General features: G+C 42.2%; 2 protein-coding genes across 5 annotated transcripts; one reads left to right on the top strand and one right to left on the bottom strand.

Moving 5' to 3' along the window:
* Positions 1 to 2,177: 2,177 nt before the first annotated feature.
* On the bottom strand, positions 2,178 to 35,564 carry LOC146552288 (nardilysin-like). 3 transcript variants are annotated; one of them, XM_085256534.1, is made up of 32 exons: positions 35,426 to 35,564; positions 34,593 to 34,916; positions 33,825 to 34,053; positions 31,624 to 31,705; positions 30,267 to 30,420; positions 29,186 to 29,259; positions 28,953 to 29,048; positions 28,638 to 28,760; positions 26,787 to 26,844; positions 26,055 to 26,128; positions 24,729 to 24,798; positions 24,414 to 24,491; positions 23,220 to 23,340; positions 15,194 to 15,252; positions 14,698 to 14,752; positions 14,469 to 14,573; positions 13,924 to 14,047; positions 13,552 to 13,638; positions 11,051 to 11,170; positions 10,872 to 10,923; positions 10,408 to 10,558; positions 8,874 to 9,001; positions 8,562 to 8,724; positions 8,317 to 8,348; positions 7,976 to 8,114; positions 7,809 to 7,856; positions 7,653 to 7,705; positions 6,932 to 7,015; positions 6,611 to 6,701; positions 6,263 to 6,379; positions 4,268 to 4,357; positions 2,178 to 4,160 (listed from the first exon to the last, which is right to left on the bottom strand). In XM_085256534.1, the coding sequence occupies exons 2-32, from the start codon at positions 34,793 to 34,795 to the stop codon at positions 3,939 to 3,941; spliced, it is 3,282 nt and encodes a 1,093-aa protein (XP_085112660.1). In that variant the 5' UTR covers positions 34,796 to 34,916; positions 35,426 to 35,564; the 3' UTR covers positions 2,178 to 3,938. The 3 variants fall into 3 exon arrangements, with proteins under 3 accessions (XP_085112660.1, XP_085112661.1, XP_085112659.1); XM_085256535.1 differs by having other exon boundaries at positions 34,593 to 34,939; positions 35,426 to 35,504; XM_085256533.1 differs by lacking the exon at positions 35,426 to 35,564 and adding an exon at positions 35,057 to 35,414 and having other exon boundaries at positions 34,593 to 34,939.
* A 4,988-nt stretch (positions 35,565 to 40,552) lies between these two features.
* Positions 40,553 to 55,128, top strand: LOC146552287 (SLIT and NTRK-like protein 3). Of its 2 annotated transcripts, none has more exons than XM_085257177.1 (7): positions 40,553 to 40,695; positions 43,494 to 43,774; positions 43,964 to 44,215; positions 44,453 to 44,568; positions 44,829 to 45,752; positions 46,943 to 47,162; positions 52,517 to 55,128. In XM_085257177.1, exons 2-7 carry the CDS (start codon positions 43,559 to 43,561, stop codon positions 53,639 to 53,641), a joined length of 2,853 nt encoding a protein of 950 aa, XP_085113303.1. In that variant the 5' UTR covers positions 40,553 to 40,695; positions 43,494 to 43,558; the 3' UTR covers positions 53,642 to 55,128. The 2 variants fall into 2 exon arrangements, with proteins under 2 accessions (XP_085113303.1, XP_085113302.1); XM_085257176.1 differs by having other exon boundaries at positions 40,554 to 40,825.
* The last annotated feature ends 5,820 nt before the right edge of the window (positions 55,129 to 60,948 follow it).

The raw sequence follows: 60,948 nt of genomic DNA, 5'->3' as shown, positions 1-60,948 counted from the left end.
ACAGTTTAAATTATCCGAGTAAAAGCACAAGCTGATTAACCTTTAATAGACCTGCTCTTATATACAGTACATTACTAGCAGGATAACAAAACAGGAACATTGCATGAAAGGGACCAGACTCTGAGAGAACCTCAGTGAATACGTTAAGCTGAAAGTCTGGTTCCCTTGCACCCACTTTAAATGAGTGCTTACATGCACCACTCTTCCAAAGGCCAAATAGCCTTCACAAGTGTTTTTTTTTTTTACACCTAAATAAACTCAAGTGCCTTCAGTGGCCTCTGAGCTCACCAGATTGAGGCATCAATAAACCTTTATGTGAAATCCTGGAGGGTGAGTAAGTAGAGTGTGAAACTAGATTTTCAACTCCTTCAACCTTAAAGATGTTTTTGGGTGTAGTACACACAGTTTGGGAGAGGCAGGCCTGTAGCAGCAGTACAGAGAGGACTGAAGCTTTCCTGAAGCTAGCGGTTGTTCTTATTAGTTCAAATTCAAAATGCCCTCCCTTTCCTCTTCAAAGCTGCAGTATCTTGAATTTAGTGTTATGTAGGACAAGTAGCCAGTTCTTAATATCCTGTATTCTCCACAGAGGAGATTTATGCAGCTGATCTACCACTGAGGCAATGCTTAGACCAATATAGTCAAAGCTAATTAGATCTGTTTGTCACCACCAGCAATGCTCTGCGGTGCTGTAGAGTAGAACATATTTGCTGCCATACATCCAGAACGATCAAATTAATTCCACATTGTACCATTAAAAGGAGTGTAGAAACATGATCCTTCCCACAGGTAGCATTGATTAAATTTTAACCAGGCTTCATCCCCCCCCCCTTATTTTGTGGTATTACCAAGAAGCAGTTGTTTTTATTATCTCACCCTATTATAATCTATGATTTGTTGATTATATTTTGTATCAATATGCATTATAATCCAAATCTGTAAAAAATTGACTAAATGGGTCAAATCTGGGGGCCATGAGGGATGCTCTCTGCAACTTCTGGGTTGCAACTTCTGGCCGCTGACTCTGGACATAGCCAGTGGCTGTTTGACACCCCTGCACCTCCTGAAGCTCCATTGTTCAACTGAAGGAAAAAAGCACCCCAGACCACTGTGGCACGTAGAAAACATCTCAGGTGGCTTGTCATGCCAGTAACCTTGGAAACCATCAGGACCATCAAGGTTAAATTGTTCTTATCAGAGAATAAAACTTTCTTCCACCCTTCAATGTCCCATGTTTGGTGCTCTCTTGCAAAGTCCAAATGGTCAGTTCTGTGGCGTTCAAGGGGACGAGGCCTTTGAAGACATGTTTGGTTTTTGATGCCCAACTTCAGTCTCAGTTGCTGTCTGATGGTTACGGGGCTGCAGTCGGCACCAGTAACAGCCTTGATTTGGGTCGAGGATCGTCCAGTGTCTTGACGGACAACCAATTGGATCCTCCAGCTCAGTGCTGGTGAAATTTTTTTGGGTCTTCCACTTGACTTTTTCGTTCCATGACTCTCAGGATCATTTAAGAAATTCCAAATGACTGTCTTAGTGCATCCCACCTCAGCTGCGATGGCGCGCTGCGAGAGCCCCAGTTTATGCAGTTCAACAACCCGACCACGTTCAAAAAGGGAAAGTTTTTTGCCTTTTTCCATTAGAACGTTGTGACAGTGTGACTACCTGACAGAAAATGACAACGAATCCACATTTTTGCAGATTTGGCCTTTTAAAGGCATGTGGTCTCAAACTTTTGATCAGCTCTAAAACAGCATGTTTCAGTTTAAGTGTTGTTTTCAATAAATTGCATGCTCAAAAGAATGTTTTGTCGCTCTGCCATTTCTTCTTGTTGCACATTGAAGCTCTACTTGGAACCTTGTTAAGATCTAACCATTCAAAAAAATTTTTTTGCCATTTTTCAAGTGGTCTTAAACTTTTGATCGGGACTGTACTTCCATCATTATTAAAATAAAAACTTTTTCTTTTGTTTGCCCTACGAATCAATCAAACTTATAACGGCACCTAACTCATGGATGAAGCAGTGTCGTGACGAAACATAACAGACAACTTAGCACAGAACTAGTTATAAACTCTATCTTTAAGCACTTTACTAGCAACCTCTTGTAAAAACACATCAGTTATTTCATAATTAGCCTTTTTATCTAACTTTATGAAAAATGCCAAAGATAACATAGTTTGACAGGAATAAAAGAGTATTTTTGTACCAGCAAGGTGAACTTGGCATATCTCAGCAGTGCAGTGTGTTCTTAAAAATTCTTAGGAAATTGGACAAGTAGAGGACAGAAGTGGAGCAGAGGAACAGTATCTAATAGTCATATCCTTAAGATATCCAGCAAAGACCTGAAACAGGACCCAAGAGATGCATCCTGATCCTTTAAGTTGATGCGTCTACTGTTCACTAATCAGAAATGGTCTCAGTGGAAGTGTGGCTGCCAAGGAGAAAATCTTTACAAGGGGAAATTCAGAGAAAAGGCTGAGGTATGAAAAAGGTCAACAGGTCTTCTAGAACGACTAATCCAAATTTGAGGTTTATTGTCAACACGTGAGGAGGAGGTCAGGGGAGAGGTACAACAGTGTTTGGTGTCATGGTTTGGGGCTATATTTCAGCCAGTAGTTTTGGGGATTTTGTCAAAATGTATGCAATTATGAACACAGAGAAGTACCATCAAAATTTGATCCATCATGTAATACCATCTGGAAAGCATCTGATTAGCAAAGCTACATTGTCAAACACACTCCCAATGCAGTAAGAGTATGAGCCGTGGATTTGCCTCTGCATAGCCTGAAGAAGAGCCATGTGTGGTGTGGTACAGGAACCATGTGAATCTTATGCCAACGAGCTGTTTTGCCTTCCATCACAAAGCTGTAACAATTATCATCACGTGTGGAGCTGCAGCAGGTGAAGGCTTTTCTACAGTATGAGGCATATTAGTCAATTCTGTTAACATGCTCTACTGAGCTGGGCTTAATTTTTTTTTTTTTTTAAATACATTCAATAATGCAAAGTATCTCCAAGCACAAGACCAAGACAAAATCACCTGCGGCAGCCTCTTCTTCATGGTTCGGGCAGAGCGTCTGTGAGTAATGTATAATTTTCACATAATTTAAAGTTGTAGAAATGACATCACGTTGAGTCACCGGCATGCAAACATTTCTGACTTTAAAATAACCTGAGTGTGTGACGCAGTTGATTCTAGCAACTACTCGTCTCTCTGTGCCATCTGTGTTATTTAATGTGACTGCATGCCAAGAAAACTGCACCCAGAACATCAAAACTCCTTTCAAATTTAACATGAGTCACATAAGAGTCACAATGATTTGAAGTTTCAGTGTATTTTTGCTGTGAAGACAGCTTAAACGGCTTCATTCATTCACTCAACATCGACTGATGATGATTTATTTCTTTGCAGTTTCACAGCACAGCACGATCCAGGTCACCCAATAACCGCAGCACACACCAGAGCCTGAAATCCAGCACACAAATTCACACGCATGGAGTTCAAAGCATTTCTGCTGTTTTCACAGTCGATTTGTGTTTTTAAATTGAATTATACACAGTCTGGACCGCGACGCAGACAGCGGAAAATACAGATTTTAACTTCTGTAGCAGCACTACAGCTCGGAGAACCAAATAAATGAGAATCTGATTCAAAGAATTTCAGTTTCTCGCAGCTGCTGAGGATATAAAATAATTGAATGTGAGAAAGCAGAACAGACTATCAGTTAGCTAAAAGAAAACTCTATCATCACTCTCAGTCTTTTTGCTTATGCGCAGAGCGTGGGGAAAACCTACAGCTGGGCTCCAGAGTCGAAATCCAGGTCCAGAAAGGAGCCAAAGCTGCTTCAACCTTCCTTCACCTCATATTAAGTGCCTGCATCTCTAATGAGGCAGAGTCCCTGAATGTGGCTGAGTAAGTCCGTCTCACAGTCTGAGCACAAGTTTATTTAAGTATCTTGTGATAGGGAAAGAGGGGCAGGCCTTCAGTGAAAGCAGGAATGTCCACGATGGCTATGGCACCTTCCACTTTGGGAGAGGCGGGAAGGAAACTAAGCTTAGACACTTCACCGTAGGCTGAGCTCCTTAAATCCTCATCTTTGCCTTTTTCTTCCTGCTTTTCACCACTGCCCTCCTCATCATTCTCTTCAGCACCAAATCCCACCACCTTAAGGACACAGAGAGACGAAATTATTACAGATATAAAGTATATCATGTCCAAAACACAAAGAAAAGTGAAGAACTGTGTAACATAAACACAAAGGCATTGCTTACATGCACACTGAGCTTCCTGCTGCTCTGTCCACGATGTTCTTTGAACCAAGAGACGAGTTCATCTCTCGTCATCTGTTTCAGAGCCTCGATCTGAACACACAGTGGCACAGACCAATGGTAAGACAGAACCATTCACTGGAAATGTAACAGCTTAATTCTCAGTGTCAGAACCAAGCATGTTTTAAAAGGATAAACCACATTTTTTTTCCTATGAATTAGAGAGGTAACAATGTTGACAGTACCAAACAGCCAGTTTATCTGTCCCCAGTGGGTCAATTAGTTTTGAGATAGTGTTGTGCTTTCATAGAGCACAAATAAAACAGGTTCTGTAATACGTTTTCTGTGATCTGTTCCTTTGGCAACGTCTATCTGAGGACCTAAAAACACAAACTTCAGCTACTGAACTTTGAAAATGCAAGTGGTGTGAACATTCTCATTAATACTTGTTATTTCTCTCTTGCTTGCTGTATACTTTGCATTAACTATGTTCATATTTTGTAGAGCGCTGAGAATATATACATATAGACATATATAGCCATCATAGAAAGGAAGCGCACCCTCTATTTATACTTAAGGTTTTATGTATGAGGCCATAATTAAAGATGGTCTTTAGCAGATCTTAAAAGTGGATTCAAATAACCTGGGATAGAAAAAAACCCAAACATTTCACCGTCATTTTCTTATCAAAAACAAAAAAAGCATAAATGTAAAATCAGCGTGTTAAAAACTAAAAATATCCTTAATGCTTCCAGAGGAACTAAGAGTGTAAGTAGCAGCCAGGTGCTGTTGATAAAATGCACTTGATAAAACTGATCATCAGAAAGAGTGACCGCCTCTATAAAAGCAGATGTTTTGGCAGGTTGTAGGTCTGGTGCATTCAGGTGTGTGCAACAGAGTGCCAAGAAAGAAGACATTGACAATGATGTTAAGAAAACAACTTCTAAACAATTTGCAGTCCATTAATTCTACAGTGAGAAAGATTATTCAGTGGACTCAAGACAGCTGCCAATCTTCCCCAGAGTGGATCCCACAATGCTCAGAGAAAAAAAAAGCAGCAAAAAACCCCAAGAGCTACATCTCAGACTCTACTGGCCTCAGCTATAATATTAAATGTTAACACGTATGACTGTCCCATTTAAAAATGACTGAAAAGGTGTGGATTGTTTAGAAGGATTGCCAGGAGAAAGCCTTTTCTGTATATAATAATAATAATAATAATAATAAAAACATGGCTGCAAGCCTTAGCTTTGCAAAACGGCATCTTAACAAACCACAAAACTTCTGGAACAATGTCCAGACACGGCCCAAGTGGAGATATCTGGTCATAATCCACAGCACCACACTCGGTGAAAACCAATCAGCACATCAGCACAAACACTTCGTAGCAACTGTCAAGTACGTTGGTGGTGAGGTGATGATTTGGGATTGTTTTGCAGCCACAGGACCGCAATGAGTCAACCATGAACTCCACTGTATACCAAAATATTCTACAGTCGAACATGAGCCCATCTGTCAGCTAACAGCAAAAGCTGGGCTCACGCCACAGGACAATGATCCCAAGAACAGCAGCAAATCTTCAACAGAATGGCTGAAAAAGAAAAGAATGCGCTGTTGCAATGTCCCAAACAAAGTCCAGACTTCCACTAAATTGGAGGACCCGTGGTAGGACCATACATGTGCCCATAGTGGAGTCTAGATGACAAAGTTGGGGCAAACTGTTAAGAGTAAGGCAACTGCAATTATGTGAGAATATACTCCCATTCAGCAGCAATACATTCATAGAGCAAGTGAATAGCATTCGTCATTCTGTTAATTATATTAACAATGTTTTGCAACCCTGTAATGCACCAGAACAAAAAGGCACTAACCCACAACCCTCAAAACCAAAGGATTTGTCCCACGGTCATCAAGGTCACGGCTCAGAACTACTTTAGCAGCACGAGCACGTCTTAAACAACATCAGAGCCGTTATTTTAAACATCGTGTTGTCCTCACCTCTCTATTGAGCCTATCGAACACATACTGCTGCGTAACCACCTCTGCCCAGTTCCTGTCCACCTCCTCACCAAGATGTGTGTCCTCGCACTCTTTGAGCTTCACTAAAGCAGTCACCTGCAGAAAACACGAGCACACAGGCTTTCTAGTCACTTCTTCCACAGTGCAGCTTCACATTTAGGCATTCAGCCGGGTTTTACATGACTCAGAAATGTGTTATTAATGGAATGAGATACAACTTTTGACATTTAGAAAATTTCTGGATAGGCAGCATTTTCTGTACCTTTTTCCATAAGAATGGGAAACTCATGAATACAATAAGAAAAAACAAAACACATTTACGCAGACCTGAGTATTAAAGGCCTCCTCAGTCAGTGCATTGAGCTTCTCTCCGAATGAAGTCAAGAACTCTTCAATCTTTAACTCCACCAGCTCGGTGCTGAGAGAGATGAGAGGTAAGAGATATATTGTAGGGTATAGAACGCATTGGATTCCTTTAGTCATTTATCACTTCCACTTGCTTCACTTTCCATGGCCACATGGATAAATTGCAGCTTGGGTTTGGATGAATAGCAAGATAGATTTACCTTGGTTTTGGGAAAAGTGTTAAGATAAATCGTATCTTGCTTTGGGCAAATTAAAGGTTTCCATTGTGTGTTGCAGACTCACTTGAACTTCGTGGCCTGTGTCTCCACTGTGACAGAGAAACCTAGAACGCCTGAGGTGTTTCTGCAGGTGGGGTAGACATGGTATCTGCAGACGGAGACAAAAAGAACGCTTTAGGATTAGAGAAAATACGGGTGAAATAAGCTGATGAAAAACTGCATTACATCTGATTTGCACTCTGTAATAAAACCAGTCTGGCAAGTATGAAAACTGAATTTCAATGTGAAAAGCATTTGTCCCAGTAGAACTAGAGCAGCTTGGCAAAGGTTTAAATATTACTAGCTCCCACATTTCAGACACACCAAACAGAAACCCGACAGTCTCTTAACAAGGTCGGCACAGACTTGTTCCTTCTAGAAGGCAAAGTAATGAAATACAATACAGACAGAGACGTGTAGGTGGAAACAGAAGGTTAGTTTCTCTGCATACCTTTGATTTTCACATAAAATAACTTCAATACCCTCAAAATGGCAAAAAAAAAAAAAAAAGAGGAAGAGGAAGAGAACTGGATATATTAAGAAAGTTACTTTGAAAAGTTGTGTATTTCCATATGGAGCACATTTAGGACAAATGCAAATAAATCAAATTAACTGCAGCTTTCTAGTTTTAGAAAAATATTAGCGTGTAATGCTAATTTGAATGGAAAAACTCACTGTTTCGCTTAGTTTCAGAAATTTGGTTTTAAATGAACAGAAAAATATTATCGAACGCAGCAGAAACTCACCCCAGAGTCTCTTTGGTCCTGAGGAAATCAAAGCAGGGCTCCTCCATGTGCATCTGAAACCCCCCCCCCCCAAAACAACTCAGTCAACAATGGAGGGATGACGGCATCAAAGAGGGAGTGTGTGGAAACAGAGAAGCAACATATTGTAATGCTCACCACCAACAGCTCCATCAGCGTGTGCTCCCTTAAAGCCTTGGGGCCAGACTGAATAAAACGCAAACAGAAAGAAAATGGGAATGAATTTGTGTGCGTAAAAAAATGAACCTTCAGAGATAAAACGACTTGATGACCTGTAGACGTGCATGTACATTGTGTGTGTATACCTGGTAGTAAACAGTGACTTCCGAGTTGGCGTCTCCTTTATTGAGTGATTTGACCTTACAGATGTGGTGCTTCTGTGGAAGCTCGACCACTCTGAACATCACCGGTACCTCCGCTGTCAGCTTGGAGAACTGCAACTTACTGCCAGGCAAGACACGAGGAGAGAGGGAGTAAAATAAGTGAGAAGGTAAAGAGGAGAGAGGAAAAAAAAAGCAAAGGCGAATCATGGACTAAACAACTGAAGCTGATGTGAATCACGGCGTATTATAGCAAACAAATCTATTTGATTGTATAGTATTGGTGTTCTCATTAGGGAGTGCATTCAGTGTAATAACTGACTTACTCTGTGACATATTGCAGAAACTGCACAGACTCCTGTGGAGGAAATACAATAAAGAGTAATGAATAGTGAGAGATAAGAGAGAAAGAGAGTGAGGAGAGGCAATCAGCCAAGCACGAGGGCAATGTCAAGTACACCCAGTAGCAACTGAGGCAAGAGTAGACGTGAACGTTGACTGATTCACTCTAATCAGCTAATATTATTGTCAATCAGTATGCTTGTCTGTGTGCTGTCTGCTGTCCACTCACTGCACTGCTAAAGTTCCCTTGCACCAGTCCCTCTGCAAAGAGCTCAGCTCTGAAGCTCCGGCTGAACTCAGTCAGCTCTTCAGTGGTCAAACCAGCTGTTAGAGCCTGATATTTGTCCACCATGGACCAGCGAGAGTGCTCCAAGATTAACAAGCGCACGTCCCTGGAGGAGAAAAAAAAAAGGATGAGAGCGAGAAGATAAAAGAGGACGGTGACGACCGGAGGCTCTTCTATTTAGGGCTGTCACACATTTCACCACTAGAAGGCAACATACACTCGATAATCTCACATAGCAATGGGGAAGCAACGTACTTGCTGAGTTTCTCAGGTTTAATGAGGATGTTGAAGTAGGTTTTTTTCAGCTGCTCTGCGAACATGCTGAAGACGTCAGAGGAGACCGAGAAATCTGCCAGGTGGTCAATGATCAGGTGAAACAGCAACTACAGACAAAAACATGGTCAACAAGTCACACATACATTACATAAGATTCTTTCTTATTCAGTTTGTGGTTTAATGTATGCAAAACAATTACACGTACAGTTGTGTTTGTAACTGTTTTGAGATTAAAATAAATTTAGCCTTTAAACACCAACAGAGTGGATTTTAAAATAAACGTATCACAGACAGACATTTTTATGGCCAGCTGAGGCCCATTTCCTGTTATTTTATAACAATTAAGCAGATCAAAAGCTGAAGCTTATTCCAATTGTTGGACTTGCATTTGGTGTCTTTTCTCTGGAATCGTCAACATGAGCTCCAAAGAGATGATTCAAGTGAAGGAGTCCATAATTACACTGAAAAACTGCAATAAACCTATCAGAGCTTCCAAATCAACACTCTGGTACATTCTTTAAAAGGAATGCACTGATGAGACCACAGGAACAACTACATCGAATAAGTCAATCCTTGTTTGAGAAAAACCTTTTCACAGTCACAAGGACGTAGACATGTCATTGACAAAATCTACAATCAAGAAACACCTTCGTGAATGTGATTATAGCGGGTTTATGACAAGGTGACAAAGACATAAGAACTGGAAAGCCAGATTCGACTTATCCAGAAAATATGCCAAATTTCTTGGACATATAAACCCAAGTTTGACTTGTACCAGAATCGTGGGGAGCCAAAAGTATGGAGAATGAAAGGAACGGCTCATAATCTGAAGCATACCACGCTATCTGTCAAACATGGTGGCGGCAATGTTTTGGCGTGTATGGCTGCCAGTAAAACTGGGTCAGTAGTGTTTAGTGATGATGTGACTGCTGATAGAAGTAGCAGGGAGGATACTGAAGTGTACAGGGCTATGCTCTCTGCTCACATTTAGCCAACAGCTTCAAACGTGATTGGATACTGTTTCACAGTTAAAATGGGAAAATGATCCAAAGCATACTGCAAAAGCAACCCAAGAGATTCTCAAGACAAAGACATAGGCATGTACTTCAATGGCCAAGTAAGTCACCTGATCTCAACCCAACACAGCATGGTTTTCAGTTATTGAAGACGAAACAGAAGGCAGCGAGTCCCAACTAAAGGCGGGTACAGTAAAAGCCTGGCAGACCATCTCAAGTAGATTTCAGGCACTCACTGACTGCAAAGGATTTTTATCCAAGCATGAATTTAAAATTATATCGGCTTGTCCAATTAACTTCGAGCCTTTAAAAATGTTGACTATGTATAAAAATTGATATAATTCCTAAACAGTTAAGCAAAATTTTTGTAAAGCCCCTTGAATTAAAACTGTATATTGAATGTTTGATTTAAAATCCCCTGTGGTGGTGTACAGAGCCTAAAATGCAACTGCCACTATCCAAACTGTTTATCTATGTGTGTATGTATGCTTACTCACAGGAAGCTTGTGGTTAAATCCTTTAACTTTGATGACCAGTCCGTGCTCACCAGCAACCAGTTTATACTCCAACTGGGCCACTTCAGCCTCATAGGCTGGCTCTGCCAGGTTGTGGCCCAGAATGTTTACCAGAAGGTCAAACAAGACCACACTGGAGCGCAAGAGGAAGGCGACAAATAAAGAGAATAAGAGAAAAGTGAAATAGAGAGAGGGCAGGGAATAGTACAGAAGGAGGTAAGAAGGATGAGATGGAGGATAGAGAGGGAAAAAAAACAGGCAAAATAGAAAAAGAAGGAGGAAGGACAGAGGAAGGAGAAACGTGGGGGAGGGAGGGTAAAAGTGACAAAAAGACATAAGTGGAGGCAGTGGGAGAGAGAGAGACGATTAAAAAGCAGACATTAACAAAGGTCATAGCAAAAAACAAACACTTATTTTCACAAACTCTTATCTGAGCTTAAACTCACTTCTTAGCGGATTGCTGGATTACTGGAGAGATTAAGTGGAATCTGACGTAGGCTAAAGAAGCAGAGAGAGCAAGCAGGTGTCAACCATTCCCTAATGACATTAAATACCTTTAAAGTAACATCTTGCATGCTAATTGATGCACACAGTACAAGTACACACACACTAACACACAGTCTACCTCTTGGGATTTTGAATTTGTTATCTTTCTTGTACCACAGGCAGCCCCTGTCGCTGTCGGCTATCCGGACTGGGAACTCGGTGTCTGGGCAGTCAGAGGGCTTCAGGGTGAAGTCAGTGGCTGAACAAGTGCACACACACAATAAATCACCATTCCACTCGGTGCAGCCTCATAAATAATGCGTGACTTTCGACAATTCATTATATACAGTTTAGGGATAAACATGTAGTCGCTTGTCAACACAGAGAAAGATGTTACCCCCACAATAAATGATTCAGAAACCCTTGGGCCAGAAAGTGAAGCTGCCAGCTTTTAGTAAAGCTGGCCGCGTAGGTCTGTCACTTTACAAAGTTTGTAAGCAAACTGCAACGACAGAATGAATCAACCTTTGCATTTGGCCAGAAGTGAGCCAGAGGTGTTTTGTTTTTCTGTGTTTAAATTAAAATATTGACCTTTAATTAACATACACCGTTCAATCCATGCAATCAGCAAATATAACTGGTGCTGTGTAACCATTTTTGTGCCGATCGGTCTGAATTTACAATCCAAACTTTATCCATTGGTACATTACAGGAGCTGGCCCTGTGTGTTTTCGTTCTACTTTTAAATTAATTCACTTAATAAAATTCGTTCATTTTGTTGTAGCCAAATATGTGGTACGTTTGAAAATGCAGACAGTGATGGATTTAATCTATTTCACAGTGAAATTTTATAACTATAACGACAAGTTGTTCAAAACTGATTTGTAACTTTTCCATAATTTTGTTCTGCTACAATATTTAAGGTGTTAGGTGTTGTATTATTATAACCTTTATTTATTAGTGGATTCTAAAATACAGTTTACCTTGTAATCTGTAATGAAATAACTTCAATTATTTGTAAAACTAATAACATCCCCCAAACTGAATCTCAATCTTGAATACTTATTTTTTTCCACAACTGTATTTTTTGGGGGGCATTTTGCTGTTGCAGGTCGAAAAAAAAAATTCCCATGCTTGCCCCATAACCACAAGCCACAGGCTTATGGTCAAATTAGCCTTACATGTCTGACCAAGCTGCAAGGCGTTGAGTTGCATCATGGATAACGTAGGCGTCTACAGACTGATTTGACTGATTTTTGATCAGATATGGATAGCAATATTTAACTAGTCTGGTTATCAAGATGCATCAATAATTCAATGTGATATTAAATGGAATTTAAATATGTCTGGGAAAAAAAGGTTATAAAACAAAACAAGCAGGAGACTTCTCAGAGTGTGTCCTCTAATAAAAACCAATCACAGGATGACACAGCATCCTCTTATATTTTGAGCCTTAATACAACTTAAAATCGAAGTTCAACTAAATGTACTCCCTGTACTCCCGCCATGAACAGGGAAATTAGTGATAAAGACCAATGTGGTGTTCTGTACCAGGCTGAAAGCAAGTGTATTTGTGCTCTAAAGCTGGTAACACTGTTTATGGCAGGGGTATGGAACTCCAGGCCTCGAGAGCCAATGTCCTGCAGGTTTTAGATGCGTCCTTGGTCCAACACAGCTGATTTAAATGGCTAAATTACCTCCTAAACATGTCTTGAAGTTCTCCGGAGGCCTAGTAATGAGCTAATCATTTGATTCAGGTGTGTTGACCCAAGGTAAGATCTAAAACCTGCAAGACACCGGCTCTCGAGGCCTGGAGTTCTCTAACCCTGGTTTATGGGGACTAACTTGCTTTTGAAGCCAGCCTCAAGTGGCCATTCGAGGAACTACAGTTTGTGGCACTAAGTTTTTCATTTTCCAACAGAAGCTGTGGCTTGATTTGTACAGAAAAACAAAGAATTTCTGCTAGACTACAACAAGAAAAGCCTGGAATAAAATAGTATTAAATACATAATTTACCACACATGAAATCAGTTAAGCTATACAAGGGTAAGCCAACAAAAACAGGACCATCTTTCCTCCGACACAGCTATTGTGATCTCTCAAACATTTTTCTCCATCTTGCGCTGTTGTCAAAATATGGGTTGAGCTAATTTAACACTCCACTTCTAAAAAGCAAAGTTTCTCTCCCCTGGACTTAAATTATAGGAGGAGGATAAACATGCTGTGCAACAACATTTAACTGCTGCTTTAATAACTGCCGAGGTAAGGGGGAGAAAACTTACTGCAAATGCTCCGAATGGGGTTTCAAATCACTCAACCTCCCCCAGAGTGAAAAATACCATCCTGACTTCACAAATTTTAGCTTGAATTAATACACCTCAGCTAGATCAGTGACTAACAAGGGAGCATTAGAAATGACAAAATACACTGACAAAAACACTCAGTTCCTCCAGGTTTGGTCAATATGTCTGATTACCGGTATTTCGTGGATGGATTAATGGAGAGCTAAAGTCCAAACTGCTGGAGCACATCTTGTCCAGATCATCGTATTGGACACTTTTCAGATACAGCATGCAGCAGATTAGGCCAGAAAGACCTACTTTTTTGCCCATAATGCAAAAAAGAAGTTTCTTCACCTACCAATGAACTTATTCTCTGCAGGAAGGTGGAGGTCAGCAGTAAGCTCCAGGTTTCTTGTCCACTGCTCCATCCACTCTTGCTGGATATCTGTATGAAGGTTAAACATCTATTAACACATAAGAAATACTTGCCAATTTGATTCAACTGCTGAATAAAGTGAACTCTCTACTTTTATATTTTAATTTAAATGCTTTTCCAACGCCATTGTTTGCCATATAAAAGACAGAGATAAATGCTGGCATTTCTACTGCTGGCTCTGCTTTATATGTGGCTGAATACCACCACACAAGGGAAAAAAAGACAATGTATTCACTGAACGCTTACAATGTACGAAGCAACTGCTACAGTCACAGTAAACACACACACACACACCCTCCACGTTGTATTGTGTGCCAAACCACTTCTCCCTGAGGGGACACTGGCCCTCATGTTCTGGTGACAACAGCATCAGGTTGGCTTTCTCAGGGGTGAGGAGAGACAGAGCTGCACTGATCACCTACACACACACACACACACACACACACACACACAAAATCAAATCAAAAGATGTTTGCAGCACAGAGAGAGATCATATTTCCTCCCTTTCTAAAGAACATCAACATTAATGGGAGACAGTTTTAGCAGCCAAAAACAATGAGACAAAAAAAGAGAACAGGCGTTAACACAAAAAATATGCAAAGCCACAATTAGACTGTAACTTTTGATGCAAAATAACATCCACCAGCAGAAAAGAGGATCTCAGCTCTAAGAAATATATTAGAAACAAAATCATTAAAGGAGCGATGAGAAACACATCTATATTTTTCTACCTTTGAGTGACCTGTTTCATTAACATCTTTATCTAAAAAAAGGACATTTTGCATTTTAGAATAAAAGCCCTGAAAGTGGTTCACTCCCAGAACTACTGAACTACTTACTTCTGAATTGAACTCAAACATCAACTGATCTCCTGTCAGGAAGTCTTCTTTAGGGAACAGTTGCATGTTTTCACAAATGTCCTCCACGTACTCTATAGGATCAATCTGGCAAAGAGAAAATCAAAATCGAGAGGCTTTACTCACACAATCTCATTGATAATAACAATGATACATTGCTACATGTCCAAAACACGGCAACTCAGCGACTAATGAAGGCTGTTAGCCTTACTTGCTCCTGATAGTGAAACTCATTTGCTTCAATCCTCTGAATCTCTTCATATATCCTGAGTGCACAGACAGACAGAAACAAAGAATTACAACTTTTATTCACCTCATAAAATTGCTTAGACGCCACAACACCAGCACTCTCTAAGACAGAATAAGGAACATAATAATAACAAAAATAATAAGACCATAAATATACAAATAACAGCCAACCACACATATTATGTTGTCACTATCTCAAATAAAGCAGCATTTACTACAACTACACAATGAGTCAGACAATCAAACAGACAGAAAATCCATGTTGTATATTGGATTTCAAACTGAGAAATATACCTATCTTATATCTACCTATCTTAGTGAGGATATTTTTGGAAAAATGAGGACCGGTGGACCTGTGTTCACTTTTATAGACCCCATTTAAAGCACTGTTTAAGGGTTAAGATTGATTTGAAGGTGTGTGTGTGTGAGTGAGAGAGAAAGTGAGTGAAAGAAAGTGCCTTTGCAGTGGTCCAAGTGTCTGCAACATCTTCAGGTACTGGAACACGAGGCGAGTCACCTGTTAAAAGCCACAGACAAGCAAATTATTAGTGTATAACCACATTTATTGTTAGTAGAATTCCAGCAAAAAATGATTCCTTCCTTTCTGCAATCAATCGATATGGAGGTATTGTTAAGTTTTATGATCCATAACAATTACAGTGATGCCAAAAAGAAGTTGCCAATCATGTTAACTATGGTTACCTGATTATAGTCATTAGAACAGCTCTGAAAACTGAGTTGGAAAAAGTGGTTTCATTCAGAATACTAAACAGCTCAGTAATACATGTCTTGATCCCACTTTTAGAGAATCAGACATGTAAATGAAAATATCAAATCTCTGTTAAAGTAATAGTAAGAGTAAAAAAATAATTATTACCATTGAACAAAACCATTGTTCATCAGTTGTGACAAAGTAAAAAATCACTTACAATAACTTAAAATTAGTATTTTCTAACTCCAGACATCAATTTTAAAGGGGCCTTTTGATATTTTGAAATATGCATTTGCTTCCTTGCCCAGAGTTATAAAAAAGATTGATGCCTCTCTCATAGCAGTACACCAGGTATGAAGCTACTGCCAGTAACTGATTTGCTTAGCTAGCACAAAGACTGGAAAGTCCACTGGTTTCATAGTCTCGCTAATTAATACATAATATCTTCATTACAGTGGAATTATGCACCAGACTGTTTCTTGCCAAGACCAGCTACGAAGCAGACACTTTAAAAATGCAGGCAGATTTTTATGGTCTCAGTCTTGTTGCAAAATCTGATCTTTTTTCCACTAGTGTCTGTACACAGTTTGTGGCACAATCCCCAATCCTTGTGAAGACTGTACAAGTAAGAAGCAGCATGCTTATTCATGAGCATATGAGATGCAGGTGGGGTGCATTCTGTTATCTTTGAATAGCACTAGAATAGCTGTTTGTCAGTGTCCATTTTTATGCTAGTCAAGTTAGCCAGCAGTAGCCTCATAATAAATACAAAAAGAAATTGTCCTTTTTGTATTTATGGTGCTCTTTGCCTGCTATTATGTTTTACTTTTTGATGTGCTATATAAATAAATTGTACTTACTTAAATGAGAGCTGTATGCTTTCTGTAATACTCTATGGGCTACCTAAGGCAAGCTCCAAGCAAAGTTAACCCCTTATACAAATACAGCCTTAAACCTGTGAGGGAACACTTTTCTGAACTGCAGGAGGTTTTTATTGTCGGCACCAGTTTCATATTAAGTTGGCTTGCTGTGTGTCTAACAGGAGGAGAAGGCAAGGCAAGGCAAGGCAAGGCAAATTTATTTGTATAGCACAATTCAACAACAAGGTGATTCAAAGTGCTTTACAGAGACATTAGAAACAAAAACAAATAAAAAGCATGATTTAAAATTAATTAAAACAAGCAAACAAACTAACTAACTAACTAAACACACACATTTCACACCTGTTCGCGCGATCTGAACCCTTATCGTAAGGGGAGCTACCAGTCCTTCTGTGGACGAGCTACTTTCTATTTTAAATTCCCTGAATTTAAAATACTCTCTAGACCCAGTCTAGACCCAGCTGGGGAGCTACCCAGAGCTCTAAACCCACTTAACAAACAAACAAACAAACAAACAAAACAGTATATAAAATCAAAACAGATAAAATCAGAACAGTAGATAAAATCAGTAGTTAATGTAAGTTTTGAAATTTAAGCTTAACAAACAAACAAAACAGTATATAAAACCAAAACAGATAAAATTAGAAATAGATAAGATCAGTAGTTAGTGTAAGTTTTGAAATTTAAGCTTAAAAGTGTGGATTTGGTGCTTTATTCAAATGCAGCTGAGAACAGGTGAGTCTTCAACCTGGATTTAAATAAACTGAGTGTTTCAGCTGATCTGAGGCTTTCTGGGAGTTTGTTCCAGATATAAGGAGCATAAAAGCTGAATGCAGCTTCTCCGTGTCTGGTTCTGACTCTGGGAACTGATAAAAGACCGGATCCAGATGACCTGAGGGATCTGGATGGTTCATACTGGGTCAGGAGGTCATTGATGTATTTTGGTCCTAAACCATTCAGAGCTTTATAGGCCAGCATCAGAACTTTAAAGTCTATCCTCTGACAGACAGGCAGCCAGTGTAAAGACCTCAGAGCTGGACTGATGTGGTCCACTTTTTTGGTCTTAGTGAGGACTCGAGCAGCAGAGTTCTGAATGAGCTGTAGTTGTCTGACTGATTTTTTAGGTAGACCTGTAAAGATGCTGTTACAGTAATCAAGCCTACTAAAGATGAATGCATGGACTAGTTTTTCCAGGTCCTGTTGAGACATCAGATCTTTTATCCTTGAAATATTCTTGAGGTGATAGTAAGCTGACTTTGTTATTGTCTTAATGTGTTTTTCTAAGTTTAGGTCTGCATCCATCACTACACCCAGATTTCTCGCCTGGTTTGTGGTTTTTAGATGTATAGATTGAAGTTCTCTGGTGACCTGTAATCGTTTTTCTTTGGCGCCAAAGACTATTACTTCAGTTTTGTTTTTGTTTAGTTGGAGAAAATTGTGGCACAACCAGTCATTGGTTTCCTCAATGCATTTACCAAGAGCCTGTACAGGGCCTCGGTCTCCTGGTGACATTGTGATATATATTTGTGTGTCATCTGCATAGCTGTGGTAGTTTATTTTGTTGTTCTTTATAATCTGTGCCAGTGGGAGCATGTAAATGTTAAACAGAGGGGGTCCCAAGATGGAACCTTGGGGAACTCCACATGTGATACTTGTCTGCTCAGATGTGAAGTTACCTATTGATACAAAGTATTTCCTGTTTTCTAAGTATGTTTTGAACCAGTTTAGTACAGTTCCTGAAAGACCTGCCCAGTTCTCCAGTCGTTTGAGTAATATGTTGTGGTCAACTGTATCAAATGCTGCACTGAGATCCAGTAAAACTAGGACTGACATTTTTCCACTGTCTGTATTCAGACATATGTCATTAAACACTTTTGTCAGAGCGGTTTCAGTGCTGTGGTTCTGTCTAAAACCTGACTGGAAGGCATCGTAGCAGTTATTCTGTGTTAAGAAGTAATTGAGCTGTTGAGAAACTGCTTTTTCAATGATCTTACTTAAAAATGGGAGATTTGAGATCGGCCTGTAGTTGTTCATTTGTGTCTTGTCAAGATTGTCCTTTTTCAGTATAGGTTTGATTACAGCAGTTTTTAGTAGTTCTGGAAACACACCTGACATTAAGGAAAAGTTGACGATCTGTAACAGGTCTGACTCTAAAGTCTTTGAGACCTTTTTGAAAAAACTTGTTGGCAGGACATCTAAACAGCAGGAGGAGGAGTTCAGTTGACCTAAGATGTCCTCCAGGTCTTTGCTGTTAATAGGTTGAAACTGTTTCATGGTGTTTAAACAGTTTTTTGGTGGACACAGTACATATCCTGGATCTGCTGTTGATGTTCCAACTGCTTGTCTAATCTTTTGGATTTTGTCTGTGAAGAATTTGGCAAAGTCATTGCAGGCCATGGTCGAATGAAGTTCAGCTGCCACTGGCACAGGAGGGTTTGTTAGCCTGTCAACTGTAGAAAATAAGACCCGAGCATTATGGCTGTTTTTAGTGATGATGTCAGAGAAGTAGGACCTCCTTGCATTCCTCAGTTGTAAATTATAATTGTGAAGTTTCTCTTTATAGATGTCATAATGAACCTGGAGGTTTGTTTTTCCTCCATCTGCGCTCAGCTTTCCTACACTCTCTTTTTTCATTTTTCACTAGTGTGGAGTTTCTCCATGGAGACTTTTTCCTTCCAGAGATAACCTTCACCTTAATGGGGGCAATAGTGTCCATTACATTTAACATTTTTGCATTAAAGCTATTGACGAGCTCATTGACTGAACCTTTGGACAGGTCAGGTGTTAATGGGAAGACCTGGTTAAAGATCTCACTACTGTCTTCAGTTATACACCGTTTTGTGATCACTGCTGTTGATATATTTGTGTGGGCTGAGATTTTACTTTCAAAGAAAACACAGTAATGATCAGATAAGCCCACATCAGACACAGTAATGTTTGAAATGCTCAGGCTCTTGGAGATCAGTAGGTCGAGAGTGTGTCCTCTATTATGTGTGGCCTCTGTTACATGCTGAGTCAGCCCAAAGTTGCCCAGAGTGTTACTCAGGTCTTTAGTCCCTTTGTCCTGAGGGTTGTCCACATGGATGTTAAAATCCCCAACAATAATTACACAGTCGAAATCAACACAGATCACAGACAGCAGTTCACTGAGGTCATTAAAAAAGTCTGTGCAGTATTTGGAAGGCCTGTAAACATTAAGAAACACAACTTTGGATGGGGCCTTCAGCTGTAAAGCCACATATTCAAAAGACTGAAAACTTCCAGGAGATAGCTGCTTACATTGAAATGATTCATTAAATAAGACAGCAACCCCTCCTCCTCTCCTGCTCACCCTGGCCTCACTGATAAAACTGTAGTTAGGAGGGGTCGTCTCGATGAGAACAGCTCCACTGTTATTTTGGTCCAACCAAGTTTCAGTTAAAAACATAAAATCAAGGCTGTGCTCAGTGATTAAATCATTAATTAAAAATGTTTTCCCAGCTAAAGATCTAACGTTTAATAAAGCCAACTTAAGTGTTTTAGAGGCATTACTTGTCCCCTCGTGTTTGGGAGCAGTCTGTGGCACACAAGGTATGTTTACTATGTTTAATTAAAGATCTTTTAGAGTGCAGCTCTCTGTGTTTTGACCAGGCCACATGTCTCCTTCTGTCACCTAAAAGTACAGAAATTTTAAAACCTTCTAGTAAACAGGGTCCCAGCTTCTCCTAGGAAAAGTCACCACTGCCATAATCCTCGCAGCCCGGACCCTCCACACATCACACATCAGACTGCGGAGACAAAGCATGAAGGTGGTAAGGAGGAACTAAGGGGGGCGAGGCTGGGCAATGTGACTTCGATTGCTCTGTTGAGGGTGGGGCTCGGTGGCGAACCTTTGGCTGCTTTGGTGGGGGGTTTATGGGGGACAAAGAGGGATTGGGCCGGGGGGTAGATCTGAGCCCAGCATTGACCCGCTCCATCATCTCTTCAGTGAATTTCAGGTGTGGGGAGGAGGGAGAAAGGGAGGGGGAGGAGGGTGATGGGGGTGATGGCCTGTCAGGGGTTTGGGGGACTGGGGAAGATCCTGGTCCTGGTCGTTGGTGTTGTTGAGAGAGTTGGAGGCAAATAGGGACCCCTCTTCTTGCCTCTTCTTGCCTCAGATGTCTCTCCTTTCTGAGGCTCTTCCCGGGTGGGGGCAGATGGAGCTCCTCCTCAAGGTTTCTGCTGGGCTTTGTCTGTTCTTGGAGTACTGTTTGTTCTTCTTTATGAGATAACTCCTCGTTTATCTCAGCCTTGGCTCCAAGCACAGATGGATGACGTATGGAATAAAACAAGTTGAAGGTGAACAGTTTCACCCCTGACTTGTTAAAATTAAATCCATTTGCTTTAAACAGATGCCTGCGTTCCCAAAAAATATTAAAGTTGTTGATAAAATGCACTGAGTGGTCAGCACATGCTGATATAAGCCATTTATTCAGTGTAAACAGCCTGCTGAATCTCTCGTCTCCTCCTCTGACCGGCGGTACAGGTCCACTGATGAATACAGCTGCATTCAGAGAGTTTACAGTGTTTAATAATCCAATAAAGTCCCGTTTCAGAACCTCCGATTGTTGTTTGGACACATCGTTTGACCCTGTATGCAGGACAATGTTTGTCACAGTTGGATATTCATCTGCAATTTGAAGAATTCTCTCCTTCAGGATGTTGACCATATCGTTAGGAAAGCAGAGGACTTTAGTGTTCTTACCGCACATGCTTTGTACATCCTTTACAGCAGAGTCACCCACAATCAGCGTTTCAGGCCTAGCCTTTAGCTTTCCCCGTGGATTTTCAGGCCTTACTTCGCTACTTTTAGATGGATGGTTGTCCGATATAGATCCAGGGTCCTTTGATAGTGGAGCAAATCTGTTCTGCAGTTTCACATTCAGTTGGGTTTGTTGTTAACCTTCCTATTCACGGTTGTCCAGTCCTGTTTCCTCTCGTATACAGGGGTAGAAGAGCTTCTCTGTCTCGTAGGAAGTGAAGGCCAGTCGGTTTCAGAGATTTCAGCTCACTGTGCCCTGCCTGTGGTACGTCCTCCCCCTTCCAGGAGACATGATTTATGTCTTGGTTTTGCACCAAGACAGTCCAAGGGGGGATTATCGCTTGAGGATTTATAATAGTGCACAAAGTCTACTTTCTTGGTCATGTTATCTGTGCTCCTTAGCTGTGTGCTAGCTTGCTCATCGCTATTGTTTTGAGTCAAAGGCAAGGTTGTTTCATTTCCACACAGTCCATTTACCTCCACGTTTACTTCTAAGTGATGAATTTTTGTCTCCAGTGCTGCAATCTTCTGCAGGAGGCTGTGGTAGTCATCTGTGGAGAGGGAAGGCATCTTGTTGCTAGTTAGCCTAGCGGTTAGCACCTTTCTAGGTTATCGAGGCTGCTCGGTGCCCAGACGCTGTAATCAGGCTTCAGCTGTGTCTAGGCCACAGACACACGGAGCGCTGAGGATAAGGTAACTATAAAAATGTTGCTGTTTCTGTTAAGAACACTTTAGTCCTAATGATCTATAAGTGTCCAGAAGCTATCGCAGGTAAGCTCATATGGAAAAAGGGAAAAAATCAGCATAAAAATCGGTAAAAATCAATAAAAGAAGCAAAGCATTTAGAGAGCAAAGAGATGAAGCGTCCACACTCAGAAGTGGGAGACATGTCACTGGTAATCCAATGGCACACTGTAATTTTGATGTCAAGCTTGACACACTTTAGTGTCATCCACCTCGAGTCTGCTGATCCCTCTAATCAAGTCATTTTATTTAAAGAACAATTTTTTAAAGACGAGAAAAAAAAGCTAATCTATATAAGCCAAAGTCCGCATAGGTATATAACCAAGTGAGTGATAAGACTTTTGAAGGTTGTAAGGTTTCCCTTTGTAGTTAAAATTCCATTGACCAACAATGTTTAAGCAGCCTTTGTAGATAAGCAGTTCATATGAAGTTCAAAAGGACTTTATCTGCTGAAAAGGAAATCTTGAAACCATTAACTATTGTTTCACAAAAGCTTTATATTGGCCTTTTCACCATTTATAATAAGCAACAAGTCAACAGGAAAGTCTTGTCTGGATATCCCTCAAAAGTAAGCTTTTGTCGCCATAGGGCAAACTAACTGAAGGTGTTCCCAGATCCAGATCATCATGATTATGCACTTAGTTACTGGCCCTTAACAAAACGATATACATACTTTAGTACACTGGTATTACATATTCCTAATTCCATTGTTAGTCTTCCCACAAAAAAAACAGAAGACTAAAAAATGTCTAAACCTAATCTGACAGCAAGGAAAAACAAAAGTCGTGTGTAGTACTTCCATTACTACCTTCTGTTGAACCTCAGTAACTGACTGGATTGTGTAGTTGATCGACTTGTTCAGGTGTACCACCAGAAATATATCACTAACTCTTACACTTCACTTCATTTCATATTATTATCCATAAAACTCTTGTGAGTTTGTCAGTGAATTGAGAGGTTATTCTGCTATTGATCCAAATAAACAATATTCTTGAGGTTGTTTAAGTATTTATACGGAAATTACCTCAGTAACGGTGAACAGGATATTTTTCCATTGCATACTTAAGAGTACGAAATGGTCCTCTTGTCAAATTATCAGGCACTGCCTTTGTGTTAAATACAAGAGTTGCCATAGCAACTGACGCACAGTGCTTCCTTGACCTTAACTGTTGTATGCCAGCTACTTCCAGTATCTTAATAATGAAGAAAACCTGACTCTTTATGATATGACAATTAATAATAAACCTTGCGTGGGAGATTGATGGTTAAACTGCTGATTAATTTAATTTGTCCAGTCCCAAGGTTTTTTTCCTTTTTATTTTGAAAGAAATGCAGAGGAAATAACAAATGTTAAGAGTTTTCTTTACCTTGTAGAAGTTTTGGAAACCCTCATCAGTTAGGGTGATGGAGATTGAAAAGATGGAGTAGGTGGTGTTTTGGTCAAAGCCAGTTTCACTGTTTCCTCCAAACAAAGCCACAGCCCAGCACCTTTGAAAATGCAACATAGAAACATAACAATAAATTACCACAAATAGGCCTTCGACTAAAGAATTACTCACTGTTGTATGCGGTAAAATGAATGAACAATAAATAGAGGGCATTCAAGACATGTCACTTGATGACTCCTGGCTGCAAACACTTCACTTTCTACTGGGTGAGTGAACAGTCACAAAAATACATGTAATATTAAATCATTCATTTGAACAGCTTACACACATTTGAGACTTGTTGGACCATAAATCAAGGTGAACACTTCAGTTGTTTAAGAGTATAAAGACATCTTTCATTCATCTGATGATGCACTTAAAGGACAAGTTTGGTTGAGAAGTCTGCTCTGTATCAGAATAGGCTACTAGGGGGAATCTAAAACCTTTCTATACTGCAGTCTTTATACTGCACTTACAAAAATGTACTATTACATGGCGTATTTCTAATGGATTTATCAATGGTAAATAATCAGCAAGAACATGGTATGATAATTTGAGGCCTCTGATCAGTAATGTTCTACAGACGGACATAGAGATCATTTCCAAATCTGACAGAGCAGGACAACATGTTCCCATTTTCAAACCCGTCTCTTGGCCCTTTTTGCTAGGATTGTCTGAATTCAATAAAAACAACCACTCCACTGCCTTTGCAGTTTGGGAATTAAGTCAAAGTACACTCAAATTTCACTGTTGTCATTTATCAACAATTGAAAGGATTATAAACACTAAATAGGAGCATTCTTTTACACTATCCAAGTGGTGCTGATGGTAAAGGGAGCATTGGATGGGCTCTTGGTAACGTGGGATGACACAAGGTTTGGTAAATCACTTCACCACTTAGCAACAAGAGGCTGAAATGCACTTGTACAGCCATATCCAGAGATGAGAACGTATGAATCACATTGTCAAGTGGGATGGCAAAGTGTATAGTATGAAGATTGGGCTCAAACACACAGGGCTGGCGCAGAGCGGGGAAAAAAGCTCATGTATACCCAGCAAATTGAAGAGCTTTTAATTGGGTTTTGGAGTGCCCTCAAATCAGAAAAACAAACAGACAGAAGCAATAACACTCACTTCTTCCTAAGCACTGAGAGGATGCTTCCTGTGCCTTCATGGCCAATCAGCCAAGAGATGTAGTGGAGAGGCTTCACTCTGACGAAAATGAAAAGTAGAAACAAAAAAACATTGATGCAATCCATCTACAATCAAGGGAAAAGCATGGTATCTTTTGACTGACCCAATTCTATATTTATATAAAGAGACATCAATGCAAATCAAATGCATGCGTGGGGAAAAAACAAAACAAAAGAATTTGATGAAATTTCTCTCAAGAGATGGAGAGCATTGTGTGACTCTATATTTGTTGTATATGTTCTGCATGGCGCTCACCTGTAGTATTTCTCCTGAGGAGGAAGAGCCCAGGTGATATTCAGTGCATGAACTTTCCCGACGGGGACAACTGTGAATGCAAACAGGTGGAGAAACACCATCAAGCACCTGAATCAAACGGACACTTGGCCTGGAGAAGTAAACCTGACATCAACAGAAAAAGCAAATGGAACCACTGATTTTTTGATTCAGAGCTCTTTCCTCTTTCTGTTACATATATTTTAAATAAAACTGCATAAAGGCAGCCTACTGGTGGTGGTCAGAGGGCCCGGTGGCGCCAGTGTCCGGCAGCCTCGCCTCTGTCAGTGCGCCCCAGGGTGGCTGTGGCTACAATGTAGCTTGCCATCACCAGTGTGTGAATGTGTGTGTGAATGGGTGGATGACTGGATATGTAAAGCGCTTTGGGGTCCTTAGGGACTAGTAAGGCGCTATATAAATACAGGCCATTTACCATTTACCATATTTTGCATGCTCTTATTTTCGTATGCTAACATTAAACTCTGCCAATTACTCCCAACTGTTCAGCCATCTAGAACACTCCGTTTCCACTATTCTTGGGTCTGTATGTCAGTGATAAATGATAACCCCATTAATGTCATCAAAATTGCTTGTCTAAGAAAGTGGATAAACTGAGCATCAGCAACAAGTCCCTGTACACAATAAAAAATATTTGTACATTCTACTCATTTTCAGTTTTAACTATGTGAAAAACTACTTTAGCAGAGTCCATGAATAAAAATATGGAGCTGGAAATGAGAACAACAAGTCCCCTTTAAAACTGCAATTTGAATCAGCTTGACAGCCTCGAGTAACTCGTCTCAGCTGACATATTACACATTCTGGTCCTCAGTGGCTCTTTTTAATACATCCGGACTCATTATAAATGTCTTATATGCATCATCACAGGGACTGAGTGAAAGCTGTTTTGGGATTAGTGTCACTTCAAGATGTGAAGTGAATTATTTCTTTGTGCTCAATAACTAGCCAGTTGGCTAATAAGCAGAGAAGCAAAGGATTTCACAGGATGTGTCCCGATCATGTCAGGGCTTCTACTGGCCCAAATGTAGAAGGCAGTAATGGATCCAATGTGCTTGTTCTAAATAAATGGTCTGAAACTGGATATGAGATTTTAAATGAGACAGTATGTTTTTATTAATGATGACAAACTACTCTGGAGACCCCGGGCTACAAGTCATTGATCTATGGAGGACCCAAAGGTCCAACTTTGAGAACCACTACTTACATAACCTGTTAGGGCTTATTTATATGTGGGAACCTGCAGTACACCAGATGTGCTTAGAGATATCCGGTAAGGTGTATCAGTACCTCTGTAGAGCTTGCTGAAAGCCGTTGTGTCAAAAGGATCCACCATATCAGAGAAATCTGGCTTGGGCAAACCACTACAAACACAAAAACAATACCATCACTTAAACAGTTCCAAGACGTAATTAAAGCGACTTCAACCCACCCTTATGTTTTAAGTAACATAGAAAACAGTTAATGGAAAAGGTTTCAAGTATAAGATTGAGGATGGATGTCTCCAATTACTGTTTACACAATCGGGGAAGTAATAGCACATTATTTCTGTCAGGCAGAGCTATAAAATCCTTTCATTCATTTAAAGCTTGATGAAAATTAATTTAGTTCATCTAAAGAAGTTAAAGTCACTTCAGGCAATTTTACAAGGATAGATGTGAGCAGGTGGAAATGTAATCCTTTAATTGAAATGAAAGCCTTAAAAACTGGAGGTTATGTGCTTTTTATGTGTGTAACAGTGACTCTGCAATGACTCATAAAGCATACGGAAGCGGTGCAGCAAAAAAACACAAACATAAAAAAAAAAAAAACACTAATTCAGCTCAGCTCCGCTTTAGGGAGAAGAGATCCCTTCCAGGTGCATCATTTTGAAGAAGAAAAAAAGCATCTGAGATGAAGAAAGCGGAGAAAGAGATGGTAAAAAGGCTTGACATTTACATTTGAGCAAAGGATATTGAGACTCAATCTATATAGCGCCAGCTTCTCATCACAGCAACTGAGAGCCTCTTCTTGAATACTCACTTGTTAGGCACCTTGCTGAAGATCTCTCTGACCCACTCCTCCAGAGTGTCCAGCTTCTCTAAAGGACGCAGTGAGTGAAGGAGGATAAATTAGAGTTTGAGTGCGTTTCAATTATTCTGGCTGAAAACAACCACTTAGTAACGATACATACTAAAATGCTTGCTTTAAAAGAAACTATGTTACAGTGTGGCTTTACATGCTTTAATTTAATGCTAAAATGTAAATGAAAATTCACGAATTTCTGTGTTTCCAACTAAATAAGGTAGAGCCTTCTTCCTTTTTAATTATTGCTAATGCAAACAAACTAAAAGCCTACATTTAGAGCTTTTACATTATTGTATAATGAGATGCAGCTTTTGTATTTTGCATTGCAGCCTTTTTTTACAAACATTTTAATGTATAGCATGGTTAATTTAATTGTGACAGCTTTTTCCTATGCATGTTTCAAATTACTAAATGGAAGTCAAAGTTGTTTTTCAAGACTAGAGTACATAATTTTAATTCAATAACAAAGGAGCAATTGTTTACAATGTTCTTCTTTATTCTTTATCCCTTCTTTTGTGCCAAGTCAACAGTCCGTTCACACTGTTGCCTCACAGCAATATGGTTACTGGTTCGAATTTGCCAGCCAGCTGGGGCCTTTCTGTGCTCTCTACGCTTCTATGAGTTCTCTCCGGGTACTCTGGCTTCCTCACACAGTCCAAAGACATGCTTGTTAACTGGTGATTCTAAATTGGTTGTAGGTTTGAATTTGAGCATGGATGGTCGTCTGTTTCTCTGTGTTGGCCCTGCAACAGGCTGGCAACCTCGCCCTATGACAGCTAGGATGAGCACCAACTCCCCCGTGACTCTGAACCAGACAAGCAGTCGAGAAAATAGATGCATGGATGGACTCTTTAATGAAACATGATGTAAAAACCAGGTAGGATTGTTCAGCTGGGCTTCAAAACAGATGTTTCCCCTTGCTGATATGGAAGCTCCTAAAAACAGCTTTTTCAGGCAACACTGATCGATATTATAAGCAAAAATCCTTTGGCCTATAGGTTGAAAAAGTTTAACCGCACTCTCCGGTCAGATGCCTGAGGTTAATTTCACCTCTGAACACAACCAGAATGATTAGTGCAATGTAGTGACATCATAATGACCTAATGCACACAGGTGCAGACATATATTACTGCACCAAGCAAGTCAAAGCGCTAGAGGTGAACAAAAAATTGAAGCGAGCAAAGAGAAAAAAAGGTGCAATTTTATGAATATTATAAAACCTATATTATAAAACCTTGCAAGGAAAGGTGTTTGCAATCATCAGCAGTTTGATGCTTCATCATTTTCCAACAGAAATGATGGTTATAAATATTTCCGGTTGTTTTACTCCAATTAGCGATCTACTATAACACCTTTGCATCCCTCTACACTGGCAGAATCTTAGACAACAAAAGAGGTGCAACAAGAGTGAATTTTACTGAGGGCGAGTAAGTGTTTCATGAGGATGGCATTTCTCAGCACCAAATGTCAACACTTCATCATTTTACTTGTATGCTGTAGTTAATTAGCTGAGTGATATTTTCTGTGAAACCAAGAAAATACATTAGATACTTTGTATGTGACTTTGTTTTGAGTAATACAGCAATTCGAGCTGATTCGGGAATGATTATCTACAGTTGGCTGAACATGGATGAAGTGGATCCTCATTTGAGATAATGATCGTCTGAATTTTTGATTAATCCACAGATTGCTTTTTCAATGAATCGGTTCATTTGGTGTATGAAATTATTGAAACAAATTACATTTCTGTCAATCTACTAATCGGCTAGTTCTTGATGCATAATAAATGGGAATGATTTTCCTGACCTTTTGACTGCACAGCCAGAGTCATGTAGTGGGCAGAGTAGTATTTCTTCCAGAAGGCACGCAGCCGCTTATACACATTGATCTTCATTCTTTTGGGCTCCTGCTTCAGTGTCTCCGCATTCCCTGGTATTGTGACAAGTTAACAATCAAGTGACAAACATAATACATGACAGAGAGGAGCCCTAACACATGCAGGGATATGAGAAGGCAGGTAAACTGGTGCAGGTTTCAGCTCTCCTGTTTGTTATTGCTGAACATACCCCAAGGAGGCCCTGCGTGTATTATTTGTCCCAGCAGTTGTTTTTACTAACTCACCCCAGCAGAACTTGCCCATAGGGTGTCCAGGTTTGGCCAGACTGCCAAATAGCATCTCCTTCCTGTGGGAGTCAGATGGCTTAGCCAGCTGGTACTCTGATAGACAGACGGAGGGACACAGGAAAAGGTAAGATGGGACAAAAAAAATGCAGAAAATGCACTAAAACACTTTATATGAACCAGGATTAATTTCTCAGAATGCAGGAGTGATGCACATAGGCACCAAGACCCACCACTGTCAACAGCCTCCACTTCCCTGTCAATGGCATCCCGAATCATTAGGGGGCAGATGAAGAACTGTGCCCACCTGAGAACAACAGGACAAAGTGGTAATGTTCAGAAGCAGACAGAGCACAGATCAGACATAAACATTTAGATGTAGATGGACGCACATGACAAACAACATCCAATATATATCCAAGTGCACACCATGATCCACACTACATCTATCGGCCTCTGAGATCTGAATATATGACATCCAAGTTTCACTATTCTTACTTCATATCACTTACTTTATACATCCACACTGTTTAGATTGAACTAAACCCATAATTTAACTAAAACATGGAGCGACATCAGACATACCAGTGGTTTAAATGTAACTTTAAAGTTTGAAGTTATTACTAAAAGAGGATTTAGACATAATTTAAATTCAAACTGGCAGTGTCCAAAAGCATTTCCTTCGTCTCCTACTTCCCACTATAATTACCAGGTAAATGCGTCTCTTTGATTCACCCGTTCAGTTTATGAATTCAGCTTGCTAACTAAATTTGATATGGTTAGCTGATAACTTGCCAAACCACCCTCTGATCAAAATAAGGTCATTTCTGGCAATATTTGGACACAATGGTTTAACGGCAGTCAAAACTGCAATAGTGAGGTTTCAAAATGTAGAGTCCACAAACCCATGGATGATGTCTCGGTGGCTATTTCCACAAAGCAAAAATATTAGGACTGAAGAGTAAAAGCGAGCGCTAACAGGGAATATGCCTGTAACGTGCCACACATTTTCACAATATAATCATCAGGTCTGCTAGAACTTTCCTTTGGTAAATTATGCTCTAGCATGTTAAGTGCCTTACTGTTTGGATTAGACCATAGATTTTCCCTTATAGCCTCTATGAGTCTTTGGTTTCAGTCTAGTTACTAATTGTTAATTGTTCTAACTTGTCTCCGTTGCTTCATATGAGTTTATATTCTCCTTTTTCTTGTTTCTGTCTTGTGTTTACCTGTAAATCCTCACCACCTCGTAAGGATGACTGCTCGAAAAATAAGATAACAACCAAAAACGAAAAAGCCCAACTGACTCCTAACCTGTCAAGAGCCTCTTTGAAGTTTTTCCTCTGAATGTCAAACTGGAAGATGGTCCTCTCACAGTCCGTGGAGGCATTGTCGCTCCCACCGTGCTTCTTGAGGAAAGCATCAAAGCCGTTTTCTGATGGATACTTCTCACTGCCCATGAACACCACTAGGCGACAACGAAATCACAGTAAGGGTGAAAAGAGAGAAGGGATTACAAATCATCAAAAAAAAAAAAGGAATCCAAAGAAAATAATCTATTAAAGCTACTTGCACGATGTGTCTTTTGTCGTTTTCTTATTTATGTGGACAATGAGACAAATGCAGACAATAACACATCACATTTCTGGCTCAGCTTTAATAGAATTTTGATAACTCTGTCTCAGATGAAGCCGCGTACATAACTCTAAATAGTGCCGGGAATATTTGGTGACAGCATGAGAAAAGGTTTCCTTTCAGAATGATCATTTGGAAACAATGTTCAACAATCACAATTGGTAGAGGAGACAGATAGCAATTTCTCTGCTGACAGTAGCATCAATAGATTGGATTGCAATTCTGAAGTTATGTGGCATTTTGTGCAAGCCTAGCTTTTTTTTTTTCCCCCAACTGAAAAATATCTTGCTTGCTTCCTCATAGTGAATGCAGTGATTTCTTGCCTTGTTCTTGTAGGTGATGTAAAGTTAATCTGCCAGCAAGGCAAGGCAGACATTAACCCACAGGCCCCAGATTTCCAGGAGCCCCAAAACCCCACGAACAGTGTAGCGTCACTTGGTTGGTAGTAAATTAATTATTTGCACCTCACATTCTAAGACTTTCCTTATGCAGGAATACATTAATTTTTGCTTATATTATGTATAGGAGTTAAAAAAAAAAGGGACATTCAGTAGGAGAAAGCTGCAAATGTTCAAAAGCAACTGGTATACAACAATCTTTGCTGGATTGTTTGCTGTTTACTGTATCTTGGGATACATTATCATGCATTCTATGTAGTAAATGGGCATTTGTAAGTGATGAGTTAGATGCATAATGCACAGAGAGCAGGCAGAAAAGTGGGTCAAATAGAGCCTGAAAACTAATTTTTTGCCCTGTGGCCCCACAGTGGGTAGATCTGGTCCCTCTGGAGATGGATATTCTGGGAAATGTCACATATTGTTAACTGATACTGAACGAGACAAAAAAGGCTAAGAGGCACACTAAATAATTAAAACAAACTACACAAGGATGCATTTAAAATTAGGATGTGTGATAGGAAACATTGAAAACATATCTGAGGATGTATCTGGGGACGGAGAAACCACTGAATTAAAGAACAATGAAAACTTTTTTAAAAAAAAGATGACAATACTTGTCTACTGGATTAATTACTCACTGTGTTCCAGAAAGTGAGCTAGGCCGGGGAGATCGCTGGGGTCACTGAAGCTGCCCACACCAACACACAACGCTGCCGCAGACTGAAACACAGGATATCGAGGCATATCTGAGTCTGGCATTGCACTTCAGGGAAAACTTGAATGATACTCTGTTTATCTTGCTGCCAAAAAAGGCCATAAAGACAGAAACCAATGTAATAAAGTATTGAGACGCAGGCAACAAAATTGTTGAGTTTGATAGTTTTATGGCCTTAGCTGACAATATCAAAAACTAATCTTATCTTTTAAATGCCAAAAGCAATATATGAAAAGAACTTTCAGGTACAGACATGTTTAAAGTAGTGTTAGCTCCTGATGCTTACTGCACTGGGGTAGTTCTGATTGATCTAATACTAGGCATTAGTGGAGACCCTCCAATCATCCACCATCTGAAACAAGCCCATATAACACCTCTGATGCATAAGGTAAGGTAAAGACGCAACAACAATGCAGAGAAAACAGAAAACCCCAACAATCACATGACCCCCTATGAGCAAGCGCTTTAGCGACAGTGGGAAGGAAAAACTCAATTTTAACAGGAAGAAACATCCAGCATAATCATGCTCAGGGTAGAGCAGCCATCTGCCATGACTGGTTGGCATGAGGGGAGGAAGACAAGACAACGACAAGCTGTAGACGAGAGCCAGAGATTAATAATAATAATCTCTAATGATTAAATGCATAGAGGTGCATAAGCGCATATATGTATATGGCTCAGAGACCAGCCACATACGTAGTTTACTAAAGGCAGAGGAATTGAGAAATCATAGGGATTTGCATGTCATAAAGGCAAATATTCATTCATCTCTCCACCTACAGACTCAAAATTTAAACTATCACAACTATTTTTTATCATTTGAGAAGGCGTGCCTTCACCAAGAAGTGAAAATACAAAGCAAAGAAACACCTCGATCATCTCCTGAAATTAAGTCAAGGATTTAACACACCCAACCTAACACAGTGCATTAACATGCTTATTCATTCCGATATTGTCGCAATTACTTATTATCAGCAGATTAGACATGCGAACCTCACATCTACAGAGATGCTGTCAACAACAACATCCAGCTAGCGTTAGTCTTATTTTCTAAAGCTCACACTTTGATAAAGACTTTGATTACATTCTCAGTTTATTCGTCAACTGCCCCAATCCAACAAAGTTAGAGCCACTTCAAAGAAAGTTAACAGCAGCTAATAGCAGCTAACAGAGACCAACAGGAGCTTCACTGACTCATCGATTTGTATCGGACTCCTTTCACGAAGTTTTACAGCCTCCTCCAGAGTAAATAGATGTAGACACCTGGCATATTGACAGCTGAGGTAAACAGAGGACCGACACCCTATACTCACTGCAGATGAACCCCAGCAAGGGTTGTCTGTCTTACAGCGGCCGCTGTAGCTAAGAGTATACACTTGAATCGGGAGTGGAAAGAAAACAAAATTCTGTAGATTGCAATCTACTGACATCTAGTGGTGAGATTTTAAACATTGTAGCTTTAAGCCAACTTTCTCGTCATTGGTTCGTATCTGCAAAAGGAGGTTTGAGGAAAGGTGGGTGGAGCTTCTGAGCGTTGAGATATCCACTCCAACTTTTATGTTATTAAAATACTTTTTAAATGTGCAATATTGCCATTGTTTTGACAGTGAGTACTGCAGGGCGTGAGCAAAGTCTTTCTACTTTAAAGCTTGTAAAAAATCAAACTTGTCTTTATTTTCTTAGAAGAGATAATGATAGAACTAAAGTGTGTTTTTTAAAGTATTTTGTTGACTCTATTTACCTATAGGGGATTTTCACAAGCTTCACTGAAGAGGTATGTGCCACACTGCTAGATCTCTTGCACCTCTTTTGCGTTACCCCACCATGGAACATTTTCTAGATCTGCCACTGATCATATATAAAAACAGCTGTCTGAAACAAAGCATTTAGTGCAGTCTCAAGCCTGAGCACATACCCTGAACTCTAAATGTTTGAAACTCTGGCTGTATTTCATCAGAGTATTAGCCACTGTACATGTTGCAGAAAATATAGAAGAGCATAAAAGATGCACCTTAAATAGTGTGTGGAGTAATGGTGTCAATTTGTTTTTTACATTATTTCAAACAGTGTAGTTTTGCAAAACATAAATAAAGTCTATATGAAATGCTCTCTTGTTTCCTGTACCTGTTTCTCTGCATTTCCTTTCTTCTTTTTCCCCTCATTGTAATCATCTTCATCATCGATGCCCTCATCTTCGTCATCTTCCTCAGACCCATCCTCTGATCCATCTTCAGATTCATCATCGTCCTCCTCCTCCTCTTCTTCTTCACCTTCATCTGACTCTCCATCTTCTGTCGGTCCACTGTAATCTGAGATGAGCAGAGCTCGCAGCCCGTTTTCTAACACAATGTACCTGAGGAGAGTAAAGTCAAAGGTGAGATAACACAAGGAGAAGCACTGTGGTATCAATTGAGTTTTAGAGCCTTCACTGCTTTTTCTTAACAGCTTAACAGTTATCCCTTTGCAGATTGTATCTTATACCCTTTCAGCCCATCTTGTGCTGTGCTTTTTCACAGCAAATATTCCATCCATGCCCCACAGAGGCCTGAGGCACTGATCTGTGCTTAAAGCATGAAATCATCCCATCAGACTACAATAATATTGCACTGATCCAGCTGGATGGGAGGCTCAATATCATTTTTGGATCTGGGTTAGTGGATCTGGGTCGTTTTGTCAGCACTTTCACAGTCATGAATGCAGAACTTTAGCAAGATGTATTTCATTACACATGAAATCCTATTAATACCTTCGAGTGAGAATAACATACATAATAGAACAGATAAATCATGCAACTTTTCCTTTCTTTAAACAGCATAATGAATTATTTAAATCCTCATGGGAATCTGGTAGGAATGCTTGACTGTGCGGTAGAAGAGTTTTTGTTTTTTTTACCTGTACTGTTTGGGATCACTGGGTGATTTGATGATCTCTCTGTCACCGACATTATCCTCAGCTTCCCCCCCTCTTCCCGAGTCCCCGGCAGCCTGAATTTCCTCCCGGGACGCCGGCTCTGTAGCTTCTGCTGAAGCTCCCACTTGGACCGAGCCCGGAGAGTCAACCGCCGGGGCGTTTCTTGACTTGTTTGTTTGCGGCATCCTCGACAGAGATGACGAGACTCTGGCACTGCAGGCTGACAGCCAGGGGCGACCACAAACAACAGGACAAGTCGCTGTCAACGGCAATTTACTCCTTAGCGCGGCAGCACACCGTGTAAGCCTGGACAGAGCAATGATGAAGACCTGACATACGAGTGTGGGGGAGAAAAAACAAAGCTAAAGTTCAGCGCTCTGCGTCTAAAACAACACAGATTAACCAAGACTCTCGCTGTGGCGTGGGCCTATAGATGTGAAACTGACCTGTCACACACATATGGACACACACAACCCCGGCTAGCCAGCGCCCACAATACAGCTATTCATACAACTGTCTGGTGGTTTCGCTCTATTCAGCTGGATGTCAGCTAAAATCCGACCCTGTCTCACCAGCCCGCAGCGAAACCTGAACCTATCATCTCACAGACCACCAAGAGCAAGTGGACATTTGAGAGGAAACACGAGTGAGAGAGGAAGGATTTAATGTTAACAAGCCGTGTCTGGTTCTGTTAGATGGTATTTGACACAAACAAAATAGAGCCGGAGTGATTATTTTTTAATCTACTTCTACTTCTTCTTTTTTTTCTTTTTAGAAATACTTCACGAAGCCGGTCAAAAACAATGAAGCCATACCTCTCTCTGCCGACAGCAGAAGGGCCTCGGTGCCTGCGAATGTCCCCCACAGCAACAACGAGTGCTGTGATTTGTTGAGAGGAAGACGCGCTGAACTATGACGGCCGATGATTGGCTCTAGAGACAAGGAGGCGTGGTTTGGGTGTCAACACGTGTGCGCTGAGCAGTCAGGAGCGGTTACGTTGTAACAAGCTTCAGGCCCTGGACGGGCAACGACAGGCAGCCACCTGGATGCAAACAGACATCTGTTTATGATTATGACCAATAGATTGATAATATATCTTACCGGCCGCTTGTCATAACAGGTAAATGTCTTAGTTTCTCATCTCCTCATGCAACATGAACTCTCAGAGCTCTTTGAAGTGAATGCTGTCTTGTCAGCTAGTGACATAATAATAATAGTATCTGTACTTCAGAAAAACTGCCTCACCACACAGGTTGCACTTGTGAAGTCTTCACATATGGATCATTGGGTTAGGGACCACTAGGTGGCAGGCACCCTTGAGGTTTATCTAGCTTTAAGACTTCCATTAGAGGACTATCCTTTAGTGTTGTTTTCATCAAATGCCAAGAGCTTTTAAGATGTGCATTAATGCATTCAGCACATTTGCAGGGAGATACTTACCACAACAGATGAGAAGATAACAAGAGGGGAAAAAAAGAAAGTTTTATTTCCCCACATTACAGCATTTGGGTATGTTAACAAAAAGACCTAAAGCGAGGGTTTACTGAATTGGTCTAATATACCTTTACTTCAAACGTTATGTCACAGTCAAAGAGTTAAAAGCATCATCCTATGAATAAGCCACGTTGACATTTGTCCAGCGCTCCTCCTCGGCCTTCACTCAGCAGCGTGTTGGCATTTCCCCCCCTCCGCTGTGCCAATATGTCCTCCCCCTCACTCACCAACTCTCTCTTTTCCTCCCTGTCTGAAGCCAATCTGATTTGCCCCTGGGCTTCTGTCGGCAGAAAGAGGTGATAAACACCGCAACCATGACAACCGGCGAGCCAGACACACGCCTGAGTTCCTGGATCCTAATGGCTTCACTTGGCATCCTCTCCTCTTTTAATTCATCAGGTCCGGCCTTCACCTGAGTTGATATTAAGGCTCTCTGGACAGATGAAGGCGCCGTGATTCCGCTACACTTTGAGCTCTCTCATCCAGTCTTTTAAGATAAGAGTCTATCAGCTTGTGAGATGAAACAGTGTTAACACTAAAGCATGCACACTGCTTTAATTAGACCTCAGGAATTAGTCACTGAATAAATATTTCCTCTGTCTGGATAGTATTAACGCAAATGCAGGAATATTGATTCTTCTGACAGCGATTTTCACAAACAAATCCTACTGATCACTAATGGAGCCTCTGTGAAAACACTGTCACTGGGACAAGGCATGTGAGCACAAAGCGATTGCTCACCCAAAATTGCAAGGCCGTGGTAATAGCAAGGATAAGCACCGTATTAGAAACTCTGTGAAAGTGCCTTTATGTGTGTCTCCATGCGAAAACTTTCAGAGCAAAAATGGCAGGCTTGAGCTGGTGATCGATTGGACGGGCGTCCACAGACTGTGAACCTCACCTTTAACGCTAACACACATGGCCTTTTCCTGGTAAAATATATTGTATTTGTTTGGCTGCAACGTGAGCCATCATAATTTTCCGCCTTTTTTTGGTCCCTCTGTATGACTGAGCCCAAATTGAAGTTCACATCGGGCACCTCAGGCCTCCCCAGCAAAATGTGTCTGCGTGAAAATGGAATGTAGAATGCAGCCAGCTGAATCAACATAGGTAATATGAATGTGTCCCCCTCGGACACCTTCCTTGAGTCACGGGAAGCAGCAGCAGCAGCCTTTACCTTAAGACTCTGAGAGGGCAAGGTTCCCATAGCAACTGATTTGAATCCTAATTAAAACAGGAGATTTGATTAATTAGTTCAATGATGTGTGTGTGTGTGTGTGTGTGTGTGTGTGTGTGTGTGTGTGTGTGTGTGTGTATGAGAATGTGTGTGTGGCATGACTGTTTGCATGTGTGTGGGAGTCTGCATGTTCTCGTGAGTCACAGTGTATCTCGTGTGTAAATGAGGATGGGGAGGGGTGGTGGTTTTATATATGCCTATACGTGTGTGTTTATGTGTGTGTTTATGTGTGTGTTCGTGAGCCTGTGAGTAATCCTTTGAATCACTGCCGTGTCTCCAGCATGCGTGTGTGTGTGTGTGTGTGTGCTATGTCTCCCGGGAGGCTTGTCCTTGCCTGCAGTACTACTGTGTGAATCAGAGGTGAGGCCTTTGGAGTTGCCCTCTGCTTTAATCTGGAGCTAATGACAGAACCACCTGCCCTCCTGGCCATCCTCCCCCTCCTTCCAAATACCTATTCCATCTATCTGTTGGCTCCCCCTTGCACTCCCCCCTTTACATGTTCAGCCAACCCTCACAACCTTACCCAAAATGCTCACTGTCTCCCTCCCACACTCAGCTTGTTTTATTCCCTTTTTCGCTCCTTCTGTCCCTCTTCTCTTTCACTTGCTTTCCACATCCTGCCACAGAGTGCATGATACTTCTGCCTGCATCTCTGATTGCCTCATCGCATTGAGTAAGCAGAGACTAGGGGGCAGTGCAGGCCCCAGTGAAACTCAAACACGTGTTTGGGGACGACTCAACGCTATGTGAGCAAGATGTAGCTTTAAGGAGCTCTTTCGACCAAGGAATAATCTGCGTCCTTATTCTTGTTGATGCTCGTTCTTAAGTCTTGAGTTTGTGTGCCCTCACGCACGGAAGCCAGTCCCGCCGGAGATCGCGTGAGCGAAGGCATAATTGGAAAGAGCTGCAAAAACTGGGATGACCACTTTGTGTGATGTGTCCTCGGTGGAAAGAAAGATGGAGTGAGCAGGGAGAGGAAAACAAAGGAGGAAGAAATCAAAGCAAGTAAACCAGACTGAATTGACAAGAGCCCACAGGAGAATCAAAGTAAGAGAGTAACGAGGAAAGAAGGGGAGAGAGAAGGAAAGGAAGGAAGAAAAGATGTGTATTAAATAAGGAATAAGGAAAAGTATGCTCTGACAGAAAATAATTCACATGAGAGGAAGGGAAAGCCTTTGGAGAAGGAGCAAGCGGAGGAGGAAGAAAGGAGAAGTGGCTCAAATGAAACAGCATGACTCCCCATCCATTTCAACACTGGACAGCTCCATAGACAGCACTAGGCCAGTATAAATAGATCCCCTACTTTAGAGGCCCCGTCAACACTCTAAAAAAGTACTTTATGTGCTCAGAGCGGCTCCTGCCCCCAGAGAACAGACACACAGGTATCTGATGGTGCCTGATAACCATCTTCACTCAGTTCCTCTCCGTTTGTTTTCTTAATTTAGGGAGCCTCCACGGTTCAACAACAACACCTCTGTGAGAAAAGAGTGTTTTTCTCCCAAATTCTCCATCACGGGCAGCATTCTGCCCTGAGGTGGACAGTAATAACCCCAGGTCTGGCATCACATTACCCCTGTCACAGAGATTACAGTAATATCTCAGGACAAAAACCCCATGCGTGATTGAAGCTTATTTATAAACACAAGCATCCCTGCATGGTGTAGGCGAATTAAATGTGTGCATGCCTCAGTAAGCAATCCCCACGAATGCATGTGTTCATGTGGCTGTGCATACATGCCCCGCATTAGCCAGCCTGTTTCCATTGCGAGTGAGCGTTAAGTAGCCTTGTGGGGAAGCTGTAATACAGACTAATGCACCTGAGAGCCCTGAAATCTATAACCATCATCTACATCTCCCTGATATTACTGGAACCGTCTTACTGTTTCTGATAGGAATCTCCAGAGACACCCCCCCCCCCCCCCCCCCAATCTTTACTCCTGTAAGGAGAGAGAGAAAGAGAGAGAGAGAGGAAAGAGAGCACTAAGGGAGAAATGCACCTCTCCATTTCCTCAAGGTTATTCACCTTAATGCACGCTGAAATCAATGTGAAATTGAACTGAAAATTGAACTTTCAGCTCAGTAATGTGGAAGACATGTTGTTATTAAATCTTTTCCTATAGCCATGAAAGCGGCTGACTGATAGTTGAACGCTTTTGAATGCGTGTTTTCAAAACCATGGCACCATGGGGTGTTTTATTGAGACCCTCCCCTTGGTCCGCTGGAGACGCCGGGCTTCACGGGGGCTCCATAGCCGCCACTTAGAGAAAGTATCGATGGAGCATCAGCCACCTAGCAGGCTGTGATTAGCTGATGTGGGGAGCTCAATTCAGCGTTGGTAGGGGGGCTTCATTGCTCTCGATCTGGGCGGCATCTGTTGCGCCCACCACCCCCGTTTGGCAGGACAGGTGTTTTGATGTAGGCCGCGCACAAACTTCTGGGTCTCGCTGTAATCTCCGCTGCGGCCCCCCTCATAGAAGTCACCACAGTTTTCCCGACCGGTACCGTGTTTGTGTGCGCGTGTGTGCGTCCTCGAGCGCGCGCGCGCGCACGACGAAAGCCAGCTGGCACGAGTCGCCATGGTAACACACACCGGTTTCACGAAATCCGTCGGTGCTTAAGGGCAAGAGAGGAGAGATGAATAAACTAATGAGATTATAAATTATTGTCGGTATAGCTGAACAGTCGGGGTATTTTTTTTTTTTTTTTTTTTTACCGGGATGCGTAACCGGGCAACGTGAGGAGAAAGTTTATGGGGCCCATTGTCTGTGACTCTGTTGTGTCTCCTGTAATCTGTTTATGATGAGGAACTGAACTGGCTCCTCTGGTGAGGAGGAACCCACCCTGCGCGCTTTGGCCTCATATAAAAACTAGCAGGGCAGCCGCCTTATTGCATGATTAATTCCGGCGCCTGCCCCCCTCTTTTCCCCTCCCTTCTATGAATTACCTAGTTGTCTTTGAGATGAGGAGAGGATTCTCCATTATTACGCCCAGGTTACAACTCCGCGCATTGCACGTCTGTTCAGCAGACCAGTGCCGCAGCTCCCACGGGCTGCACTGTGGAGAAGCGGACCTGCATCCTAAAGCCAATCGTTTTTTTCCCTCTTTTCCTCTCTCTCTCTAGCTCTCTCTCTCTCCCGGTTTTTATCCTCCACCTCATTGCAGTCTTATCACGTCTCTCCCCCCCCCACCCGCTCTGGTCCCCCCTCCCTCCCCATCCGCCTCAGCCGCTACAGGAGAGGAGAGAGGGAGCGAGAGAGAGAGGGAGAAGAGTGCGGCTGAATGTGAACGACATGTCGACAGTCAGCCTCTAAAGTGTTTTCTCGGTCGTTCTCTAATTCTTTGGCGGCGGACTGAGTGAGTATTACCCGCATCCCTGCTCTGCTAAGCGTCGCTGTGTGGATCAGAGAGGCTGGTGAGGAGAGACAGACAATGAGGAATGCAATTGGATTGCGTTGCTCTGCCAAGGATTTTCATACATAGCCTGGTAAATGTCTTAATAGGTTCTGTTAATGACTAGGCTGTTTAATTGGTCATGCCTTAATTATTCTAACTATTACAATTTGTGTGCGTAATGTTAGGGGCTAATTGATTTTCTTGAAAGGCTGTGAGCTATCCAGGCTCATATCCCCATACATTTGATCAGTGATGCTGCTGCTTGCCTGATAGTGCAGATCTGTGCTGAGAGCAGGGGCCCATGTAAAAGCCGGTGTGAAGCTTGGTGAGTGTGTATTCTGACGGACAGAGAGGACAGAGAGATAGAGACTGGAATTATGTGACATGAATAATATGGTGAAGAATAAGCAGTGACTGTCATCTCTGGTTCGCTTGCGTCAGTGTGCAGGTCTGGAGGAGAGGGGAGAGTGAGAAGAAAAAAAAAAACTCAGAGAGACTAAAGAAAGACAGGGAGGGAAGCCACACCTGTGTCAGGACGGTTTTCAGATGGACATGAAGACAGAAGGACAGAGACAGACGCACGCAGAAGCACAGGCAGAGTTCTGGGCTGCCACCAGTCAGTGCTTAAGTCCTTTCGTTTCTTGTTACCATAATGATGCAGAGCTATGCCGACTGCTGACTAGTCCACTCGGCTGATTGGAGAAAGAGGCTTGACTGTGTTTCTTCTCATTAGGTAGAGATGCCCATCCACTAAAGCAGACTCTTAACAGGATGGATCCCAGTGGTCTATCTGGACTCTGTATTGATCTCCTCTATACAGGGGGGCCACGGTCCAATAATAAACAATACATATCTAGACTGAAGACCCAGTGGGACTCTGAATGGGCAGTATTTTGTATTGTTTTCCAATTTGTCCAAAACTGTTGAGCATGTAAGCCTGTTTTCTCCTGTGAAGCACAGATGCTCTGAACACTTTCATACACTGATGACTGTTTTTCACTTCTCCTTATGCTTTCTTCCTTTAAAATCGTGAGGTTTTCCAACAAGTATTGCAGCATTACACTGGTTTGTTATGAAAGCTCACACTCATCTACACGTGTCTAGCTACCTGTTTCTGTACTTGGCAGGCTATAAAAGCCTACTTTTTGGATATGGTTTGACCTTTCTCACATTGTGTGCAACACACACGCATGAAACTTGGCTCCAGCACAGTTTCTCTGTGAGGCGGGCGTACATTGTGTACAGGGCAAGAGGAGGGCTTTGATGTAATCAATATCAGATTTCAGCTGTTTCACTGTGAGCTCTCATCCTGAGTGGCAGCCTTGACTGACTTCTTGCTGCTTATGCAATCCCACTCTTCTCTCCCACCTCACCCATTTCCTCTTCTTTTGTACCTACTCTCTGCACATTACCCCTCCTTTATATGTCTGCCTCTCCTTTACTCCTTCCCTTCCCCTTGTTCCCATTTTTCCTCCTCCTCCTCCTCCTCCTCTTCTCATTTCTACCTCTCCCTTCATCTTTTCCCCGTCATAATCATCTCCGTGATTGCTCTTCCTCTCCCGGGCGGTGATGTTTTCACTCCTGCCTCCTTGTCTAACTCGCTGATGCTAGATTATTGCTGTATGATTACAGCTACCATACCATCATGATCATTATTGCATTTCGCATGGCAGTGTTCAACACTGTATGAGCAGATCGAGATGCTTTATCCAATTTAGATCTCATTAAGACTCGAGAGGAAATATCCCCGTGCAGCACTCACAATCTCAGCTGTTTTTCGCTTTTCTTGTCTTTGTTGTTGTGCCAGGAGTTCTGCAACTCATTCTCTTGTTATTACCGCGCCGCTCTCATCATCGTCACGACCATCATCGCTATCGCCGTCAGTTCACGTCCCTGCCTGTCGTCGCACTGATTCACACCACCCCCACCTTTTGAAAATTTTTTTGAAGAGTTTTGATTTTGCAGCAAAGCTTTTCACTCCACTGTCATTATCACAATAATGATTATGACAGGACTCGATGGCTGTTGATAACCCAACGTATTTTTCTGATTGATAATATGGGGTATTTTGTGCCTCATCCTTCTGTTCTCTTGATTGCCATTCATCTTATTAAATGGAGCAGTTCATTAGACAGAAGCGTTATGAGTCTGATTTGCATTCACCCATATTCATATTGCATACATTAAAATAACACATGCGTGACATTTCGGCTTCACCCGGCATTTGAAAACACAGATGAATACATTCATCACAAGCTTTGCCCACCCCCTACCCCAGCACTCAGAAAGCCACTCGGAAAAAGGATAAAACGTGATTCACAGGTGAACTAGCCCACGTGCGTGCCTTTGTTTTGCATTTTCAATGTCAACATTTGAATTTTTAATTCAAAAGAGACATTGTAGCAGCTGAGAGATTCTTCAGCCTGTTGTTTTGTGTTGAAATCAATTTGTCCTGGTTTTGTAAACCCTCTAAGCCTTGTTTTCCTGTTATGAATACAAGCACATGCATACATGGTTGACGGCTATCATATCATACTGTGGCCTTCCTGTACAGCTTCATTCCACTATAATGCTGTTCCGTCCCCATGACACTACACTCTGTGTGATTTAACATTTATTTTCTGACTGCTTTAGTATGCCTCTGATGTATCATCCATCTGATTCATCCTGAACTGACTTTTGCTGCTGCCTCCCTGGCTGTTTGCCCTCTGTTAACAATGCGTTTGTGCGATTGTGTGTGCGTTTGCCTCACCGTGCAGTGCGGTGAAGGCCTGATGCCGGGCTGTAGCCGCAGGCTGTTGAGCTGAGAGGGAGAAGCAGGAGGATGCAGTGGGTCACTCTGGCGGTGGCCCTGGGGTGTGCGCGTCTCTCCCAGGCGTCGCACACCCCCACCCCTACCCCCACCTCCACACACACCCCTCTCGTGGACAACTCCGAGGAAGAAGTGGACGAGCCGTGCTTCGAGCCGTGCACGTGCGAGGTCAAAGAAGGTGTGCTACACGTGCACTGCGATGGGCGGGGCTTCACGAATGCCAGCCAGGTATGGCTTTCTTCATCATTTGTCTGGTCACGCATGTGGAGCTGCACTTTACTGCGCTGTCACTTATCTTATTATCTAATATATCTCCCAGTCTAATATCCTGCCTCTAATGTGGCTTAGGGCTGTTTCTAACTGCTAAATTTATGTAATTAATAAGATAACTAATCAGACCTCTAATTAATCATTCAGGTGTCACAGTCATGGGTCCGCCCTTTCAAACTCAACCTCCAGAGGAACTCTCTAAGGCGTCTCTATAGCAACGGGTTTCAGCACCTTGGCAACGCAGTGTCGATAAACCTTGGCAACAATGCTCTCCAGGACATCCGAGTGGGAGCATTCCATGGGCTCGCCAAACTGAGACGTCTGTACCTCCACGAGAACAAGCTGGAGGTTTTCAGAAATGACACCTTCGCCGGCTTAGAGGCTCTGGAATACCTCCAGGTAGTCCCGAAGAGTTAATCCGTGTTGATTATCCACGATTGACTTAATTATTGACAAATTTGTCCAGGATTACTATAGATAGCTGTGACAGAAATAATCAATGGCTAGCAGGTGGCCTGTGTGAAAGGATCTCCTCAAAATCTCTGTGCATTTTTGCAAACGGAGAGCTCTCAGTTGAGTTTACTTTCCAATTCGAGCAATTACTCATTCGTCACATCTTTTCTTTCTTACCTGCAGGCCGACTACAACGTGATCAAACGAATTGATAGCGGTGCTCTGAGGTTCCTCTACAAGCTTCGTGTTCTCATCCTGAATGACAACCTCATCCCTAACTTGCCTCCTCATCTGTTCAGGTTGGATTCTGATTATTTTACTGCAGAGCTTTTAAATTATGCCAGGACTGATCTGTAGAAATATCAGTGTCTGACACAATTAGTCACGCTGTACTGCTGAATTAATGTTCCTGTGGCATACTATTTCATATCATCAGAGATGGATTAATCATCAGATAAAATGCTGGCTCCTCTGTGATGGAATGTGTGAATTTTATTTTACTATAACAGTGTCCTTTCATGTGAACTAGCAAACTATATCCCTCCTCCTCCTGTACCAGATCCGTGTCTCTGACTCATCTGGACCTGCGGGGAAACCGTCTGAAGAGCCTGGCATATGCTGGGACCCTGGAGTACGTTGGCCGCTCCCTGATGGAGATACAGCTGGAGGAGAATCCCTGGAACTGCGGCTGCGAGGCAGTGCAGTTACAGCAGTGGCTGGGTCAGATTCCCTACACGGCGGTAGTTGGGGATGTTACATGCGAGTATCCCTTCCACCTTCACGGTAAAGACCTGAGGGAAATCCCCCGCAAAGAACTGTGTGCCGACCTGCCAGATAAAGAGCTGCAAGCAGTGGGGAGTGGTCCATCAGCAGGATCACAACCCCAGCATTTGCCCCCTAACTCTAAACACCAACCTGGGCGAGTCAGACCAACTAAGCCCTCCTCTATGGTGCACGGCTCCCGCCAGAACACACATACTTCCTCCACTTCGTCATCCTCTTCCTCTGCAGAGCGTAAAGACAGGGAGAGGCACCCAAGGCCGACTAAAAGGCCTCGACCCTCCAGAACATCCCCCACGCCACGCAGTCTGATGCCCAACCAGAATCCCCCGGTGGCTGGTTACCAAACACGGCCCCCTATTCCCATCATCTGTCCCCTGGGCTGCACTTGCAACCTGCACATAACTGACCTGGGTCTCACCGTCAACTGCAAAGAGAATGGCTTCCTCAATGTGTCCCAGCTCACACCTCGGCCTCTCAACGGCCGCAAGCTCTACCTGAGTGGAAATTTAATACAGAGGATCTACCGCACAGACTTCTGGAACTTCTCCAGCCTCGACATGCTTCACCTGGGGAACAACCGCATCTCGTACCTTCAGGAGGGCGCTTTTTCCAGCCTGACGAGCCTGAGGAGCCTCTACCTGAACGGAAACAATCTGGAGAGGCTGAGCCCCCACATGTTTCTAGGATTGCAGAATCTAAGGTAAGAACCTTTTGGATCAGTCACACCATTTACTTCTATTCACTTCAGACATACATATTAATTAAAACCTCATCAGCTTAGGTATTTAGAGATTTGTTTATAAGTATGTGGAAATTAATTTCACTGTAATACTGGAACGGCACAGAGCAGAACATTTTGATTACCATTATGCCGGAGTTTGATTGAAATGGAAGGTGCCCAGTCTCTTCCAGAAGTGTCATTTGTTAGTCACGCTGCCTGATGCCATGCTTCAGTTTGGGTGTGAGTGACAACGTGAAAATTAATGGGTTTTTGTTGTATTTGCATACACAGGTGTCGATAAGGCGGTGAGACATTTGGATTTTTTGCCAGGATTCTTTTTTGAAGAATAAGAAAAGCTTAAAATAAAAGCACACTGTCAGAGTGATGCATATTTATGTCATCATCAGAATAAGACAGTTCCTTGGTTAATAACCTATATCCAAAGTCAGTCATTAAACAGTGAGGAAGACAGCAGAGCAGACTGCAAAGACCTCTTTTAGCCTTTTGGCTTTCAGCTCCACTATTTTATATTTAAAGACAGGGTTCAGGAAAAAAAATCTCCATAGCCATTTATTTGACTATTAATCAATAATAAAAATCCTCTCTGGACTTTTCAAAATGTCTACCTCTTAACCTCTTGTTAGCCTTTGTTAGCGACTTAATGGTGAGGGAGCTGTACAAGTCATTTAAACCAGATCCATCACTTATTCTAGCAATTGCACTACTGGATGACTAGCATGCACAGAGAATTCTCCAGCTGTACTCTGCACATATTTCTGTTATTTAAAAAAAAAAGAGTCCTTTTAATTTGATCTAACAAGATAATCTGATACGCAAAGGCCAGTGTTAGTAGTCATCAGTGCAAAATTACACAATTTTATTTGATAGTGATCAGTTTATGGCTGCGAACAGGGGATGAGAAGATGAAATCCAATTTCTGGTGTGACTTTGTGACATGAATATTCATTGATGTGTTTGCCATGCACGGAAGCGGGACATACTTGGAAGTTAAATGTATGAAAAGGCATCAAAAGGAATGACTAATTTATGCAGAAAGGAAAATGACCTTAGTGCATCACGAAATGACGAGATACAGCTTAGATACAACATACCGATAGTCTCTTTGCTTGTAAAGTCTGTGACACTGCCATCTTCTCTCCTGTCTATAGGTACCTTTATTTTGAGTACAATGAGATCCGTGAAGTCGATCCCGGCACTTTCGACTCCATGCCATCCCTCCAGTTATTGTTCCTTAATGCCAACCTGCTGCGGAGTCTCCCTCTTGGTGTATTCTCCAGAGTCAATCTAGCCCGCCTAAACCTTCGAAACAATCACCTGCTACAGCTTCCGATGGAGGGCGTGCTTGAACACCTCACCGGACTGGTACAGGTTAGTGTAAATTACTACATTACTAACCGTATTTACTGAATGGCTGTGGCGGTGTGGATGCAGGTGGATGCTTGAGAACACAATTCTGGTCTGCTAACCTCTGTGTGTGCAAATGAGTCAGATACCTGGCATGAGGCTTTCAGCTAATTTAGGCCAAATAACATGTATTTTGCTGACTGACAGTTGCCGGGTGGAAAAATAGAGATTATTGAATTGGATCACCCCTGTTGATTTGCTACACAAAAATGTGCATAATTATACAGAGCGTATTTATTTCAAATGTCAGCCGATGAGATTAAAAGAACTAATAGATTGCCAAGACACATTATATTATCACAGCTTGATGAAATAAACAAAACAACCTGAAATCTTGGATCAAGCCATGGCCACGTTTAAAAACTTCTGGCAGCCCCTGGTCTCCTGGCCTCTGGCACAGCTGCAGTTTTCTCTGTCATCTGTAGCGTCTGTTGTTTTGCAGGCTCTGCTGTGGCTTGTGGGACTATGGTTGCGCCTCAGGTATTCTAATTGGAAAATTGCAATTGACTTGATTTGCATAAGTGGTCTTAATAAATCAGGAGCTAAACTGGAGAAAGCTGAACCTCTCAAGTTTTTGTGAATGCTTGTAATTAAAGTACCTTTCAGTAAATAGACTGTATAAACTGCTGTTATGTGGTAAATCCAGCTTTTTGTGAGAGCTTACCTCGCACATTTGACTGCAGCTTTATGTGACTGGTTGCTATACACAGCGCACCAATAAGGACAGAAAGCGAGGTGTTACATTTTTTTTTTTTATTATCCTGCTTCCTCTCACTTCAGCAAATTTAGTGTACCAGGCTTTTCTTAGACAGCCCGAGTAGAATGAGGTAAGGTGGGTGTAGATTAGCCCGAATGTCATTGTGAATTTCCATTTTTCTTTGCTCCATGCAAAATTCCTGATCCTAGGTAGTGTGGGTGAGACTGGCAGTTCAGAGGCTGTTTCTAAATCTTTGCTCGAGGAAGGGACGACAGTAGTTCACGGAGCTGGAGGAGCCATGTAAAAGTGTATTATGGGTTTTTCTTTTGCACTGTTATACACCTCTGATGTCCAAGAGCATTAAAGCATTGACCAAATGGAAGCTCACAGTGGGCTGTATTCATAAAGCTCAGTGGTACGACCATTGTAGTCCCTCAAATCTGTGCCACAGTAATTGAATCCATTCATTTACCAGGGTTGTTATTACTCTGACAAAGCCACATTAAGGCTGCCCATAGACCACGTAAAATAATGTGACAATGATATCACCTGTTGACTTACTGCTGGCCTGTTTGAAGCTCGGGATGAGGGATTTCTGGGCGCTGGCGTGTGCTTTTGGAGCCAGAGTTTGCACAGAAAAAAAAAAAAATCAAAGGGTAACGCAGATGGAAACGGGGTTTAGCTCGCAGCTGCAGTAAAAAGCAGTCCATTTTGTTAATCATAAAACAGCAGCATGTATAGCTTAGAGTCATTGTCACCATCAAGAGCAGGATTATACAGTTACACCCACTTATATACACTGATATGAAAATACCCTGCTGATGTCAGTGTAATTAAAAAAAACAAAAAAACAATATTAGCGTGACACCAGGGAGAAAAATTCAAATCACTCTGGTGTTTATGATTTCTTAACTAGAAAACGAATAGCAGCTCAACAGCAGATGAACCTTAAAAGAAACTCGAGTTAGGTGACTCAGTATCTGAGAGGATGCCAGAAATAATATATGTACAGTTCAGAAACACATATGTCTTTCTCAGTAAATGCAAAGGACGTATTGTGCAGCAGAGCAGCGCTTCCCTGCCATTGCCAGCCGTAATGAAGAAACTTGCCCATGGCCATGTTTCACTTATATAAACACAAACAGCAAGTCTGTCTCTGTCCGGCGATAACAGCTGTAAAATGGCCATTTGTTGCTTTTACACTTTGGTTCTGTGTGGATTACAGAAACAAGATGTGAAGTGTTAGAGAGATTTAGAGGTGGTGGTAGGTGGATTTGCTTATCTGGACAGAGCTATGCTAGCTGCTTCCAGGCCTCTTCTAGCTGTAGCTTCATATTTAGAGGGTTTTTTCTTCTGCAGATGTAAATATGGAATCTTCTCAACACAATAACAAGCAGTCAGAATGTTTATGAAGGTGAAAACAAGTTATATTTTCTTGCAATACAAGCCAGCATTTCAACTGAAATTGCACATGAAAGGCATTTTTTTTTCTTTTTTTAAATAAAAGTGAAAGCATCTGTAATCATTTTAAACGGTGCTCTGAAAAGATGTGTTTTCTGTTTCAGCACAAAAGACGTCTTTGGTCACATTGACTGGCTAAGTACTCTGATTTAGCATTAAATGCCAACTCATGCAGGTGCGCTGTGAGGTGAAATTTCTTATAGAACAAAGGTGGGATTGATAAGAGTAATGTCGTGTTAATAGCCACTCAAATTAAATTATGTGTAGGTAGCTAAACACATAGGCAGTGTTACCAAAGAGCTATTAAAATGATTTAATGTAGTAAAAAGTTAAGTTCTTTGTCAAAGAGTTTTCAAAAGAAACAAACTGAATTCCATTATAATTCTTTTTAAACACAGAAGCTGTGACTGTGCACTTGAAACTGGGATTTTTGTCCATAATGTGTTCACATATGGAGATATAATAAATGGCCATAACTATCTTTAGCAGCTGTGACAAGCAAATTCTTCTTCTAGGGTCTACAGTCTGTTTGGAAGAGCTGATAGAACCGCTTCCATCGCTGGGTGCTCTTTCTCATTTTATTTTATTTTTTCCTCAGACCCTCATGTCCCCATAATAACAGTTTGCGGCACATTTCAAAATCAAGATATCTCATACAGCTGATATTAAAAGACAGTGTTTATTTTCCCTCCGGATAAAAGATCAAGGGCTTCTTTCCAGGCTCGCCATGTTGCGCTGATGTTCAGCAATCACACGGAGGCAGAGATGCCAATTTCTTCACCGACACCAGCCTCAGTGGACCAGAAACTCTTGCTCTTTGCTCTGTGCTATTACTACCGCTCTCTCTCCAGCTACATGAAACACAAACAGCTGGATAGAGAAAGTTCATGCCCCTTCTTGAGGGGTTGTTGAAGTCGCTCGGGAAAATATAGGAAATCGCTATCTGAGGTAGAAGTCTATGAAGGGAGCACGAGCACACCATGAAAAATAAATTACAACACTTCAAAAAATAGAATAAAATCAAAATCTGTGTGAGTGCACTCAATACCACAATCTGATGAAATATAGAAGTGTAAGTGGAGAGCATCGATACGTTAGTGCTTTGACATAATTCTTTGGCTTTCTGTGCATAGCATCTCACACTCTACCACTGTAGCCGTAAAGACAGATTTTAAATGTACACGTTTTTCAAAATAAACACAATTTTGCATATGCTGCAGGTTCTTCTTCAGTCTTTTCGTGTCCGCTCTGTGTGTGTGTTATTCAAAAGACAATGAAACCCATTCATCAGTATGGAGAAGGCTTGGCAAGCTGAAGCTCAGGGGCGTCTCGTCACCAGAGACTACAGCAGAATCCCTGCGCCAGAACTTCCAAAACCTGCTTGTATTGACTCTATTTCTGTGAACTAACTGGAGCAATTCTAATGACTGACAGGATGTTTGGGCAAAGTGATCAATTAGAAGGCACACAGCTCACTAAGAACGTTCTGAATTTCTCCCCTGATGTGAATTCTTTTGTAGCTCTCAAATAAAGTTTGGATGATTATTGCCTGATCTTTGCTCTCTGTCATAATGATAAAAACCCACAAGAGCAAATATGCTCTTCTGCGGTTAAAGCAGGGCCATTTCAGTCTTTTATTTAAGTCAGGCTGAATATATTTTCTGACAAAAGAGGGTTTCCAATATATCATCGCAGGCTGGATTAAAGCAATGAATGCTGGTTTGGTTAGTGTGCCACTTTTTATTGTCAATTTAGTGTACGTGACTTACTCCAAGCCTTTGTGTTCACAGAACGTGCATAATGGTATCATGCGCTCATATTTTCCCCGCACCTGCCGGGCTAACTGAGGGTCTATAATTTCCTGTCACAACACAAGCTGTGATTGACAAGTTGACAGCAAATCGCACACTAGGTGACCAGGCGTATAAATTGTAAACAGTGTTGGATGTGTTGGACAGATGCTTTGAAAAGAGAAGGGGATAAAGCCTTTGGGATTTGCGTGAAAGAAAACAATAAAATGCTTCAAGAATTTCCACCAGATGTAAGACTGTCATTATGAAAGTTATGAAACAGCAAAAACAAACTGACACTTTGGTCATGCAGTGTTTCTTTAAAATGTCACTTTGCTCATTCGCGCTGCGTTAGAGGCTAGATGCGTCACAGTAATGCGGTGGATGCTTTTCAGTGGAAAGCCACACAAAAAGCCCACAGTGGGCTAACTTCAATAAAGTGAAGGAGCATCCGGTTGTTCAGTGTGAGGCATGAGGAGGTAGCTGTATCATGGCTCCCACAACAGCAATGCTGAATCATCTCGGAACGCATCCATCTATTCCTGCAAGCCAGGGAGATAGCCTAACCGAATTAGCATGACAACATTTGTGCGAGCTCCTTGGAAGTGTGACAGAGAGAATATCAGCTTTCATTGCCAATGTCATTGCTAAAGATATGGAACAGATGAGTTCTGTAGACAATACAACGTGATGTAAGTGATTCCCTTCGTGCATAATCTGCTTTAAGCTTTTCAGAGCGCGGCAAAGTGAATATTTGAGTTTGTTTTAAGGCACACAATCAATAGCTGGCAATGAGAAAATGGATTTGCACGCATACCTATTGGATTATAGCACAGGGGAGAGTTGCATCACATCCTGTTAAAAACAAAGTGCTGTGATACTCTTGCACGCTCGTCACAGAAAAGCTGCCGGTGAGTTTTATGAACAAGCACTAATATAGAAACTCTGAGCGGTGTCTATTCAAAACTTTTTTCTATGAGAGCCCTCGCTGCTGGGAAGAGTTGATTGAGGATATATCCAGCCTGGGCACCATCATCTGGTAAATGCAAGCACTTTAGTGTTTTGATGACCCTATAATGAGAGTATTTACATAATCTGTGCATTCATCACATGCATATTTTAAAAATAATTTGGAGCTACTGGTCAGTGTGGAGAGCCATTATATCAATTCTGAAAAACTCATTTTCCAAACCTTATTACTTGGAAAGGGTTAGAGATATCATTTTTCTGGTTGTCATCTAAATAGGAGTCGGAGCCATCGGCCCATTCTTCAGCACAAAGTCAGGGAAATTATCTACTGCACGGCAGACCAGTAATTACACTATAACTACACAATGACAACACACTGTATTTTTAATGTATTTCTCCAGGTGGACCTGCAGCAGAACCCATGGGAGTGCAACTGTGAAGCTGCTCCACTGAAGCGTTGGCTGGAGGGGCTCAGCGCTGTGGTTGTGATGGGAGAGGTAGTGTGCCATTCCCCGGATAAGACCAAAGGTGTAGACCTGCGATCCCTCTCCATGGAGCTGCTATGCCCTGAGCTGGAGCCTCAAGAGGACCAGGACCAGGAGGAGCAGACGGCCACCTCCACGGCTGCAGACAGAGGCGTGTCGGTTGACTACCCCGGCTCAGGCGTCGATCCCCTTCCGGAGAAGAATTCAATCCCTCTGTCGGTCTTAGTGCTCAGCCTGCTTGTGTTGTTTGTCTCTGCTTTCTTTGCGGCTGCAGCACTAATCGCCTACGCCCTGAGGAGGAGAGACAAGCTGCCGTTCCGCCGCCAGGGAGAGGTGGATTTGGCCGGCATCCAGATGGAGTGCGGGATCTTCACCGAGCAGACGCACCACCATCATCATCACCACGGCCTCCCGGAGACGCCGCCTCTACCTCCGCCTGAGCACAACCACGTCTACGACACCATTCTGCCCCCAGAGGCCGCCGCCAAAGGCCCTAACCCTGCGGCGGCATCGCACATGTGTAGCAACCCCATCTACAAAGATGAGCAGGACGCAGCGGTGAAACAGCGGCCGCAGCAGCAACAGACGTTTGCAGCTTCGAAAGAGTGCGAGGAGGGTTACTGCTCTGCAGCAGAGAAGGAGAGGGAGTGGGCTCTGGAGGTGTCCTCGTCACCCATCAACACTGTTACAGGAGCCATGGGACCACTCGCTGGCCTCCACGGGAACGGCATCCTGTGCCCCACAGTAATCGACAGCCAGGGCCCCACTCCTAAAGTGGAGCTGGTGGACTGTCTCTTCAGACTCCCAACTCCTGAGTTCAGAGATTTGCCAGATAGGTATGTGAGGCCCCCGCCCCGCTACCCTCACCCCCAAGACTCCAAACAGGACACGAGACCCGACCAAACGCTCGTGGTCACCACCACCACGAGCTCCACTCCAGGTGGTAGCAGTCAGAGCGAACAGGGAGCTGGAGAGCAGAGAGCCAGACTGAGGACCACACCAGACTACATGGAGGTGTTAGACCGCTCTTACCAGTTTTAATGGGCCTCCTCTTTCTCCCCCTCCTCATCCTCCTCTTCCTGCTACCCATCTTCTCTTGTCTCTTCATCATCTCTCTCTCTGGTGGTGAATCATTCAGTAACAATGACTTCTGTACAGAGGTTGGCTTTGAGAGGAGCCTGTGGGGGAGCGGGACTACACTACACGCTATGTTTATTCCTGGATAACGAGCTGAGGTCACTTTTTGTATTTTCCCCACTACTGGCATATAGGTTGGTTTTTTGGCAAGGAGTAGCTGATCACAGATCTCTGCCTGGAGGCAAAACTTCAGCTGCAGCTACTACAGTATCCTTTTCTTTTTCTTTTTAAAGTACTGAGGCTCGGCTTTTCTACTCGGCGCCACAATTAGCGGGAGACGGCATGGTGGTGGTGGTAGTGGGCGTTGATGCTCATAATATTGCTCTCAAAAGACCTGCGTGGAGGTGAAACACACCAGCTCTTCAAAGCATCATCAAACACAGAGTCGTGAACTGTGACAGCCTCGAAGTTTAGAGCGAGCTGGGTGGACACGTTAGGATGGAGACCAGACAGAGAAAAGCAAGAAGAAGAGAAGTAACTGAAAACAGCCAAGTGCCTTAGCAATGAACAGCCAGCAGTGTGGTCAATGCTTATTTTTCTATGAATACAGATCTATTTATCTAAACAAAGAGGTTTGACTACCAATGGATGGGACGCTGATGGACGACTGAGACTAATCAAAAACCCGCCGAGTAATTGCATTCCCCTGGATGAGCCAAAAATAATAATATACCCAGTCAATATTGGAGTTGTTTGTATGCAGTTCTGTTCATTTTCATCATCTCATCCAGTTAACTTAATTTGCTTAACCGGTTGAATTTTTTTTACAGGGCTACGATGATGGACATATCCAGGAATAGTCGTTTGCTGTGTGAAATTATAAAAAGGTTCTGGTTTTATGGAGAAAAAAAAAAAAGATACAGATTTTTTTTTTCTTTGGTTTGTTTGACTGAAAGACAAAAACAAAGGAAATTACAGAAGGACATTAAGGCAATGGATGCATCTTGGATTTCTTAATCAGCCAGACTTAATGGGGCCAGGAGGACCTCTGCTGCACATTTTCATTTTCATCGGACACAGGCACAGAGGTTATTGTATTGATTTTTAAGTATTTCTCAGAGGAAAATTGAATGGCAAAAAAAGATCAATGGACAAAAAAAAAAAAAAAAAAAAAACAGGATGTAAAAAAGGCATTTTTTGTCTAAAAAAAACAAAAGAGACAGACACTTCTATCAACTATCGATTATTATCTTTTACAGAGGTACCTTTTTATGCTTTCATCTCTTACCAATAGTAGAGGCAGTTGTGAATATATTTATTCTTAGTTTTCGCGTGTTGAAGCTCTCCTGTAAGGGATCATGTTATATTAATGTATAGGATGGTTCTGCATCTGGTTCAGCCTTCTTACCGCCGACCCACGAAATACAATAAAGGGTGCTACATAAAAAAAACTACTGTGTAACCGCTTCACACATACATACACTTGCCCTGACCCCCATAAATGCACACTCACTCTCCCTGTTGCTTTAATAGTGTATGAAAGAGACGGCTTGAGGTATGCTAAGCCTCTAAGCTTGTCCATGCAGCGTGTTGCGGAGATCAGATGAGAGTTGAGCAAAGCTGGCTGCCTGCAGGGTTCCTCACACACTAAAGGGTGGAGATAGAAGCTAATAGTGTGAAATCTACCACATTAACGGTATAAAATAAATACAAGTCCATTGGGTGAAATAAGGACATAACTGGGGGCCCTGTGGCCAAGGTCGTGAATTGCTAGTGTTTCTTTCATAATGATCTTCCCTCTCTCTTCTGCTTTCATCTTTCCATCTGATTTGCTCCTTTCTCCCCTTTTCCTCTGCTCTTTATTCCTCTGCTCTCCTCCTCACCTTTTCCTTTTGTTCTTTCTTCTCTCCTCTATTTCCCCTTCCTTCTCATTGCTCTGGCTGTCAGCTCAGCCTCGCAGGACGGACACGGAGAGGTGCTGTTCAATATGCTGCTCAACACACAGGTAGCTCACATTCAAGTGTGTGTGTGTGTGTGTTTTGTTTCTTTCTGCTGTGCTCTTTCCATCCTTCGGTGATGAGTGCAGTTCTTCAGACGCCTCCTCACTCTCAGTGTTCAGAACTCTGTTGCACAGATAATCCCCCTGTGGGTGCGTTTGTGTGTGCGTGTGCGCACAGTCGCGACTTTGTGCATTCAGAGGGGTGTGCCTTTGTTTGTAGGTGTGTGTGTGTTTAAGAAAGTGTGTGAAGCCGGGCGTTTGTGCGGCTCGTCTGTTGGCATGTGCATGACGGGGAGGGTGAGTGCAGCGGCACAGCCTCAGTCCAGCCTTAATCCTCTAAGCTGTGTAGTTCACTCATGCCACATCAGCCCCATTGTGTCTACAGACAAAGAAGCCCAGTTAAAACTAAATGCCAGTTAGAGCAACAAACGACTAATTATAGCATCATTCTCTCCGTCCTGTTCGCTCGCTTTCCCTCACTTTTAATGCTTCCTTCTCACTTCCTCGACCATGAGCATGTCTAATTTTTGCAGCCCTCTCTGCTCTGGACCCGTTTCAGAGAGTGTGTGTTTGTGTGGGTGTGAGCGTGTCGACGTGTGTGTGTTTGGCTCTTGCGTTTCCCTGTATGCTCGTGTATGTGTATGTGTCTGTGTATGTGTGTTTGACTATCTGACAGCTTTGCCATGGTTCATGTGTTTGGGTCCTGTCAGAGCTGTCCTGTCACTGTGTGAAAAAAATCATTCATTTCCCAGAGTCGAGGATGAAAGAGTCTTTAGACTTCAAACGCCTGCGGGCCTCTGTGGCTTAGATTGCCTCTCGCTCTTCCACCACCACCGTGTCATTTATTCCTTAAAAAATACACAAAAAAAAACAGTGCGGCTGTGGCATCGGTTAAGTAGAGATGGCAGAGACGTGGCGCGGAGCTGGACAATTAGCCTGATTAAAACACTGTCATTTTGCATAATAGATTTAGCCTGAGCTGCGATAGGCGGATCCTTCTGAGTGAGAGTGTGTGTATGTGCGAAAGCATGAAAACATATTCTTCTCTGCATAAACATGCGGAGTATTAAAAATGCACAGTTAGGCATGGTTTGAAAAGAGATCTATTTAAAAGTCATGGTGCATAGCTGCACAAGCTTTGGTGTTTGGCCATGACAAATAGTTGTGGTTGAGCTGGTCATCGCTCGCAAACACACGCGCGCCACACACACACTCATAAACATTTACATCAATATATCAGCGCTGCAAATGTGTGCACACTTTCTACATACAAATACAAGTAAGCACGAGTAAACAAAGTCCATTTATATATGCACATAAACTGTACATACAAGCACATATACAAACACAGCGTCTGCTGCAGCGCTGTGATGTTGTTTGGTTGCTCTGCATTGCAGTAATCGGCTCCGCTCTTCTCCTCTGCTCTCACCCACAGACAATCACCGGCTCTCAATGGACAACATCAGCAAGGGAAATACCTACAAAGAGTGCGAGAGACATAGAGAGAGGGTGCAAGGGGGAGAGAGAGAGAGAGAAGGGGGGGACAGTGAAGGGAGAGTAAGGAGGATGCTGGAAGAAAGGGGATGATGAGAAGGTAGGGAGGGAAAGATGGACTAAAGAAGACAGAGAGATTTAAGGGCAGATGGGGGAAGATGAAAAGAAGGCGAGAAAGATCAGCAAGCGGGTGTTTCCAGGCTTAAGGCTGCTGGAGGACTTGTCATTTGCTTGCAAGAGGAGAGTTACTGTAGGCAGCAGGGCAGTGAGAAGAAAGAGGAACTTAGAGTAGATGTGCGAAACAGACTCAGATAATGTATCTGTCCATTACGGGGGCACACATTTCTGGCTGCCTCTGCTTTGTGTCTGCTCCTTGGCACGCGACGCCACCCACGTGATCTCTGCAAAGACCTGGAGCTCAATTACAAGTCTGCCAAACAGTTAAAAGATGAAGATTTTTGAGTCTTCTAGTGTAAAATGACAATACTTATTTACAGGCCTGTGAAGGAAAATGGCGGATTACTCGGCGTGGTGGCTAGGTGTTATTATAGTAAGCTGATATGTGTCTGTTACTGTGTCATTCTGCTGTTGCGCTAAGCTGGTATGGAGACACTAAGATGGCAGGGACCGGCCCGGTTGACGTTGAAAACATCACGCAGGCTTTACAGGGCCTTGTCTTGAAGAGTTTGTGTGTGCGTGCAGGGTCTGCGTCTTGTCAGTTTTAAGGTTTTTGTGTGCAAGAGATGAAGAACAGACAGAAGAAGGAGAATATGGGTGATCTTCACAGAAAAGCTATTTTAAGGGAAGTTGGTATCATTGAACAGATTTGCACCTGGATTTTAAGTCCCCATGCAACCACAAGGTTTTGAGTTTCCTGCTGGAAGAAGACACCGCTTGCCTCGGGTTCCTAGCAACTCCCTGAGAACGCTGCCACTAATAGAAAGCGAACAGAAACGTAATTATGCTCGAAATGGCATTTTTGAAGTCTGATTTTCACTTGGAGATTGGCATTATTGATTTTTTAAATCCAATTTTCCATTTTTAAAAATTGACTACATACCAATTATTCGCTGGATTGAGACTTGGAGAAAAACTACAAAGCCTGAGGATCACTGTCTCTCTCTGAAACAGTGTTGACGCCACCATAAATTCTGATTTGTGAACGTGTCTCCCTGCTGTTTCCTTCGTAGTCAGAAGCGAGCCAGGAGCAGAGGATTAGAGCCTACCTCAACACTGGAATGCCTGGTGGCTGCTACTGCACAGCTCCCAACGCTTCCTAAATACCCCAGCTGGTGGTTTTTAGTTTTGAGAGGCAGTGGGCCACACAACTGTCGACTTTGCACTTCATTTATGATAAACTTAAGTCGGTCTTAATCTCTGCTCGTCGCCGTGTGTTGAACCAGTGTTTGGAACAACATGTTTATCTGGCGGGGAAGGCGAGTGGAGTGGGAGCCAGGGGAAGGCACCCGTTCATAGAGATAACCCAGAATGTCTTCTCTCCCTCCAAGTGAGGCTCTGAAACTGGGAGTGCGATTGTGTTTATGTGTCTGTGTGCAGGGCCGTAACAGTGATTTATGGGTCCTGTGCACAGAGGGGAGTTCTGGACCGTGGCTTTACTTTTTCATCACTGCAGTTATGGCATCAAACAACTAAATCCAACCAGCCACAACATAAAGTTCGCACACTTTGATCTCCCGATCGGTTACAGAAAAATCCTCGGGGAATGATGCCTTCAAAGCTGTTTTCACACATGAACCCCCAACAGTGTTGGGAGAATCAGACTGGGGATATTGTCCGGAGTCGCCGTTTATCACATGTAGCACACCGAAGATTTTTGAGTCAAGCCTGCACTCTCTGATGGTTTCAACAATGACTTTACTTGGGCAGAGCTTTTAGCAGGCAGGACACATGATACCCACTCACCTGCCTGCTCTCAAGATAGTTAGCTGTGCTATTCCCACATGGGCTTAATTGGACATTATCCAACTTCATTCTAGAAAATGAAGTTATAGACTGTTAAAGGGGATCTACCCTTTAATTGTACCTCTATAATTTCAATACTGGACTCTACTAAAATAGATTTGTTTGATTCGCTGTTCAGAATAATCCTTATTTATCTTATACTGAGCTGTTGGTGCACATCGGTTCATCCTCTGTTTGAAACAAGCTGGTTTAGCTCTACTCCTTTTAAGGCCACCTTTAATTTCAGTTTGGTTTTCTCTCACTGGCTGCCCTTCGCAAACAGAAGTTTTGAACAGCATGTAGGTGTGGCTTCCATGGTCACATGCTGCGCTCACTGACCAATTCATTAGGTGCATCTTGCTAGTATTGGGGCACACCCTCTTCTTACATAGATTTAACAGCTTGCTGGAATCATTCCTCAGAGATTTTGGTCTATTTTCACATGTCAGCATCATGTAGTTGCTGTGGATTTGTTGGCTGCACATCCATGATACAAATCTCCCTTTTCAGATGTGTTCCTGCATTGAGATCTGGGGACTATTTGGGTACTTGTCATGTTCAAGAAACCAGTTTGATCTGCATTCGTGACATGCCACAATATACTAAAAAAGTAAATGATGTTCAGTTGATACTAAGTCACTCTGGTGCTAAGAACCATATTACGCCATTACAACCATCCTAAATGGTTTCTATCAGGCTGGATGGATCCAAGCTTTCATGTTTTTATGGCACATTCTGACCCTACTAAATGTTGCAAGAAATCAAGACTCAACAGACCAGGCGTGCGATATTTTTCTAATCTTCTATTCTCAAGTGTTGCTGCGAATTGTAGCTTTAGTTTCCTGATCTTCTGTATACTTTGTTGTAAGGAGTGGGTTATTTGAGTCACTGTTGCTTTCCTATCAGCTTGAAGCTCTATGGCAATTCTCTTCTGACCTCTGGCATCAGCACTGTATTTTTACCAAGAGAACTGCCGCTCCCCTGGATATTTTCTCTTTTTTGGACCATTCTGTGTAAACCCTAGAGATGGCCGTGTGGGAAAATCCCAGTAGATTAACGGCTTTTGAAATATTCAGACCATCTCATCTGGTACTAAGAACCATGCCGCATTCAAAGTCACATAAATCACCTTTCTTCACCATTATGACACTCGGTTTGGACATTTAGCTCTTACGTTCAGCTCTGCCAGTACATGTCTGCAAAAGTTCAGGACTGCAGTGTGGGTGAGAAAACAACTTAAGCTCTCGAGAATAAACTTGAGAATAAACAATTACTATTACTGTGCACATAAATGCATAAAGAAATCAATAGTGTTGCAATTTATGCCGATGAATGGTGGAAAATGCCATAATATTACTTTTAGTAAAGGTTATAACATTTTTGGTGCCTTAAATTTCACTGGAAACCAAACTTACCTTAATTCATTTAAGCTCAAGTCCAGTTTTTTTTAAATGGGATTACAACAGAGAGACTGACAGGAAATACAGTTAGAGAGGGATGTTGTGATGTCCCAAATGCAATACTTTAATATCAAACACTGCTTTTGTCTCAATCTTTGATATGCAAACACAGACAGACACACACACACCAGGTAGACTGATGATGCAATAAGGACATTGTTTAGACTGCTGCTGTTTCATCCACCTATCCATCATAATGTAGTAACAAGTGAATCAGTGGCCAATATTGACATCTGTGAGAGTTATGACGCTCTCACCAAGCATTAGTTAGCAAACCATCACGGAGAAAAACAAATCTTTGAAGCCACGCAAGTCAATATTTTTATATTAACAATGGATCAAATGACTCCCGAGTA

The sequence above is a fragment of the Mchenga conophoros genome, linkage group LG19 (genome assembly GCF_057382185.1).
Source record: "Mchenga conophoros isolate Kocher_MC1m ecotype Shallow Benthic linkage group LG19, M_conophoros_male_GT1.1, whole genome shotgun sequence".
NCBI lineage: Eukaryota > Metazoa > Chordata > Actinopteri > Cichliformes > Cichlidae > Mchenga > Mchenga conophoros.
The sequence above is the reverse complement of the archived record's forward strand: the minus strand, read 5'-3'. Positions and strand labels throughout refer to the sequence as shown.

Bases quoted from the DNA above. Each gene is read 5' to 3' on its own strand.
- LOC146552288 (XM_085256534.1), bottom strand. From the start codon at position 34,795: ATGCCGCAAACAAACAAGTCAAGAAACGCCCCGGCGGTTGACTCTCCG. The intron at 6,702-6,931 runs GTGAGTCTGCAA...CATCTCTCTCAG, and splicing joins ACACAGGCCACGAAGTTCAA to CACCGAGCTGGTGGAGTTAA. The intron at 4,358-6,262 runs GTGAGGACAACA...CTGTGTGTTCAG, and splicing joins TCGATAGGCTCAATAGAGAG to ATCGAGGCTCTGAAACAGAT.
- LOC146552287 (XM_085257177.1), top strand. From the start codon at position 43,559: ATGCAGTGGGTCACTCTGGCGGTGGCCCTGGGGTGTGCGCGTCTCTCC. The intron at 44,216-44,452 runs GTAGTCCCGAAG...TCTTACCTGCAG, and splicing joins AGGCTCTGGAATACCTCCAG to GCCGACTACAACGTGATCAA. The intron at 47,163-52,516 runs GTTAGTGTAAAT...GTATTTCTCCAG, and splicing joins ACCTCACCGGACTGGTACAG to GTGGACCTGCAGCAGAACCC.